The sequence below is a fragment of the Saimiri boliviensis genome, chromosome 1, assembly GCF_048565385.1.
Source record: "Saimiri boliviensis isolate mSaiBol1 chromosome 1, mSaiBol1.pri, whole genome shotgun sequence".
Lineage (NCBI taxonomy): Eukaryota > Metazoa > Chordata > Mammalia > Primates > Cebidae > Saimiri > Saimiri boliviensis.
In genome coordinates, this window is record NC_133449.1 from 158547472 (window position 1) to 158619560 (window position 72089).

The window sequence follows — 72089 nt, forward strand, 5'->3', positions numbered from 1 at the left end:
TGGAGGCCAAGGTGGGCGAATCACCTGAGGTCAGGAGTTCAAGACCAGCCTGGCCAACAAGGCAAAACCCATCTCTACTGAAAATACAAAAATTAGCTGGGCATGGTGGCATGTGCCTATAGCCCCAGCTACTTAAGAAGCTGAGACAGGAGGATCGCTTGAACCTGGGAGGTGGAGGTTGCAGTGAGCCACTGCACTCCAGCCTGGGTAACACAGTGAGACTCTGTCTTAAACAAACAAACCAAAAAAAAAAAAAAAAAAAAAAAAAAATCACCACAAATAGCAATAACACCAAAGGCTGGCAAAGTTGCAAAGGAAATAGATCACCCATACATTGTTGGTGGAGTAGTAAAATGGTACAGCCACTCTGGAGAATGGTTTAGAAGTTCCTTTTAAAACTAATACTGGGCTTACCATATGTATTAGTCTGTTTTCACACCACTGATAAAGACATACCTGAGACTGGGCGATTTACAAAAGAAAGAGGTTTAATTGGACTTACAGTTCCAAATAGCTGGGGAAGCCTCACAATCATGGCGGAAGGCAAGGAGAAGCAAGTCATATCTTATCCGGATGGCAGCAGGCAAAGAGAGAATAAGCTTGTACAGGGAGATGCACCTTTTTAAAACCATCAGATCTCATGAGACTTATTCACTATCAGGAGAACAGTGCGGGAAACACCCGCCCCCACAATTCACTCACCTCCCACAACGTGTGGAAATTCAAGATGAGATTTGGGTGCAGACACAGCCAAACCACATCACCGTACAATTCCGCAATCGCACTCTTGGGCACATATAACAGAGAAATTAAAACCTATCTTCATGCAGAAACACTTGCAGAAATATTTATAGCACTTTATTTGTAATAACCAAATCCGGAAACTATGTACATTTCTTTTCAGTGAGTGAATAGCTAAACATCAGTACCACCGGACCCTACTCAGTGATAAAAAGAAACAAATTATTGCTAAATGCAACAACTTAGATGAACATCAAGGAAATTATACTAAGTGAAAGAAGCCAATCCCCAAAAGATACATATGGCATAATTCAATTTATATAACATTCATGAAATAACAAAATTATAGAGATGAAGAACAGATTCGTGGCTTCTGGGAAAGTTAGGGATGTGGGGTACTGAAGGGAGTGGATGTCCATAAAGGGGCAGCACAAAGGAGTCTTAAGGTCGTGGTACAGTGAGGCATCTAGCTTGTGGTGGTGGCGTATACAAAGCGACTCGTGATAAAACTGCATACAGCTACACACACACACACACACACACACACACAAACACAAATGAGTATATGTATAACTAATGAAATCTGAATCAGCTCTATGGATTGTGCCAATGTCAATTTCCCGGTTTCGATAATATATTACAGTTTTGCGAGATGTTAACACTGGGAAGCCCAGCTACGAGGTACACCAGACCTCCCTCCAGTGCCTTTGAATCTTCCTATAAATCTACAATTATTTCAGAATAAAAGCTTAAATCAAAGAAGTAGATAACTGAATTTTAAGAGGCAAAATACTTGAAATACTTCATTAAAGAAGATAGGCCAATAAGCATAAAAAGGTGCAAAACATCACTCATCATTGGGAAAATGCAAATTCAAACTGCAACAGGAAGCCACTTTACACCCATTAGAAGAGCTAACATTTAAAAGATCACAATATTAAGTATTGGTGGGGATATGGAGCAACTGTAACTGTTATACATTAGGAATCCAAAAGGGTATGGCCACTTTGGAAAACAATTTGCCAAAAGTTAGCACACATTTCGCATACAACCCCATCATTTCACCTCTTGGTATTTACATAAGAGAAATAAGAACGTATGTCTACACAAAGACCTGTACATGAGTATTCATAGAAGCTTTATTCATAATAGCTAATTTGTTTTTATGATTAAGTATAGAGTATATCTGAGCCCAAAACTTGAGAATGGCCGCTGGGGAGCACAAATTCAAGTTGTCCTCATAACATACTCTGATTAGCAGCAGTTACAATTGAGTTTTAAAGGAAGAAAGAAGAGGCAGTTTTTAAATTGTTTACCAGAAATTTACATTAAAATAACGGAGCCATAAATAGCTGAAAATTTAAAGCAACCTCAAAGTCCATCAACTAATGAATGGATAAACAAATTATGATTCATCCATGCAATGGATATTACTCAGCAATAAAAAGAATCAATTACAGATACATGTAACAACATGGGGGAATAGAAAAAGCATGATTATGTTAAATGAAAGAAACCAGACACAAAAGGGTGCATATGTCATGGTTTTATATGGCATTCTAGAAAAGACAAAACTGGAGAGAGAAGAAGAAGAAGAAGAAAAAAAAAAACAGATTAGCAGTTGCCAAGGACTGGGATTGATTGCAAAGGGGCACAAGGGACCTTTTGGGGGCAAAGGAAACATTCTGTATCTTGATTGAGATGGTGGTCACATGACTGTATGCAAAACACACTGAGCTATACATTTGAAAAAGGTAAATGTCATTTAATTACATGTAAATTATACTTCCTTTTTTTTTAAGGAGACCAGTGGCCAAGGGTCTAGTAAAGCATCCCCATTAAAGACACACATAGTTCCTAAGCACAACAGCAAGGGGCTAAGTAAGGCAGCCTACATAGCAAAATGTCCCAGGCTTAGGGTTCACATTCAGTCCACTGTTACTCAGGTTTATGCCTCCGGTAGTGCAGTGGGCTTACCTGAGAGCCCTGGCTTTCTGGAAGAAGGGATTACATTAGGTATAAATGTGAATAGAAATAAAGACTTCAAGAGGTGGACAATCTAAAAGAGGACTGAGTGCCCTGCACAGAGGAAGTGAGCAAGACATCAGCGCATGGACAGCAGGAAATAGAAGCAGAAGTACTTTGGAGTCCTGGTTTTCTTCAGGTCAGCTAATATTTCAGAAAATGTTTAAGAAGCCCTTTGTGATTATAACATATGGCACTTTGCAACATTCTCTCTAACCCCTCACAGCAATTCCTCAAGGCAAACCTCCCTCATGAGGCTGCAACAGAGACAGGCAGCCAGCGCCTTGGGAGGTGCTCAGGTTCTGGAACGAGACTTGAGTGTGTATCCCAGTGCTGCTACCTACTGGCTGGCGACTTGGTATAGCTGCTAAATCTCTTTGACCTTCCTGTTCCAGAAATGATATTGACAACGGAAAATAGACAACAGACTACATTTCCACCTTCCTCTCTTGGTAAAGTGTTATACTTTAACAGTGTTCCTTGAAGGCTCTGTTTTTAAACTTGTTTATTCAGTAGTCAACAAAGATTACTTTTCAAATCATAAGAGGAGGCAGCTCAGATGGTCCTGTTTTATCCTTGTCTATGTGACTGTGGTATTATTATATAGATATACACACACACACACATTGGTTTTTGTACACGGTTCCTGGCTCCTATGTTCCATAGCCCTTGTTATTTCTCCCCAAGATAGTCTACAGAAACCAAACAACAACAACAACAAAAATACTCTAATTTTCCCCTGGCTTTCTGCTGGCCATAAAAAATTAACTTGTTTAATTGTGAGTCATAGACCCTCATTTCAGAAGTGATCCTGCTCCATGCTCTGGATGAAGGAATGCTGCATGGAGAGGCCAAGAAGAATCTCTTTCCTGGGTTTCCCCAGTCTGTTAATATCACATTGTACATTTATCTGTCCAGTCATAATTCCACATGGCTGCCAATCATGCCTCCCAGTTAAGTTTTTATAAAAGGCCCAAGGGGACAGACAGGGTTTGGAGAGCTCTGGGGAGCTGACCCTGTGGGAGCTCCTGGAGGGCGGCACACACGGGCGGGCATGGAAGCCCTGGGCCTCGCCCCCCATCCCTGGCCCTATGCATCTCCTCATCTGCATCCTTTGTGTAATATACTGGTACATTTCCCTGAGTTCTGTGAGCTACTCTAACAAATCAAACCGCAAACAGAATCATGGGAACCCTGGTTTATAATTTACAGCCAGTCAGAAACACAGGTAAACAGCCTGGCACTTGCAATTGGCACTGGAGTGGTGGGGGTGGGGGTGGGGGCGTCACTCTGGAGGACTGAGCCCTCATCCTGTAGGATCTAATGCCGTCTCCAGCTAGGTGGTGTCAGAAATGAATTGGAGCACATCTGGCTAGTGCTTGCCACAGAACTGATGGCGTGCTTCCTGGGGGGAACACATTCCCACGTATTTTTTTGAGGAAAACTGTACTGAGAAAATAAACATTTTAAGCTTTGTGTGTGTGTTTTTCCCACTCAGTGACAAAAAGGGAAGGGAGGGGTTGTCTTCCATTGTCGTGTCCTGAAATTAATCTCCACATTTCAAGAAAATTAAGTGTTACCTGTTGTGTCAGGGTTCTTTGGAGAAACAAAGGCAGTAGGAGACTCTCTCTCTCTCTCTCTCTCTCTCTCTATATATATATATATATATATATATATATATATATATACACACACACACACACATACACATTTATACAGGTATACACATATAAACACACATATGTGAATATATATACACAGAGAGAGAGACTGAGAGAGAGAACTGGCTCCATGAGTGTGTGGGCCGGCCCGATGCTGCAGGCTTGAGGCAGAGCTTCTCCAGGCAAACCTCGGCTTTGCTCAGAAGGCCTTTAAGCTGATTGGATGTGGCCCACCCACAATATTGAGAAAACCTCTTCTACCTAAAGGCAACTGATTATAGATGTTAATTAACCACATGTACAAAATACCTTCACAGCAACACCTGGGTTAGTGTGTGACTGAATTATAAGTAGACACATATAAAACTGGCCACCACACCTGTCATGTGGGCTCAGCGGCTATGCACAGAGAGGGCTGAAGATTCTTACTCCAGTTTTCAGGAGAAGCAGGAGGAGGTTTAGGGAGGGGAGGACTGTCCAACAGAGAAAACAAAACAAAGCATTCCTGGTCCCTTTCTTCTTGGGCAACTCTTAATTTCATGCATGTGCCACTTTCCCATATGAACTCTGTGGCATAAGCCGGAAACATTTAACCCAGCATCTAATAAAGGGATCTGAGTGACATAAAAAGAAAAAAAAAGAGACACAGACAGCAACCTCTAAAAAATAAAAAATAAAATTCATTTATTGAAAAGAAAAAGCTTAACATACAATCCATGTGCAAAACCCAAAACAGACTCTATGAGCTCTGGCATGAGCCACATCTCTACACACACCACGCCGGAAGTGCACATCCACGCAGCCACGTGATGTACACAGTACTGTCTGGTTATCAACACCTACTGTATGCTCAGTTTTCTTCACACATCCATTGACATGTTTTACAATAGAGTTACCAATTTTATTACCCACTGAAAGAACATATCTTCCCCAGAATCACTTTGATTTAAGCCAAATAACGAAGTGAATGCCAGGCACCCTGCACCCTCATTTCCTACCTTCCTCACTCTGATAACCTCCTATCAGCACCTTTTATGTCCTCTGGCCAGGGAATGATTCAGTGGCACAAAGGAAAGGGAAGAAATATTACAGGCTGGTGCTGCTGGGGCAAACAGCCTTGCAACCAGCCAGACTTATTGTCGAAAAGTATTAACCGTAATTTCAAAGACAAACCACACTCCTTCCTTTTCCCCTAATGGCCTCAGAGATTTGTAATGTACTTTGGAAAATTAACTTCTAAGGCAGACTGGAAGCCAACCTCAAGTCCTGCCACTTGGACTCTGTGGCTTCTCTTCGAGGAAGCAGCATCGTGAACCTAGCGGGGGCTGATGCTGAGGCTTGCCTTAACATCTCACCAGCTACTAAATAAAATCCCCTGCTACAGTCATGCTTGCTGTGAGCAGTGAGGAGAGCTGTAAACAGACATAAACTGAACTTTTTGCACTTCCAAAAAATAGGAGGTGAACATTAGTGTTAAACAGAGATCATGTTTTAGGAAGAGAGAAATCTGAGAAGAAAAAAGTAAGATGAGAGAAGAGAGAAGAAACATGATTTTTCTCATATACATGTTTGGGATCAACACTTTAAGACTACTGATAAAACTATAAATTTCATGGGGATAGATAGCAGTGAGCATCAGCCAATGAATCTGGCTGCAGAGGTGAGATGGAAGAGGGCAGCAGAAATGGAAAGATGCCACACATTCACACATATCCAGCCAGGGTTTGTGCAGATGAAGGGTTCTTAGCAGCTGGACAGCAGCACAATATAAATAATGCCATTTGTGACTGGTGCCAACTGCTAGGCAGGGTGAACAGAAGATGCCAGCTCACTCTCCCTGGCAAGTGCCTGCATTTAGGAGGATGTGCACTGCCCACTGGCAGCTGGAAGCCTGCTCCCAACAGCAGCATAGAGGAGAAAACCACCAAGGGGCTCTGAGAAAGCTACCTCTGGTTTGGGGAAGCGGGGGTGACAGGAGCAGGGTCACAGAGCTCAAGAGTATCTGGACAGAAATCCCACAGTTTCCCTTTGCTCCAGCAGATGCAGCCTCACAACTCCCAAAAGCCTTTGCTCTGTGATATTACTACTTATCCTGCGAAGACACCAGGGAGGGTTCTCTGCTTCAAGAAGCCCTGGGGGCTGCAGAAGAGATTCTGAGCTGGCTGAGAGCTGCTTGCATAAGGGGAGGAAGGGCTTCTTCCCACTACCATTGGCTGGCTGACCCTTTGCTTGATGCCTAAGAGCTGTGCAGCTGCATAGCCAGGAAGATCCTCCGACTGGAGCCCCTTCCTGGGTGTTTTGAAAGAGCCACGCAGTCTGTCGGTGTAGCAGGAACACAAGACGGAGATCAAACAGGCCATGCCAAATTGGCTTCCAGAAATCCTAAAGCTACAGCCAACTCTCCTACATACCATGTTCTCAGAGCCAGGGCCGTGGGAACAATAGCCTGCATTTTGCTAAGAGCTGGGGGACCCCAGTATTCTACCATCCAGCCCTCAGGTCCCAGCATCACAGTCCCCGTCTCAGAACTCAGCTGGGCAGGATGGCCTCTAGCAGCTCTGAGAAACGTCCACCAAGGAGGATGTGGGAAGGACACAGGCCTGGCCCTCCAGCTGGCATCTGCCTTCTCACTGAGACCACTCTCAGCACCGCTGGGGAAGACAGCTAAGATAGCGGCTGAGCTGCCAGAGACCAAGCTTAGAACTAGGAGATGACAGTTTCTGAGCCCACTGTGGTAACTTCTAAACCTGAAACTTCAGAAGACAGGGCCTCTGCTACTCCCAGCTAGATGCTTGGTCATATAGCACCTGTTAAGAGTCCACCATAGAACAGAAAGGGTGGGTGAAAACCGTCCTTCTCCTAAGGAAGAACAAGTCAACAATGATCGGCATATTCCCAAGTTAACAAATTATTAGGTAGGTTGGGAGCCACTACAATGAGAGTCTCCTTTTTCCCATCCCTTCTCCTGGAAGTCAGCTCTCCTGGCTTTGGAACAGAAGAGAAAGAAAAAACTGGGGCCATGTGAGTGGGTCAGAGCCCGATGAGCTTTGGTGAAACACAGAAGCAAAACTCCTGATACATTTTTGCTGCTCTCCCTCAACTAACTTTCGGAGTGAACCGTATCTGCAGTGAGGCAAGAGCCTGGTGACAGGAACGGAGGAGACAAGGAGTCTGCTCTGTTGCTGACACAGGAACACACAAGCACACACACATGCACACACATGTGCACACACACAGCACTAATGAGAGGGGGAATTCATCAATGACCTTCTGAAATACTTCTCGCAATAAGAGGAAAGAAAAGGCAGCCACAGCAAGGCAATGTATCTTCTTCTGCCTTCTCTGAAGTTTGCTCCAAAACCTGAAGGCTGACCTTGAGGAGGACCAACCTCAAGGCTGTCTGCAATACTCAGGGAGGCCTTCTGGGGGAAAGACAGGGCTCGTTAGTGTTCGGTGGTTCAGTGGTTCCTTTCAAAGTCCAGGCCACAGAGGCAGCGTGGGGCCGGGCACTGGTTCTGCCCTATTCCCCACTGATTGTAAACAACCAAGCACCACACGTAGTTGTCAGACCAGCTGCTGTAAAGATTATGAACTTAATTTAAAACTCTCTGTGTACACTGACCTCAGCTACTCATCCGCGGCAATAGAGCGGGTGTCATCCCAGCCTGATGGTGACTGAGCATTGCTAATCCTTTCACCTGGCATGGGCTGAGGCTGAAACGTACACAGCCCCACTTCATACGCCTCTCACTCAGCCACCCTTCCCTCAGCCCGGCGCACCCGCAACATTTCTGCAGTCCTTCAGTGTCTTTTCGTATGAAACCAGGCTGGTCAACAGGAGGCAAAATCCACGCCTCCTCACCGAGGTACATTTTTAGATAATCCTGATTAAAACCTTTGAGTCCTCAGCCAAGAGTGCCGAGGACCCAAGCAGACATCTCCTGGAGCGAGCTTCTTTTCAGCAGGAGAAGTTGAGTCAAAGTTTACTGAGGAAGGAGCGATTTGTACCAACCCCAAATCTAGAGACAGTCTAAAAACAAAAATCTGATTTTAAATAAGATATAAATATTTTCAGATTAGGCAACACTTCATATGTTTTAAGAGCTAAAGCAATTAAAAATACAGTACTGTGACCCACAACTAAGGAATCCAGAGAAGAGAAGCATTGCCTTAGGGGGTCACAGCAAGCCAGAGTCAAGATTAAAAACTCCAGCTTGGGGGGCCTGTTTCAAATGACCAGGTAGGTCTAGCCACCCTCTGGAGACTCGAATAGGAAGAATACTGAGATACAACATTTGGGGGAGAGATGGGAAAGAAGCCCAGCTTTATAAAGAGGGGAAGTTCCTAGTTATTTCATCTATGCTTGGCCTAGAAAAGGAGAAAACATGAGGTGGGGGACACTAAAATTGTGAAATAAAGTGAACTGTGCAGTGAGAATGAGTTAGGTGAGGTGCACCAGCAGGCAGAGGGCAGGTAGGAAGGAGGAGGCATGAGGAGGGAGACCTGGAAAGTTCTGGGTGTAAATAGATACAAGTGAGCAGTGACAACCCTGTCACTGTGGCACTTCTGCGTGTCTGCCACCCCACCTCTCACCTGCCCTCAGCCTTACCTGGCCCGGGGTACCCAAGTGCCAGGCAGAGTGGTTCCCACACAGTGACCCTGACTTTCCTCAGAGCCTGTACCATACCTGAGGCTCTGGGGACAGGTAACGGGGGACATACAGGGCACGGGTAGGCAGCTGCAGAGACGAACCAAGATCCCTATATGAAGGCACGGGTGGAATTGATGAAGATGGGAGCATTGCTTGGCTGGATCAGCTCATAGAGTGCCTCGTAGGTCCCCACCACAAAGCCCACGAAGCCCAGGATGCTGATCAGGGCGTCCTTGAAGATGGCGAGGGGGCTCATGCCCTCTGAGTAGAAGGTGGTGACCTCCAGGAGGGGTGGGATGATGAGGGCCAGGGCGCTGCTGCTCACGGAGCCCACCAGGGAAATAACCAGGTCCAGGCGGGGGATGAGGATGGCCAAGATGCCTGCAGGGAGAGAGGACATGCCTGTTTAAGATGCCCAGAGGTGGGAGAGGTCTGTCTCCCTACTATCGAGCAAATTCAGCAGCTGCCCATCTTAAAGGACTGAGAGCTCTAAGAAAACTCAGACATTATCCAGGCCAGTCTCTGCGAAATAGATGCCCAGAAATGTGGAATAACTGGCGGCCCACTGCAACGTCAGCAGAACTGGGACTGGAACCTGGATCTTCTGGCTCCGGTCCCCAGACTTTTAGCTTTTCTTGCTACAGTGCATGGCTTCCATCTTTCTTGGCAAAAGGAACCAAATTATATTTCAGAGCAATCTGGTTTCTACCAAAGAAGGGAGGGTAGGGAGCAGAAAAGGAGGTGGACATTTCTGAGCAGCTGCTCATTTTCTTACCGCTCAACACAAACATCTCGACTTAACCAACAAGAAACCAAATAGGGAAAGAAATCCCTCCTTCTTGAAAGACACCATGATCAAACCCCATTTCACAGAGCATTTTCATACAGGTGAAAAAAGGCAGTTCTGTCTGCAGGCTGACCCCTGGCAAAGCCCCACACAATGACCACGTCTCTGTGTCAGGACAACCCCAGCTCCAACACCTGAAACTCAGCCACAGGTGAGTGAGGAAGGAGGGACTGATAACCAGTGGTTCACTGCCACAGGGGTGCCATCAGCTTCCGTGCCACAGCAGCCATTGTCAACACTGCCAGACAGTGCTGTAAGCAGAAGGATTCACCAAACACACCCATCCTAATGCCCACTGACTTCACGCTTCCCATCTCACTGATCTTTCCACCAGGTGGGCAAAGATCAGTGTTTCACAATTTATTGAGGGCTGTTGGCTTTGGAACTAGGTTCTTGTGTTCAGATCCTAGCTCTGCTGATAACTAGCTGAGTGGCATTGGGGAAGTTATGGCACCTTTCCATTCCCCAGTTTTCTTGTTGGCAGAATGGGGATATTAACTGCTCCTATGTCACAGAGATGTCATAATGATCAAATGAGGTTATGCAGGTGCTTAACAGAAGGCCTGGTATACAGTAGGGATGCCTTACATGTAATGTTATCATCATTAGTATTCATTTTTTGGCAATGAAAAATACATCCTTAACCTGTCAGTAATCAAATGTAGTTTGACAGATTGTGTTTCCCACTGCTGGGCAACAGCTGGATGCTCCCAGCACTGATACAGATTTTCAGAGCTTATCTACTACCTCACTGATTCCTACGAGAGGGTTACATTGTATATGAGAGGTTTGCTTCTAAGTGTGGGGAACATTCCCGTGTGAGACCCCCAAAAGGCGTGAGTCTCACTATATGGTGAGTTTGATCCCAAACACAGTTTCCTACTGGAGGCAGTCAAGCTATCCAGAAAAAGGAACTTAAAGATGGATGATCAGTTTCTAATATCAACCACAATATCGTTTGGGCCTAAAACTATGCAGTGCTGCTAGACAGAGTGACCCCCTGCCAGCAACCCGTTCCTGCTTTTAACTTTTTTATGACTCTTTAAGAATAAGCCTTAAACCTTTTCTTTACTTACCTGACTGCCTTGTACCCTAGATAATGGTTTAACTGTCGGGATATTTGCAAAGCAAATGCCGCCATAAGGGATGGCTCTAATTCCTAACTCAGAGACTCCTGAATGGGGAAGTTGAGATAAGTTGAGTCAGGAGTGGACAAAGGAGAAACTGGTTAAAAGATATTCTGATGAGCAAAACCAGAAAACCTTTTCACATCTCAGTTCTAAAACAAGATCAAACCAGAGATACCTGCAGCCAGGAGGAATAATGTCTGGATGTAAACAAGCTTTGTGATCACAGGAAATTCTGTTACTTTTTACAACCACTGATTGTGTATCTGACTTTTCAATTGTATAGGCCACGTAAGGTATACATTTGCATTTCCTCTTGCTATGACGTAAACCAGAGCAGAAGAAAGTGTATTTATTCCTGGCCTTTGAAAAATAAAATTTGCTGTTTAGGCACAGCCTATCAGCCCTCCAGATGCCTCGTTTTCTCTCTCTCTATCTTTATTATTTCTCCAAGCGCACTCCCTCTTCCAGGTATTGGGACCCTCTTGCAGGTCGAGAGACCCCCGGCAGACGTGCCTACCCGTCCCGGACGGTCCCCGACATCTAAGTTCATTTTCTAAAGCAGAAGTGCGGTTGAGTCATTCGAAGGAAGGCGCCACACTGGTGAGATAGCCAGAACATCTCAGTCCAAGGCAGCCAATGTCTAAATCGATCACTGCTTCTTTGGCTGAGCACCAGAAGAAAGGATTGGATTGCATTTAGGGACCAGATTTAGTAAGAAACACTTTAAACTGAAATGTCTGAAGTTGATTTTTGAGGAGCCATAAAAACAAATAAAGCAGAACTGGACAAGGGCTCCAAAGCCTGAGAGCAAAGGGGCACAAGGATATGGAGTCTCAGATCCACCTCGGCCACAGTGTTGTACACTCTGGGGCAGTTCTTCATCTTTCCTTCTTCTACTAATCAACCATAATGGAGATTCTCATTAACATCTTCACTGATCTCAAGGCTCTGAGAAGTGTGCAAAAAATTTAGGCTTTTAATTTCCCTGTAACTTAAAAACAGTATGTTTTCAGCTCCTAACTGCTTCTAAACAGAGTTGGTGACATCCCCCAAACCTTGAGGGTTGAAGATGGAGAAAACTGGAGGTAAAAACTGCAGGCTGATGACAAAACAGCATTCTCATCATAGGCCATCCAACGCTCAACGAAAAGAGCCAGTCTGCTGTGGTACCAACAACCAAGACACTTGCCCTCTCTGGGGTCTGGGTCTCCCTGCCTAATGTCATCCTTGCAGTGCTTCTGCCAGGTGTTACTGTGGGGTGGAAACTGAGCCCTGGGGAGAGGATGGTATAGGAATGGGTGTAGGCTCTGGGTTTGGAATGCCCAGGCTCTGACCTCAGCTCTACCACTCAGTGGCTAGTTACCTAAACTCTTTGAGACTCATTTCCCCAACTGCTAAACAGGATGGTCAAACCATATCCCTCATGTAAAGAACTCAGAGTTCTAAAAATCAGTAATAAATGCTTCAATGTTATCACCAGTCGCTGCTCCATAACAAGCCGAGTGGTGCAGGGCAAGTCAGCTTACTCTTCTGAGCCTCAGTTCATTCATCTACCTGTGAAATGTGGTGACTAGGTGACGTCTGAAGTCTCACCCAACTCTGAAATTTTAAGGAACTGCACACGCCAGTGTTAGTCACCTAGGACTGTGTTGCAGGATATGTCCCTCGCCTTGCTGACAACCGGGAAGTGCCATGTGCTGCCTGAGGTGGCACAGCAAAGCAATGGAATGGATTCCTTTCCTGGGACACATGGCTTGCCAAAAAGGGAGCTTCTAACCCTACCGGTTTTGCATGGATAAAGAAAGTGTGAGTTATTTCTTCAGTGACAGCCACAAGAGCATCTCCACAAATGCTGAAGCCCACTCAAGAGACAGGAGGCCTTTATTATCAGAGAAAATGAGCCCTCAGCAGGAGACAAATCAGAGCCTCTCACAGCCCTGAGAGTCTGTCCTTTGCCCAGCCTCTCCCATACTGACGTGGCAGGGCGTTCGGGTCCTTCATGATAGTTAAGTGGAGTCGGAGAGACGCTCCACTCTGTGTGAGAGTTAAGTGGAAACAGAAACAGGAGCCTGAGATCAGAATTTTTCCTCTGGACAAAGATCTTTCACTTCGTCATGACATTTTATAAGTACTCTAAAAACTTGTTCTTGTTTCCACCACTACAAAAGATAAATATGCCTAATAAAAATATCCTTAATAGAGATTTTTAAGAACATTTCTCTCTTCTTAAAGCCCGGACCACAGGGCTGCAAAGGGAAGTCCCTCTTCCTGTCCTGGTTGAACCACATACTGCCACTGAATTCTACATCAGGCGTGACACTGCAGAGGGCAAGAAGAGCGAGCCTCCCACTAATGCAAAGTGGGAAGAAGAGAAGGACGTCCAAACCAAATTAGAATAAACAGCCCCCAGGGTTCAACAGCACGGGTATCTGTTTGGCCGCCATGGAAAATGACTGTAACTCCAGAGGCGGCAATCAACTACTCAGACATGAGGGGCAAATAAAACCCCTTCTGGCACTAACTGTCTTCTGTGAGTTCAAACTGCCCTATGAAGAGAAACTCAACAAGGTAGAGATGTCAGGAAGCACACAGCCAGGAATACCCCTCTCCCTACTCTCCTCTAATCCCCTGCCCTCAACACAAAAAGACCCAGCCCAGACCAAGAGGAAGACAGTGTGTTCCCCACTGCAGTTACCCACCTCTCAGCAGCAGCTCAGCTGTGGCATGTACAAAAAGGAGGCCAGAGGACAACCTGAGCTAGACCACATGATTAGTCAAGAGCGCTCCAACAGTATTACAAAACATCTTCCCTTCGGCTCAAGAGACATGAAGACTATGACCTTTTCAACTGCTGAAGCAACATACGGTCAACAGCCACGTTCACAGAAGGAACCGGATTCTGGAGCCTGTGGTTTTGAACCAGCATCAGAAAGAGCTGACTTATGCACAAGACAAGAGAAAAGCACTGAAAAGAGCATACACACACTTAGGAAATACGCTGGTCATTTACAGTTCCTGTGCTGGGAGCTCTTGCTCCTATTTTATTATGATCAAAGCTGCTCGAACCTACCATGTTACTTTTAAGTGTCTATAACTATGCCTTTAAAATTCACAAGAGTCTTGGACAGAATACAACTTTTGACTTAGTGGAGGTATACATTTAAAAAACACAAAAGCAAGCAAAACAACCTCCATGTCCAACATTAAAGGAGGACCTTAGTTAATATGATCCACCAATACAGTGGGATACCATGAGGTCACAAAAATATTAGTGAAGGATATGAATATTTGTGACATAAAAGTAAATAAAATGTGAAAGACAAAGTTATGGGTAAACTACAATTGCAACTGTTTTTACAATGCAACCATGAGGATTAAGACACAAAAGATACAATGAAAAAAAATGATTTTGTTAAATTGGTGGAATATTGGCATTTCTTCTTTTATTTCCAGATGTTTTTACATTGACTTTCTTTTTTTAGAGTAATATTTTTGTAGAAACGTAAAATTAAGCTCAAAGCAGCTGTACAGAATCACAGAATTTTGGAGCTGAGAGAAGCCTTGGAGATGAGACATCTTTCCTATCTTACAGTTGAGCACCCCGAGACCTTGTGAAAGGGTTGTACAGCTAATTAATGATGCTGTTCTTCTTCACTGTAGCTCCAAGACTAATGAGTGTAAAAGGCTCAAAGGTGCTAAGAAGCTACTGTTTGGACCTGGAAGCTTCATCCTCTAAAAATCTGACTGCTTGGTATGTTTTGAAGCTCTGCATTCCAGTCTGAACAGGCTTCTTGAGTGATGCGATTTTATGTAATTATATCTTCAGAATTAGGTTTCTGAAATCTTCATAGCAAACTGAAGTAAAATGTTTCACAAAGCAAATGCCACGGAGAATTAGTAGGAATCACTGAAGGATGGGTGATTGCTCCAAAGAAATATGAAAAGCCGTTGATCCTACAAGTCCAGACTCTGCCAGCTGGAGCCAACCTCTTCCACACAAGGTATGGATATAAGATGACCTGCTAAGATCGCATTTCCAAAAATATGGGCTGGCAGTAGACGCTGTCCGATATGAAATCATAACACAATTAACACTATTCTATGAAATACTTGTTTTCTCTGCCCCTGTTTTCCAACGGTTTGAAACTAGGCATCTACAAAGTCCGGATCAGCTATAGTAATCTTTGGAGGATGGGGGAAGAGCAGGGAGAAAGCTGAATTCTAAGAGGGGGAAAAAAAAAAATGAAGCTATACCAAATTCCTTCTGTTCCCCTTGGAGGGTGAAGAGGAGGAGGAAAAGTTGGGGAAAAGACAGGAAAACACCAGAAATCGCAATAAAAGAAGTTGCTGATAAAATTTATAAGTGGGAAAAAAATCAATTATGTTAAAGATCTAAAATCACATGCCAATCAACGGTGCTGAAACAACAGAGGCGAGACTCGCATAAATAAATTTAAGTTGCTGCTACCATGAAAGGCCTCTACTGAGTTCCACAATTACTTCAAAGTCTCTAAGGAAGGTGAGAGAGGTGAGTGCTGTCAGAGATAAAGGGAGCTGCCTTTCTGAACAGGATGACAATGCAGGGCTTAGTCACAATAGATCACGGAAGGAAAAAACGACGGCAGGCACTTGAAGATCAAAAGCAGCCATGCCTTCTGAGTGTCATGCTGTAGAAGAGAGATGAGACTCACAGACAGGGCCCAGGAAAAGTGAAGCAAAAACCAAGAGGCATCTAAGGATAGCATGAGGTCTGTGAATCAGAGGCTGCTGTCTCCTGCAGGGCGCTGCAGAAATAAGCCTGGCAGGAAGCGGGACATATGCTACAGGGAGGCTGAGCCAGGCTGGAGGGGAAAATGGGGCAGGGAGAGGAGTCAGGCTCCCAGTCACTGGCCCAGCTCGATAGGCAGAGAGGAGGAGCTGGCTAGTCAGGACAGAGCATTTTACCTGCAGAGATCTACTTTTTCTGGAGGGAACACCTTGGAAAGAAGCAAATTATTTGAACTAACCACATTCTTTCTTCCAGTACCCTTTGGATTTAAGAATTGGACCCTCAGAGTTTACATTATAAACACCGTACACGTGAAAGCTGTCTCCTCAGCACTTAGAGCTAATCCATCCAGGGTGGAAACATACACTTTGGAATGAAAGCATGGGGCATTACTGGCACAGACAGGATTAAAATCTAGAGTGCAAGTATCCCATCTTACCAGCACACATTAAGGCAATCTACTAGAAAAACAGGGTACATCATGTTCCTTCTTTTTCAGTCGCTGTGGGAACAGCAGCTGCTTTCAACAGCCATGGGCCCTGGATTAGCTGCTGCGTGGGCTGTTTCTAGAGGCTGGTCTAGGAGAGGGCTTGAAGGACTGACTCAGCGCAAATGCTAGACAACATTCCCAGCTTTCATCCTTAAAACATTCAACCCTAATGGGAATTAAAAAATCATATGGATCTATCTTTATTCCAAAGACAGAGGCTCAGACTGAATAATTTAAGAAAATCCTCAGGGAAGTCTCAATACAATAAGCAAAGAGAGTCTTGTTCCAAAAGAAGAAAACCTAAAAAAAAACAAAAAAAAGCCACATAGAGCCAAAAAGAGAAATCTATGCCTTAAGCATTTCAATTTGGAAAACATTGCAAATCTCCTAGAAATTTAAATTAGCTATTAAAGACCGACTTGTTCAGGGGTTCTCTAGACTACCAACTCACAGAAGCTACAAAAAAAAAATTTACTTTTATTTTCTAAATGTCACCAGTTTTCAACCATAGCAAACAGAACGATATCCTGTCTTTTAACTTAACACTCCTTGGCACGGGGTTGGGAAAAGAAGAATAAAACACAAGCGATCAATCAAACACCTAGGTTAATCAACAGAAATTTTCTGAAACATATTTAGTAAGACTGACATTAAAAACTGTCTAGAATAGTGTCATACAGGCTCTAAAGGAAATCTAAGGAGTAACTTGTCACACTGGAGAAACTATTTGAAAAAGCAAGTAAGTACGCTTCATCAAAGTAACTTATACTCATTATAGATGTGGGTTAAATGGCTTTCGGGCCTTTACCTTATTTAATGTGGGACAGTAATTGTATGATAACCTTCCTCTGAATGATAACCATCTCCACAGCATTTCATACTCTATCTATAAATAAACCACTGTCCTCATTCCCCTGTTCTTTATGGTACATATATAATTAATTCTCTTCCCCATCTGGAGGTACCTCAACTCTGCAAGTGAGGCCATGGGTCAGGTTTTCTGCTCACAAACATAGGCAGCTTCACTACAACACATCCTGTCTTTTCTCATGCAAGCCCTGGAGACCGGGTGCCCTTTAGGGAAAAATAAGCCAGGTTAATTATCACCTTCTACTCACATGTCAGGCAGACCAGCACCGTGCGCACAAACAGGTCCACCGCTAACTCGCAGTGCTCTGGAGCTCGGGACACAAAGAAGGGGATGATGATCTCGGCCGGGACATAGAACTGGAGCGCGTAGGTGAAAAAGATCCCAATGGAGTACAGCAGCTTAACCGACTGGTACAACCTGCCCGGACAGACAGGAGACATTCGAAGCCTGCTCAGCACACTTGTACATAATCAGCGAGAGTGCAATATGGTCCCACTGCAATTTGTTGACACTTCTCAAGGCTACAAACCCACACATCCTTCGGACCCAGCAATCTCAACTTCATCTCACAGATATCCTCACACAAGTACACAAAAGCTTACATTCAAAATATCTAACTGCAGCATTATTTAAGAAGGAAAGACTGAAAACAATTTAAATATTAACCAGTAAGAACTGGTCAGATAAATCATGGTGCCCCCATATAGTTCTTAACAAAGTAGGAGGCAGAACTCTAGGTGTGATACAAAACGATCCCCATGATATATCACTATATCACTTGACATAGTATATCACCATCATGGGGACAGTTTTATGTCACTTTTTTTTTAAAGTGAAAAAAAGCATGAAGCAATACAGTATCTATAGAGTGCTACAATTTGTCTTAAAAAAGGAAAAAGATGAGGAAAGACACATTCTCACCCCACAGGGAAATCTTACATACACTAAACATCTCAGAAAAAAAAAAGAAACTGGGAATATGGTTGTCTCTGAAATGGGAAATTGTAAAATTGGGAACTAGAGTGGAGGGTGATGGGTGGAAACTTAAATGTTCTCTGTATACTTTTTGAAAATCTGAATCTTTGCCATGGGCATATGGGTGCATATGCCTTCAAAAACAAAAACAAAAAATGCAATTAAAGTGTAACAAGCCTATTTATATTGGTCCCATCCAAGTCAGTGTCCCTAGAATTAGATGAAGACTTTGCAGGACCAAGAGGCAGGAGCAAGAATTCCATCTTTCCATACCACTACAGCTATCTTCCTACTACTGCTTCATGTGTAGCTTCCAAAAAAGACGTAACTCACTAGAGGATATCCCTATTTTATCACTCCAGTGCTCTGACTGAACAGAGTAGGAAAAAAGTCTGTGATCAACTTACAGAATTGACTTGGTCACTGAAAGGAAAGGTCTCTGTCCCTAAGCAAAGCTCCACTTTAAACCAGACCCTCGTGCGTTAAGCAGCAAGAAACATTTGTCCTCACTTGCTAGAAATCTATTTAAATGTGGTAATACAGAATGTGTATATGTGCATTGAGTTTCTCCGTGGTTGAACTGAAAACCTAGAAGTTGTTATTTATGCTATAAGCAAGAGAAAAACCTTGTAAAGACTGAGTTTGGAAAAAGGTTATACTTGCTCCATGAATAGATAATAAAAAACTCTTTGGAAAAATCATCTGGTGGCTCTATCATTAAACTCAAAGCAGCCCAAAGCCTCTGGAGAGCTGTGAAGCCTGGACTCAGGAGAGTGCACCTGCAGGGACAGTCAAATAAATTATACCCAAAGGGAAGCAGAAAGCGTAGAGCAGCTGGGTTTGGGGTGTTGGAAAGAAGACAGATGCTCCTCTATGGCTTCAGATCATGTGGGCTGCTTCTGCTGCGCCCGATCCATTTCTCTTCCAGGGAAAGGTGACACGGTTACACCAAGCTATCACCTGCCTCTTACTTCTTAGAAGGGCAGAAACATTTGGAAATTTACAAGTAGGCACCGGATGGATATGCCAATTACCATGATTTGATAATTACACATTATAATATGTATGTCACACACACCACATACATACATATGATTAGTATGCCTTACGAGTTAAAACGAACTTAAAAATAATTTCAAAAAATAAAAAGCGAATCCAGGCCTATAGCCACACCATTCTGAATCTTGGAAGGTAATCCCATCTGATCTTGGAAGGTAAGCAGTGTCAAGCTTGGTTCATACTTGAATGGGAAACCCCCTGGAAATACTGAGTGCTGTTGGCTTAAAAAACATAATAAAATAAACAATATAAAACAAAATAAAAAGCACACCCAGGCAGATCAGCCAGCGAATAAAAGGTGATTCAGGGGTGCTCAACAAGCTTCTCAGTGTCTGCTAACAGCTGCTCTCCACAATGAGATGATTAATCTTCAAAACAGAATGGTTGCTTAGCACATGCCCTGGGACACCTACCTTTTTAGGAAGCATTTCAATATGGCTCACTCTTTCTCTATAATACATTCACCAATGCAAGAGAGGTAAGAAAGGACTCCCAACAATCCCCAGCCCACAGTGAGATGCTCTCACCTGCGTATCGAACCTGTGACTACCAAGGGAGAGGCACAACAGATGCTGGGAACCAAATCCAGGTCTGCCCGCCCATCTCCCTGTCCATTTGGAATGGTTTACAGTGAACGGACTGGATACTCAGTCCTTCTGGGCTTAGGAATTCCAAGGAGAAATGGCTTATCCATTGGCTGATCAGCCAATGGCTTCAGCAGAAGGCTCTGCATGAATTACCCAAATAGAATGAAGTCCAGGGCAGCCAGTGAGGGCCAGTAGTGGCAGGGGATGGTGGGCTAGAGTGAAGTTTAAGGGACAAGTAAGAGGAAGAATCCACACTCTGCCCCTTTAGTTTTTTAAATATCCAGGACTCCTAGGTTTTCATCCTCCCTGACATACCAGCAGTTGGGCAGGTTGAGGGTTATGCTGCCTTGGATATTAGCTCCAAACTGCAGGTACCCCAGACACCCCAGGCTGATGTAGAGGATGGTGACGATGGCCATGCCCAGGTATAGGATAAGTGGGAACTTTCGAGGATCCTTCATTTTGTTTTCCAGGGGCAGAACCTATGAGAGAGTAGTGACAGAGAGGCAGAAAAAAACAGTTAATGGCCAAGAAAAAAAAAAAAAAATCCTCAGAAAAAAAGTAACTCTTTTATTCCCAGAATTCTCCAGAAGCACATATGCTCTATAAAGAAAGTTATTTCATCAGACATTATACTCTTGGGACTAGAAGGGACTCACAGCTCCCTTCCTGGCCTGGAAGTCCTAAAAGTAAGGGCAGGCAGGGCAAGTGCCCAGGACTCTTGGATCAAGCCAGTGCTCTGTCCTCCTGCTCCAGCATCCCTGCAGGCTGAGAATGTTCCTTGCTCTATGAGTTAGGCCACGTGGCAACCAGAAGGCCCTCTCACGTCATGCCCACCTGGCAGCTAACTGAGATTATAGCTTCCTGCTAACCTGTCTAAAGAATGCAAAATATAGGTCAGGAAAAACTGCCACTCTAGCTCAATAGGGGCAAGCATGAGCAGTGACAAGTCAAACCTCCACATTAGAGAAACTGCAGTGCAATGACAGAGGATCTTCAGACTTGGGTACTTAGCAATGCCCAGTTTCCAGACTCCTCTTAAAAACCACTGACCTTTGCTGCCTCCTTTGTCATAACATAGGACATTCTTTAACTTTCGGAGAAGCAAAGGAAAGACACCTTATGAAAATGAGTTTATTTAGGAATTGGGAAAACAGCAGGTATGACCTGAGGATCTTCACAGTGTGCCATCAACTGGAGAGCAACACTGGGCAATGTCTAGCTGTGCCACAAACTTTGATCTTGTCATTACACTTATTTTCCTGCAGTGTCTGTGGCCACGAGGTACAATAGGTCTGTGCTGCACACATCAACACCACGATCCTGCTGCAGGCCTGGTGTACCCAGGGGCCCCGAGTGTCTCCCACCACCTGCTCCAGCTTCGATTAATCCACATCCATTAGAAACAGCTTCTAAATGTATCTGTCAGTTTCCTTCATACCAAGAGTACAAAGAGCCAGAGTGCAGGGAACCCATCTCCTCCATGTCCTATAGGGCCCGTGACAGCTGCATGAACACAGAGCACACGGTGAATACAGAGTGTGCAGCCTGGCACTTCACCTGGATGCAAATGAACAAGCCCTAGATCCAAAACTAAGAGTCAATCTAGCAGTCTTCTCTTTAAAAACGTAGAAATACAAAGAAATCTTGATAATGTTTGCAGAATAAGTTTAGGTACAAGTCTTGGCTACTTGGCTAATGAAACCAAGCAAACAACTTCTGCACTGTGCTGTTGGGGGAAGCTACTAAAAACTTAGTACAAAGTCCCTTAGGAACCCAAAGTCTCTAGGCATCTTTCCACACTTTCTCAGACTCTTCTTTCAAGTTCTGAGATCGTGGGATCTCTTTCACACTGCTGAAATATAGGCCCACTCAGGCCTCTTCCCCAGCAGCAGGAAACCATTTGTGTTTCTAAATTAAAGTAAGACAGTCTTCACGGGCAATGAGAGACCCCAAGAAAGAGCACAGGGCAAGGTATAAAACCTCAGATCAGTGATTTACATGTGGTCACTCCCAAAGCCTCCCCCATGATGTCAGAGCCGCAGTGTATTTCATCAGCACCACCTGGGTGATTCCTCATGATGTTGACAAAACAATCTATACAGCTTCTAGGTTTTCTTAAAAGTAGATTACGTGTCTGGGAAGTCGAAAAAGAGAAAGAAGTGCCATGACAGGAGGAGAGTCTTCCCATCTGCAGAGCCCTTGGCCAGGAATGAAAACCTTTCTTCAGAGAAGAGTTCTGTACCATTATTATGAAAAATGCAAATAAAATTCAACTTAGTTAAGATGGAGGAGTAGATGCCTCTTTAGGAAAAGCATTTGGTGAAATCACAGGATGCTAATCCCAGAATGAAGGCTGTTCTTTTACATGCAGAAAATACATCAAACCAATGTTTTAGGGCAGAGAAATTATTCATACATTTATTGATTCAATAAAAAATCAATAATATTATTAATAAAATGAAAATCTATTAAATATTTACCATGTGTCAGGGTCTGCACAAAGCACTTTGCATATATCTCATTTAATCCTAACGACTATGAATCACTAAGCTCACTTTTCAGGAACAATGAAGGCTCGAAGAGGTGAGGCCCTTGCTTGAGGTCACACAGCTACTCTGCGGCAGAGCCAGGACTTAGCCCCAAGTTAGTCTGACTCTAGACCCTGCCTTTCTGATTGCCATGTACTGTTGCTTACTGCACACATAGGAGATGAGTGTGCAATGAAGGGGCCTTGAATGTAAACATTTTTCAATTATACATATATAATTTATCTTGAAAAGTTGGAGCTGGGAAATCTCAATGGAATCCCTGAAACACTATTCACTAACTGACTAGTGAGTCACAGAAGATAATTTCTTTCTTTCTTTCTTTTTTTTTTTGAGACAGAGTCTCACTCTGTCATCCAGGCTGGAGTGCAGTGGCATGACCTTGGCTCACTGCAACCTCCGCCTCCCGGGTTCAAGTGATTTGCCTGCCTCAGCCTCTTGAGTGGCTTGGATTACGGGCCCTTGCCACCATGCCCGGCTAATTTTTGTATATTTAGTAGAGACAGGATTTCACCATGTTAGCCAGGCTGGTCTTGAACTCCTGACCACAAGGGATCTATTGGCCTCAGCCTCCCAAAGTGCTGAAATTACAGGCTTGAGCTACCATGCCTGGCCTCAGAAGATAATTTCTAACAATGTCTCCTCAGCATTCCTTGAAACAGATCTGGAGGACACCGAAGGCACTAGAGAACACTGGCCCACATCACGGTGCAGCTCTTACCATTCCAATGCCTTCGAATGCAAAAATGGCTGTGCCAAAGAAGAGAGGGTAGGTCTTCCAGGGGGCCACCAAGGGGAGGTTGCTGGGGTCTGGGATCCTCTGAAACAGACAAAGCAAAACGAAGCAAACTATTATACAGAAATTAGAGATTTGAACTCTGAATCTGAGAGGTCATACTTTTTAACAAATCCAAGATTCTCTTAAGGAGGAAAGTCTAATACCTGACAGACGATTTAGGGATATTTAACCTTTGCATGTTTTTCTCTTCAGAAAACCCCACTTGTTTGCGGGGAAAGACAAGCCCAAGATACTATTAATAACTCAAATGTTGGGGCTTGCATAAAAAGAGTCACATTCTTTCAGTAGGTAATCCCATCCTCAGAAACTGAATTCAACTAGAAAAAAAGTCAAAAGATGAAAAATATTGAGTAAAGCTATTTAATAAAGAAACCGAAAACAACATAAATGTTCCCAAACAAGGGAACAGTTAAGTAATTAACAACATACCAGCTAAACCACAGAATATATACTTTATTTATTTATTTATTTATTTATTTATTTATTTAGAGACAGAGTCTCCTTCCGTTGTCCAGGCTGTAGTGCAGTGGTGAGATCTCTGCTCAGTGCAACCTCTGCCTCCTGGGTTCAAGCAATTCTTCGTGCTTCAGCCTCCTGAGTGGCTAGGACTACAGGTGTACGCCACCACAGCTGGCTAATTTTTGTATATTTTTGGTAGAGACAGGGTTTCACCATGTTGGTCAAGCTATCTGTGAACTCTTGATCTCAAGAGATCCGCCTGCCTCAGCCTCCCAAAGTGCTGGGATTACAGGTGTGAGCCACCGCACCTGGCCAGTATGCACTATTAAAAAGTAAAATTGAGATAACTAGGTAGAACATAAAAATCTACTTATGAAATATTAATGAGAAAACATTTTTAATTTGAATTTATATATTCACTCTGATACAACTACATAAACAACGATAAAGCTGGAAGGAAAGAGAAAGTAATAAATTTTTAGATTGGTTATCTTCCTTTTTCCTCTTCTTTTCTTCTCCTTTTTAAAATTCTTATCAATCAGCTTAAGCCCTTTGAAAGTATTACCAAGAAGTACACAACACAAGTGTTGGAACATGTGGAGAGAAACAGCAAAAAGAATGTTTTCAAAAATAGGCCAAAAAAAAAGGGCAATTGTTAACTGCAGGAACAATGCTAATGTTGTATAAGGAATGAAGTTGTGATGGTTAATACCGAGAGTCAACTTGACTGGACTGAAGGATGCAGAGTATTGTTCCTGGTGTGTCTGTGAGGGTGTTGCCAAAGGAGATTAACATTTGAGTCAATGGACTGGGAAAGGCAGACCCACCCTTAATCTGGATGGGCACCATCTAATCAGCTGCCAGCTCAGCCAATGGCCAGATTAAAAAGCAGGCAGAAGAATGTGGAAAGGCTAGACGGGCTTAGCCTCCCAGCCTACATCTTTCTCTTGTGCTGGATGCTTCCTGCCCTTGAACATTGAACTCCAAGTTCTTTAGCTTTGGGACTCAGACTGGCTTCCTTGCTCCTCAGCTTGCACACGGCCTATTGTGGGACCTTGTAACTATGTGAGTTAATACTCCAATAAATTTCCCTGTATATGTACATATACCCTATCAGTTCTGTCCCTCTAGAGAACCCTGACTAACAGAAGTATAGTCACAAAATCCTCCACCAAACAACAGCCTCCAGTACCAGACAAAGTGGAAGGAGCAGGGTGGGGAGGAGGGGATTCAAAGCTGCTGTCCTTTTAAAATTCGGCTTTTTAAACCACGTGCATATGTTGCTTCGATTAAAATAAAAATTGATGTTAAAACAGCCTTTTACAATGTTTTAAAATTGAGTTAACTATCTGGATATTTAGATAATATGAGGCATGCTCTCAATGGGTTTTTTTTTTTTTTTTTTTGAGACGGAGTTTGCTCTTGTTACCCAGGCTGGAGTGCAATGGCGCGATCTCGGCTCACCACAACCTCCGCCTCCTGAGTTCAGGCAATTCTCCTGCCTCAACCTCCTGAGTAGCTGGGATTACAGGCACATGCCACCGTGCGCAGCTAATTTTTTTGTATTTTTAGTAGAGACGGGGTTTCGCCATGTTGACCAGGATGGTCTCGATCTCTTGACCTCGTGATCCACCTGCCTCGGCCTCCCAAAGTACTGGGATTACAGGCTTGAGCCACCGCGCCCGGCCTTCTCAACGGGTTTCTAAAAGGAGGTCCATTATTAATCTCTGTAACAGACTTCTCTTTGAAAGATTTCAAAGCAGCAATACTGCTTTTGAAAAAATAAAAAATTAAATAAATACGTTTCCCTGTGCCCCTGCTAAGAAATCCGTTAGAGCTCTTTGTAAGAAGCATTTCAATACCTGGAATGGAGACAGACTAATAGGTATTTTTGCTCTACAATGGGACTGGAGAGCAAGACTGCCCTGTAATTATTCCTGAGTCACAAATGTAACATAAGTTATTGGAAATAGGTGCTACCTGTTGGTTAGTGAGTGACTCCTGCTCTTATTCATACATCAGAGCAGATTCAAGTATTAGACAGGGAATTACACAATCCATGTCTGCGGATATTGTGGGAATGAGGCCAGCAGTAGTATATTCTACATACTTACTGATTGCTACTGACCTGACCAACTAAATGATAAAAGTTTAATTTATAAAGAAACATACATGTTTCTTTAAAATCAGCTCATTATCAACATATCTCCACAATTCTACAACACAGTAAGTCCTCCATTGTTATCAATAGGTTCTTGGAAACTGAGACTTTAAGTGAAATAATGTACAGTCATTTCCTTCAACATTTTGTTACAACATTGATGAAGAAAAAACTGATTTTGCTATACATCATTTCACATAGCTGTAGTTTCTAAGAACGTATCAATGATGTTAAGTGAGGCCTTACCATATTATCAATTATAATAATAACAGTTGAGAAAATGCGGTTAAATGTACACATGGATTATGAGATGTGCTTTTGCAATTCTGAAACTGTTATAACTAGGAAAAAATACATATCCGAAGCAAGGCTATGCAGTGATAAAACATTTATTGGGAGCCCCCTCTGTGCAAGGCACTCTGCCCAGAACTGTTCCATTTGACTCTTCGCATCCTAAGACAGAGGGGTGGAAGACCTTGTTCTGCTACCTACAATGGCACGTACATGAGGGGCAAGAGGAGCAGTCATATGCATGCTTAGGATGAGGGAAAAATTCAGAAACATCCAACAGTAGGGGAATCCTCATAGTAAGTGGGGCAAAATGTCAAAACAGAACAGTAGTAACAAGCAGCAGAGGCAGAAGCAACAAAAATGACCTAGAGAGAGCATCTTTAGCCGTATGGCACATCCAAATGAAGCACTGACAACACTATGGGCAGTGACTACGCCAAAACACAGCCAAACCCCCTCCCCCATGCCGCACTCCGGGCAGATGGCACTACTTGGGCAGATGGCACTACTTGACCATAGCACAACTTCTGGCTAAATCCAGAGAAAGACCTGGGGTTGTTCTCAAGAAATCAGCAGGGCTTCTTCTTTGAAGACATTGCTCTGTGTGCTGATTGTACTAGGCACTGACATCACTCTGGAAGGATACTACCAGTTGGTTGGGACTGAGACACTGCAAGAACCCAAATTCTTATCCCAGACCTATGATCATAGAAACCACCACAGCCCAACTACCTGCAATGACTTAAAACTAAATGCAGCAGGTGTGCCTGTCTGTGGGGAGCGGCCTCACTCAATTCATCTTTAATGTCTACTGGAGTGTATCCTAGGTGCACTTAAGAGCTCTAATTACAACTTGAAATCATGGGTAAATATTTACCCTTCCTTGTCTGGTAACGGAAATGGTCTATCGTGCATTCACAGGTCCTCCTTCCAGTCTCATAAAAAATGGATGTGAAGAACTATTTTATTTATTTATTTGACGCACTCTTACTCTGTTCCCCAGACTGGAGTGCAGTGGTGTGATCTCGGCTAACTGCAAACTCTACCTCCTGGGTTCAACCAAATCTCCTGCCTCAGCCTCCTGAGTAGCTGGGGTTACAGATGTGCATCACCACACCCAGCTAATTTTTGTATTTTTAGTAGAGATGGAGTTTCACCATATTGGTCAGGTTGGTCTCGAACTCCTGACCCCATGATCCACCTACCTTGGCCTCCCAAAGTGCTGGGATTACAGGCGAGAGCCACCATGCCCAGCCAGAATTACTTATTTTATGTTTAAACAAATAGTTCTGCAGAAGATTCAATATCTGCCACTTATCTGATTTACTGTGATGAAAAAACAGTCAATACTCACAGAGGACGATGCTAATCTAAACTGATAATGTCATTTGCTTAGCACAAGAAGTCCTGCATTTTATGAGCCACTGTTTTCCTGGAAACTACATCAGTGAGTAACTAGGTCACTGTTAAGCAGACTGTATGAAAATGAGATAATATTTGCCTGTCAGACTGACTGAAATGAAAAAGACGGACACATCCAGTATTGGTAAGGGTGGAAAAATGGGCACTTAAATACTGTGGAAGGGAGTCTCTGTGAAATTAGAAACAGCTTTTACAAAAAACAACTTGGCAATATAAAAAAATTCAAAAGTGCACACTCTTCAGCAATTACACATCTAGACAAATATCTTTAAAAAGTATTTATACAGGTCCGCAAAAAGGACTGTATAAGAACATCTCACTGTCTTAATACTGAAATCATACTAAAAATTATCAATGACCTGATAGTCACTGAGTGGGGACTGGTAAATAAAGCGCAGCAAATCTCTTCTCTGTGATACAATGTGACAACTAACAACAAGGTAGAGCCAGGAATAGCAACCTGGAAGGCTGGCGAAGGCATTTGTAAGGGTGGGGGAAGAAGCAAGGTAGATGAAAATGTAACTTGGTAAAAAATTATGTTTCACAAATAAAAACAAAATGTACTTTAACATATTTCTCTATATACTTAGGGAGGGTGCAAATACATTCACACCATCTAGAATGAGGCAGATCAATCACACAGAATGGGTCCCTAAGAGGAGACTTGGGGTGGGGACTTGGTATTCAAGAGGTATTTGTGTTGTCTGTGATTTAATGAATATGTACTGATGAATTATTTGGGAAATTGAATTAAAATATCTTTTTTTTTTTTGAGACGGAGTTTCGCTCTTGTTACCCAGGCTGGAGTGCAATGGCGCGATCTTGGCTCACCGCAATCTCCGCCTCCTGGGTTCAGGCAATTCTCCTGCCTCAGCCTCCTGAGTAGCTAGGATTACAGGCACGTGCCACCAGGCCCAGCTAATTTTTTGTATTTTTAGTAGAGACGGGGTTTCACCATGTTGACCAGGATGTTTTTTAAAGATACGCTTTTATTTACCTGCTTTTACTTCTTTTCCTTTTCTCAAGCCTTAGAAAATCCATTGTCATTTTCACAAACGGCCATAGTGGTTAAGGGCATATTTTTCTCAGCCTGATCTTCTACCCATCTGTATACAGATGTTCTCTCTCGTGCCACCCCATAGACCTGTCTGCCCACAGACCTGTCTGCATGGGCTGAGTGAGGGCAGGGAACAAGTGGATTTATAATTTTGACAAATACAAATTAACTGGAGTTGATAAGGTGTTACTTATCTACAGGTTAGAAAATTTAGTTTTTATTTCGATCTTAATATTTTTCTCTATTTTACAATTGTATAAAATGATCATGACTTAACCATGGAATTGAAAAAGGTCTAAACCAGTGATCCCTGTGGGGGCCGATTTGACCCCCCAGGGAGGTCTAGCAATGTTAGGAGACACTTTTGGTTGTCATCACTCGTGGAGGGGGTGCTACTGTCACCCACTGAGGAGACCAGAGATGCTGCAAAACATCCTATAATGCACAGGACAACCCTACAGCAAAGAATTATCCACCCAAAAACGTCAACAGTGTCCAAGATAAGAACCTCTAACCTAAACATACCAGCAGTAACATATAATTATGTTCCACTTACTTGTTATATATATATATATATATATATATATATATATATATATATATAATTTTTTTTTTTTTTTTTTTTGAGACAGAGTCTTGCTCTGTTGCCCAGGCTGGAGTGCAGTAGGGTGATCTCAGCTCACTGCAACCTCTCCCTCCCGAGTTCAAGCCATTCTCCTGCCTCAGCCTCCCGAATAGCTGAGATTACAGGTGCACGCCACCACACCTAATTTTTGTATTTCTAGTAGTAGAGACAGGTTTCACCGTGATGGACAGGCTGGTCTTGAACTCCTGACCTCAGGTCATCCACCCACCCCGATCACCCAAAGCGCTGGGATTACAGGCGTGGGCCACTGCGCCTAGCCTTTTTAAATATTGAAGCAAGGCAACAGGGAGGGCCTAGGCATGTACCTGAACAATGAACTGGTAGATCATGATCAAGCTGACCAGCATGGAGATGTTGGCCAACAGGGAGAAGACTGACAGGGCTCGGAGGCTCCTGACGAAAACCAGCAGCACCAGGAAGGGCAGGAAAGAGAGCATGTAGAGTCGCGAGTCCATGGTGGGGGTGAGAATTACCGTCTCATTGTTGTGGCAGTTATTGGTAGTCCCGTTGGCCGCTTCTACCACCTAGAATGACAGGAAGGAAGAAAACGGGAACACGTCTCAAACAACAAAGGCCGGCAGATCCTCTGCTGGGAGAGGTTCCTGAGGCTCCTGTTCAGGTGTGTGAACAGGGCCTTTTAGGATCTGTGTCCAGTGAGCCTTCTTTAGAGATCTTCATGACTATCATCAGCAACCCAATTGTCTGAGCTAGGTTTGAACACTGGTACCTAGGACAGGAGGATGGATAAGACATGTGGATGTTTCTCTATGCCCTAGCTCTTTTCCGTGAGAATCAAACAGAAGATGTGGTTCTATGTAAAGTGTTAAAACTTTAACGTTTTTGTTGACAAAAGCTGGTTTGGAAAAAATCCTAAACAAAAATTTCAGTCATCTTTTGCCATTCTCTCTCCCGTTTTTTTTTGGTTTGTTTTTCTTTCTTTTCTTTTCTTTTTTTTTTTTTTTTTTTTTTTTAACCAGATGCCTACCTGTTTAAAGTTCTCAGCCAGAAACACAAAATAGACACAGCAAAATCCCAGCTGAGTGACAATCAGGAAGAAGTCCACAACATGTCTGGAGATGGGGAGGGAAGGAATACAAAGACTGTTACAACACAAACGCAAGACTCCCAGAAGGGGAGGTGTCTTTTTTTGTTGTTTTTTGTTTTTTTAAATAGATTTGGGGGGTACAAGTGCAGTTTTGTGAAATGGATATGTTGCGTAGTGATACAGTCTGGGCTTTTAGTGTAACCATCAGCCAAACAGTGTACACTGTACCCATTTTTTTTTTAACAGTGCTTTCCCCAAGCCATCACAGACCCTTCCCAGCAGGTGACAAGGATGAGCATGCCCTGGTAGGAGAAGAATCCATGCTAGGTGCCACCAGTCTGGGGCTTTGGGAAGAAGGTGTGTGAAGTGCTAGCTGCATGGTTTCTGAGGTCCCCTTCCTGGCTTCTCATCTGGAATGCTACATGAGATCAGACACATGCACAGATACCATGACCCTTAGCCTCCTCTCTACACATCTGCCCACCTAGCCCATCTCACATTTTTTTGCTAAAGTTACAGGGAGCCCTTGACATAAAAGGCCAGGAAGTAGTCCCCTTCACTGTCTCTATAACTTGGATACAAGAGTCAGCCAAGTCCCACATTAAGGACACAGAAACTGATATACCAAAAACAGACGGCTAGTGGTACAAAAGCAGCTGGTAACAACCTAGAGTTTCATCAAAAGGAAAGTGATTAAACCGTAGACCATTCTTAAATGAAACATTACACAGCAGTTAAAAAGAATGTGTTAAATCTGTATGTGCTGATGGAGAAAAACATCTCAGACATTTAAGGGGAAAAAGCAAGTTTCCAAACAGTATACATAGTATATTCAATCCGTGCCAAAAACTTTAAGAACATGTGTATGTTTCTATTTATACAGCAAATTCCAAAAGGCTACCCATGCAACTGTGACCAAAATTTTTTTACTTTTTACTTTATGTCCTAACTTAATCCAGAAAAGTTTTTACCATGAGCACACATTAAAATGGCACACATTTTATTAAAAGAAGGAAGGAAAGGAGGGAAGGAGGGAGGAAGGAAGCAGTAAGAAAAGAAAGGAATGAAGAATTAACAACCAATCATCTCATGGTGGTCACTTGACAATCTGGCTCCTCCCACTCACAGAAGATAATTTGGCCAAAAGAACCATATAATTTGCATCACAGGATAAAGGTGACTATGAATGAAGGTAAGCTTCCCGTAGGACCACAAAAAGGGAATTTTCTAGAGAACATAGTTTTAATATGGTTTGGTTTTTTTAATTAAAAAAAAGAATTTTTAGCCCTTGATAATATCAATTTTCTACATTTAAATATAGAAAACAAAAATATATTTCCCTTCAAACAACTAAGAGTTACCTTACGAAGAAATCTGCAAACACTTCCCACCTCCAAACTCATCTCCACATCCACTTCTCGTTCACTTCACCTTCTCCTGAAGCCTTTTTTGCTCCCAGCTCTCATGTGTGTTTCTCATCTGGCACAGCCGACAGGAGAATCTTTAAAGTTCCACCGTCTCCGAGCACTGAGGATGTACTCCTAGCTCATGACACTTTCTTCTTATGGGTGTCTCCTGCTATTGGTCTCTTATCTTGTTCTCTGGCTTCTCTTCCCATATATCTTTTTACTTACACAGACTACAGAAGCCCTTGGAGGGCAGGAACCACATAATTTACTTCAGGAAATCTCCCCTTCTTACCTAGAACTCTTGTTCCATTTATAAGACAGTGCTTAAATACAGTTGTTGAGCAAATGAGTGAATCAAAAACAATCACTGGTCATAGACTGCCAAAGCTGGAATGGCTCTAGAGATCATTCAGGCCAGGTCCTGTGCTTTCCTGATGAAACTGAAGCCCCCAGAAAAAAAGGGGTTACCCAGCCCCAGGTCACACAGCTTACAACCAGCGGAGCTGAGCCAGAGCCCAAGGCAACTGACCCAAACAGCAAACAGCACTCTTTCCACACTTTACACTGTCTCCCACATTACACCTCCCCATCTGAAGGCCTCACACTGGGAGGCCACTATTGAAAGGAAGGAGGAAATCAGTTACCTTCCCCAGTGTGCGTGGTTCCGGAGCCAGGAGCAGGGACTGGATTCCAACCCATACATCACAGTTTCGCCATAATCCACAAAGGATTTATTCAGCCTGGAAGAGGAGGAGGGAAGAAGAAGGGCAGAATATGTGGATTAGACAATGACACTGACCGAACAAATGGAGCCACTGAGATCTGAGCCAGTCCCCATCTGTCACCCTGGAGATACCACTCTGAGTCTTGTATCTCATGCTTTCAAAGATCAGAAGTATTAAGTCGACAGGATGGTACTTTTATCATAATTAGCCACCATCTGGTAGAATCATTTCAATGGGGTAAACATTACAAAGCACCTGAAATTAGAATGTAGTGTCTATTTACTGCGCATAGGTAAATTTAACAGATGATAATGAGCCAGAAAAGAACACAAAAATACCCAGGGAAAGGAAACGCTGCAATCTTAAGCAGCTACCTCCAGCCAATGTGAAGAACTGAGAATGGTCTGCATCAGTGCTCATTTTCAGGGTTGATAACAGAACCCAAAAAGACAATTTATCACTTGAGAGGTGGCTCAGACGGCTCTCACCTGCGGCAGAAGTGGTGAGCACATTTCACCAGGATACCCATGCAGTGCACAGCTATGATGCCTATGACCAGCAGGCTGACGGGACCCATCTGGGGACAGGTGTTGCAGGCAACAGAGAGAGAGAGAGAGACAAGCAGGTAGAATTATGAGTGAATCCAATGGATACTTGGTTTGCAAATGATTAAAAAGCTACTAAGGCACTTTTCAGTGATAAGGCACTTTGGGCCCAGCATTAGAGAGAGAAATGTGATCATGGAGATTAGCTCTGTGACATGGGTGCTATCTGAACTTTCAAGAGATTTAGTCATGTGGAGAAGAAGGACATAAGATAAGTCTATTCTGAGACTGGGGCAAGTCAGTAGAATAGAAGGCTCCCTTGACTATGGGAAGAAGAGATGGGCTAAGGGATGTGCGGGGAGAGGGGTAAATTATCTTTACAGCATTGCCAGATCAAGAAGACTGCACTTAGCTAAAGGCAACCCACACCTCTGAGCCTCTCTTCAACTCCAAAAGAAACAGAATGGCTTTGGGCAAGCAGTCAACAGGAAGTGAACCATAAAAAGAAGACCTAAGATTCTTGGAGTTGACCATTTAGGAACAGGGCACGGGGGACCGTGTAGAAAATGGGCAGATATCTGTAACTAACTCACTAGTTCATATTATTGACAGAAACTGCATGAGCCAACTCAGTACATCCTCTCCACCAAGAAGTAAGCTCCATGAGGGCAGGAATCTTTCTTGAATTCACTGATGTATTCTAAGAGCCTAGAAAGGTGCCTAACACACAGAACACTCTCAATAAATATCTTTAGGTGAATGAATGTCTGAATTTTGCTTTTTGTCAACTGATTTTTAAAAAATCCTTCTCTATTTAAAATGTTTTAAAGCAAGGACATTTTAACAACAAAGAACTACCTCTTAAAATTTGTCACTACTCCCCTCCACTGATGCAGACCCTTACCACGATGCCTGCATTTTTCACTGCCAGAGGTAGCCCCAGGAGTCCTGTGCCAATGTTGCCTTTTAACAGGTGGATCAAGGTCTGGAACCATCTGAAGTGAAAGACAGACAAGAAAAGGATAATCATTACAGTTAACTTTTACTAAGCTCTTAGTGCTCACATGCATTATCTCATTTTATTTCTACAATAACCCTGTAAGATTTTATTTCATGGATGAAAAAGTGGTTTGCTCAAGGTCACATACCTAGTAAAGGGCTGACGCAGGACTCAAATCTGGGCAGTCTGACTCCAGAGCTCCCTCTCTTATCCCCTGTGCTGTAAGTCCCCATTCTTTGTAGCATTTCTGAAAACTCCTTCTCTCAGAGATTAGATCAGAGAGGTGCTCTGACTCTCTCCAGACACACTATCCTTTCTAAGGGTATTTGAGTTTGGTTCTAACCACTGAACTGCCCACTGTAAAGACTCAGACCTGCCTAGGTACAGTGGCTCATGCCTGTAATCCCACCACTTTGGGAGACTGAAGTAGGTGGATCATCTGAGGTCAGGAGTTCAAGACCAGCCTGGCCAACATCGCAAAATCCCATCTCTACTAAAAATACAAAACTTAGCCGGGTGTGGTGGTATGCACCTGTAATCTCATCTCCTCAGGAGGTTAAGGTAGGAGAATTTTGCTTGAACCTGGGAGATGGAGGTTGCGGTGAGACAAGATCATGCCACTATATTCCAGCCTGGGCGACAAAGTGAGACTCCGTCTCAAAAAAAAAAAAAAACCACAGACCTCAAAACTGCAACAGAGGATGACAACCCAAACTATGATGGACAAACACTGGTGACAGAACAGAGGAAATTAAAAAACAACAACAACAAAAAAATAGAAGCCCTAAATGCAGAAGTCACACAATACCATAAGAGGCCAGAAGTCCCTGATACACTTTGTGTCAAAAACAAAAAAAGTCTAACGCCATAGAGTCCTAGGATCAGAGAAGCTCTTTCAGAGAGTCAATTCATTTACCCGTCTGCTGTGAGGGCAGAATTGTACAAACTTCAAGCTACAATGGTAAAGCCTCTCATGCTTCCTCATTCATTTTTTCACTCAACAAATGCTATCTATCACATATAAAGCACTGTGTTAACTGCAGTGGTGAAAATAAGTATGAATCTGGTATGGTTCTCAGCCTCTAGAAATTAATAACGTTTCAAGGAAAATAAGGGAACACATTAATAACCACCAAAGGTAGATAGATTCTTGTCTTTAAGAAAAACCCAAGAACAGAGACCAGGGAGAAGGGAGGCAGGTGAGGCTGTATACAGAAGAGAGAGCTGAGCTGAGCCCAGCAGGACAGGCAGGAACTATAAATGTGCTTCTGGGGAAAAAGACACCACTGGCAAAGAGAAGGGCATCGGAATAACACCCTAGAGAGAGACCTGGGACCGGAATCAGGAGTAGTAGTTGGGTTTAGCCACCATTCGAGTTAGGGTGAGGGTGAGGGTGGAGGCAGGAAGTTTCTCTTTTTTCTGCAGGGAATAGGAACTCGTCAAAAGACTGACTACAGAAGGGTGGTCTTGTCTTCAATTTCTATCTACTGTTACTTCCAGAAAAACAAGAAACAGGTCAAATATAGTTTAACTCTGCCCCAGATCACTCAGAATTTGGCCCGTGGCACTGTCTGTGGTTCTACTACACATATAACCTAAATCCCTCAAAACTGGTATTTACACACATTTCTTCAGATCTGCAATTCACCAGAAACTCAAAGTAAATAACATTTGTTACTCACGGAGGCCATTACACTCTCTGTGAGACCCATCTACACTCTCTGTAAAAGAATTTCACTTTAACTTTTCTCCTTTTACCTTGAGGGAAAAAGACTTGTGATTTTCCTACTGTATCCAGCTTTTTCAAGAAAGACCAAGGAAGCACTTAGCCTCTTCTCATGCCTTCACATGAGAAGAGGTTAAGTGCTCTCCTGGACATCCTAAGGAAACAGCTTAAGCATTACATGTGTCCATCAGCAAATGCATTATCAGTAGCCTGTAGCTGCAAGATAATGAGGTCTATTAAATTTTTATCTTGGCAAATGTTTAATCCACTTAAGGGCAAAGCACTGTATCAAACCCAGCTACCTAGCAGAGACCTCCCCAAAATGCCTCTGAGCTGACTATCATGGAACACTAGGTCCCTTGCCCTAGCTGTGCCATCACCTTCATATGACAATTCCTCCCCTCCCTTCCTGGGCCTGCTATCTCATCCATAAGGTGAGGGAACTGGACTAGTACAAAATGATCTCCATGATCCCTGCAGCTCTGAAACACCAGGACTCTAGGCAATTGACCAAAATTACTTTTTTTAATAGATGGCCGCAAGCTGGGATTACCCAGTACTGTGTGAGAAGCACAAAATCAACTTCGTAAACTGTTAAGTCTTAACTACAGGGATGGACTATCTTTCTGAAAAGGGGAGGGAGGAGCCTAGCAAATCTCTGTACTTCCATTCATGCTCCATCACTCATTCTTAGACTTTTTGGTCTCTGGACCCCTTTATTCTCTGATAAATCACTAAAGATGCCAAATAGCTTTTGCAGCAGATGTTGATTACATCTGCTGGTATATACTGTATTAACAATTAAAACTGAGAATTTAAAAAATATTTAATTAAAAATAACAGTAAGTTCATTCCATGTTAATACAAATAATTTTTAATGGAAAAGACCCTATTTTCCAAAAAAGAAAATGTGAGAAGAATAGCACTTTTTCCCCCCATATCTCTTTAATAGCTCACTTAACAGAAGACAGCTGGACTACCTGCTTCTACGTTGAATCTATTGTGATGTTATTTTTGAAGTTTACGAAAAAAATTTGCTTTTTCACAGACACGTGGTTGGAAAAGGAGGAGTATTTTAATGGCCGCCACAGACAATGACAGTAATTTTTCTTTGTCATGACTCCAAAATGCCACACGATAGCTTTTTAGAAGTTACCTGCAATGTGGTCTGGGTGCAGTGGTTCACATCTGTAATTCCAGCATTTTGGGAAGCCAAGGAGGGTGGATCACCTGAGGTTGGGAGTTTGAAACTAGCCTGGCCAATATGGCGAAACCCGTCTCTATTAAAAATACACAAATTAGCTGGGTGTGGTGGCCCGTTCCTGTAATCCCAGGTACTCGGGAGGCTGAGGCAGGATAATTGCTTGAACCTGGAAGGCAGAGGTTGCAGTGAGCCAAGATCGTGCCACTGCACTCCAGCCTGGGTGACAGAGCAAGACTCTGTCTCCATCCATCCATCCATCCATCGGTGATCTTGCCCTTTCAATAGATCTTTTACCCAATGCGGAATTCCTAACATCAGACTGAATGTATACAGGTCTTCCAAATGCTAACATCTTCATTATATATTAATAATATTTTAAAAAATCACATTCATTAATATCAACTGATCTCATCAGAAAAGTCTCCAAGTACAGAGGCCATCAAGCCCATGGCACTGGATACTTGCTTTTTTTGTTTTCCTTTTTCTAATTTTGCTTGAAAGCTTGAATTTTATTCTAGGCAACAGATAGGTATTGTCTATTGTTTTCCTTGAGATGATGGGCTTATTTCTCTCAGTCTTGCAAGTACTCTGTCTGAATGACCTACAGTTTGTTAGTTGTTCTTTCTGGTTCTATGAAAAAGAAAAGCAGCAAGTTTGGTAGACAACTCGAATAATCACTCAAGGTCTTTGCCTTGAGACAAGCAATATGCTTCGGTACTGACAGAAGTACTTCATGCGTACTTCCTGTTTTGCCACAGAGAATATGAAAGACCTATACTGAAGGGTCTCAATTTTTTAAATACTAGTATTCCGACTGTTTCATCAAAGACATTCTTAAGTACAAAGGGCTTTTTTTCTTTGCACATGTGTGGCAGTAAAAAATACAATGACAACTAGTATAATTTGGTGCCACTGCCTTGATTCATTAACAGTGTGATTTTACCCATCATTGCTTCAGTGCAATTTTACCCATCATTGCTTTCACTTGTGGGTATTTGCTAACTGCAAGTGAAAGCAATTCACTTGCAGTTAGTGAAAGCTAAGCACAAATCTCCACAAGTGAAAAGGCAGACAACATCTTAGTATTATTATGAAGATAGTTTTGGCCTCATAGACTTTTTGAAATAGTCTTTGGAAGCCCAAAAAATCTGCAGACCACATTTTACAAATGGCTACTCCAGCTCACCTTTAGAGAGCCAGTCTGTCTGCTGGTTTCAGATTGACATGGGTAAGAAGCACAGAGGCTTGATATATATAATGGAACTCAGAGAGGCAACAAGAGAAGAAATTTGCCCAAGAACATAAAATGAGGCTGTCTCCAAAGCAGTCAATAGTTTGATAACATCAAGTGTTAATGAATAATCTCACTGAACACACTAAGAAATAACTCACACGTTGGGGATGGTGCTCACGCCTATAATCCCAGTACTTTGGGAGGCTAAGACGGGCAGATCACTTGAGCCCAGGAGTTCAAGAACAAGCTGGCAACATAGCAAAACCCTGTCTCTATTAAAAAAAAAAAAAAAAAAAAAAAGTATGCAGGTGCATGCCTGTAGTCCCAGCTACTCAGGAAGCTAATGTGGGTGGGAGGATCACTGCAGCCCAGGAGATGTCGGTTGCAGTGAGCCATGATTGCGACACTACACTCTAGCCTGGACAAAAGACCAAGAACCCATATAAAAAAAAAAAAAAAAAAAAAAGGGAAATAATTCATGGAAGCGTTTGGGATTCCTATTTGCACCCTCTAACTAGGGGTTTTTACTGAGCCCTTGATTTCTAGAAGAGGTAGGTGTGTGCATACAAACGTGTGGTAGCCATAGAAGTACTTCCATGTATTTTGTTACTTGGCAAACTGGATAAAAGGGTAAGGAAAGGCAGAAATATAAAAGGAACTCAGCTTAAAAACATCCCTAACACTTCCTACATATTAACAGATTAATTTAGGTTACGAAGGTCCTCCAAATCAACCTCTACCTTAATCATACTTGGTGTGTTTTCTACATAAATGCTTGTGTCAATCCTATGCCCCAGGCTAGAAGTACTTTAGGTCCCCTCAAAGTACTTTCTCTTGTACCACCTGTGATGGGACTGCGACACCTGCCATCAACTACAGATGGGCCTTCCTGGTCACCTACATTGTGTCACAATATCAGGGCAGGAAGGGAACCTCAGAACAAAGTACACCCTGGAAAATGTCACAATACAAGCCCAAGGAAGATATCTTCTGATGTGTGATTTCCAAGAAACAAGGACATAATTTTGAATTGGCCGTTAATTATAACACAATGTAGAGAGAGAGAAAAAAAGAGATATTCGGAATAGCTAACAGGCATGCATCAGCTTCCACATGTCCAAAACCTATGAGCTACTATCCTGAAGTTGCTAGTGGCTAAGTTTTGAGATTCAGAGAGGTCTCCATAAAAAGAAAAATCCAGACTCCCTCTGCTAAGTATTGCTTAGACAAGTTGATATCTGAGATCAAAAAGGGGCAAAAACTGCAAAGGAAACTACAGAGAGCGAAGCTTAGCAGTACCTCTAACGGGAAGCCGTGATATGCCACTGGTGGTGTGTGCAGCTGCTTCTGCGTGGGGGCTGCCAATGCTGATAAGGCCGGAGGAAAGAGGGGCAGTGTAAGCCACACTGCTGCCAGCTGTGCTCTAAGCAATCTACCACCAGCTAACTCCCACTGCAGGCTAATGAGGAATCTACAAAAGCATACCACCTGAGAAATAAGCTACAGAAACAGAATCTTAGAGGACTGGTTGAGTATGTCCAGCCTGGGGCATAGAAATCAGCTAGTGGTGGTGATGGGCCGGGAACGCAGACAGACCACATCTTCTAGTTACAACCCAGTTCACAAGAGAAAATGCCCTGTACCAGGAGACGGTGTAGGCAGAGGGAGCTTCTCCAGTGATGAGTTCCAGGAGAAGCTTCCATGGTCTGCTTGGGCAGTCATCAGGAATGGCATAAGTCTAGGACATGAAGGATCTTTCAGTAACTCACACTCAATCCACAAGGAAACACAGAAGAGGTGATAGCTGAGCTTGAGGAATAAACAGAAGGGCTGCAAAAGCTGGGATGCTGGGACACAGAGAAATGTCAGAGGTCTGCTGACATCAGGAATAGCTGGGAAACTCAATGGAGTAGCAAAACTGAATTTCTGATTCAAGTGGTAAGCCCCACACAGCCAGCATAGCTTCACAGTGGAGTCAATTTTTCCTTACATTTGGGGAAAATGAGGCCCAAAGAGGGCCAAACTCAGCCCAGATGAGGCTGGGGTTCCAGTTTCTCGAGACAAGACATAAGCCCTCTTTGGAGAATGCAAAGCCCGTCTTCTCCTTTCCTACCAATCCCTCAATTTGTTACGTGCAGAAGTTAATTGTTCTCTCTTCCCACTTCTTCAGTCAAATGAACAGTGATTTGGTAATGGGGCAGAAGTCGTTTGCAAAGTCTTTTGCAAAGGAAGCTTCTGATTCTGCTTGGAGATTATTTGGGGTTCTAGCACAGATGACACAGTTCTAAATTAAAAGAATGTCCTCTGTAGAAGCTTAAGTCCAAGCTCTTAGTTGGCACCAGCCTTGTAGGGCCAACACAGCTGAAAGGAACGAAGAAGAAGAAGAAACAGCCTAGAAAGTGGCAGCCCAGGAAAGCAAAGCTCAGCACGGTCACGTGAGCCCAATCTCTTCATTGCTGACCTTCATCTGTAAAGCGGAGGACTGATGAAACTGGGGAGGAAAAATAAGTCCAAGGGAGACTTAGGAACAGGAATCCCACCCAGGAGAGGAGAATGTAACAGCTACTCACGTTGTGCTGTTGCTCTGACCAAAGCGTTGGTAGGAGCCCGGGGAGGAGAGGTGACTGAGGCCTTCGGACGGGCTCTCCTCAGGGCTCACGTCAGTGGAGCTGTAGTCATGGTAGTCTTCATTCCGAAGTCTCTGAGTGGACATGGCAGCTGCGGAGACAGGGCCAGCATTAGGACTTCCTGCAGCTGGAGCCTGTAGCTCCATGTTTGGGGTGGCCTCTGGGGTAGGAGCTGTCATTGTTGGAGCTGCTCACTGTGACAGCTGTGCTATGGATTAAGTATGAAAGCGTCTGGTACTAAGGGAAATGAAAAAGTGCAAAGTACACCGGAGTGGGCTGGTTCACTCGGCTTCTGACTCCTATTCTTCCCATTGGTATACCTGGTGTTACACTCATAAATTTCTAAATTTTCCAGCGTATAGCTAGACGAGGCAGAGGTGAGGCACTGCTTGGGAGGAGTGGGGGAATGAAACAGTGCTTCCTGGAAGCACTCCTCATTCCTTAGGTCAGAATTATTCACTCCTTCCTCTGAGCTAATTTCTTGGACCTTGCACAATAGCTAAATTGTATATATATGCCCAAGCTCTTGGACGGAAAGCTGGGTATTTCTCATTGTATATTCTTTTTTCTCTGCCTTCAATAGAGAACCGGTTTCACTCAAGAAATCCCCTCTGGACCAGGCACAGTGGCTCACACCTGTAATCCCAACACTTTGGGAAGCTAAGGCAGGCAGATCACCTAAGGTCGGGCATTTGAGACCAGCCTGACCAACATGGAGAAACCCCGTCTCTAACAAAAATACAAAATTAGCTGGGTGGGTGGCACATGCCTGTAATCCTAGCGACTCGGGAGGCTGAGGCAGGAGAATCACTTGAACCCAGGAGCAGAATTTTCAGTAAGCCTAGATTGTGCCATTGTATTTCAGCCTGGGAGACAAGAGCAAAACTCTGTCTCAAAAAAGAAAGAAAAGAAAAGAAATCCTCTCTGGATCATCTAATTCTGCTCAAACTCCCACCAAGTTCCAGAGCCACACATGCCATTCTCCTTCTCTCTGCTGTGACCACTGTCCAATCCTATACTCTTTGGAGGCCACCACTCACTTTTATACCCTGACCCTGGGACTCCTTTCTTGCTGCCAACCTGAGTACTGAGAAATGGTAGCTGAAAGCAGCTCAGAGGAAGACCGAGAGCCTGAAGGGTGCTCACCTTGGCCCTCGTCTCAACATCTCCCATCTATAACTCTTCTTCCTTATTTCTATAGATTTGCACATTTTAAAAATGATGAGAAGAAAACTCTCCTTTCAATGTGTTGGGAGGATGTGAGAGTGGTGCCCCCTGGGTGGACTCAGGAATACTATTAATACTACACAAAAGAGAAGAACAAGGGCTTCTTTAAGATACACAAAAAGGACACATTTTGGGAGCTGTGTACAGGCCCCTAGAATCATAGAGACCATTGCTAAATGAGCCTTCACAGGCCACTCCAAGCCCCTTACTTTAAAGATGAAGAATCAATGCTAAGTAAACTGCCCTGCGACAGCTAGGTAGTACCAGGCAGAAAACATTATCTCCTGGCCCCTATCTGAATCTGAAAACATCCACTCTATAGAGTGCCAGTTGCTATGAGAGTATTACAGCACAGGGAAAGAGTCAACTTCCTCCCCTTCAAGAGCCAAGTAACAAAAAAAGGTACATTAATATTAAAAATTGCAAATAAAAATCCTTCTAACACTTTGCAGACTGGCACAGCTGTTTGCCCATGAGGCTGTCCTCTGGCATTTGGCTGGATGCCCACCCTAAGCCTGGGCACTCTATCTCAGCTACCTTAAGAGGAGACAGGACCTTCAACTATGTCACAGTACCCCACCCTGCCCAGACACCCAGGACCACCTGCCAGAAGACAGTGCTCTACCAAGGGTTCCCCTTAGGTCCAGTCTCAGGGGACTCCTTTGGAAACACGCCAGCCTGGCACCAGAGTGATCCACGGGAGACCTCATTCTCTCTCACCAACTGCAATGTAGGAAGGACCCTCAAGCCATCTCGCAAGGGAAGTACCTGGTAAAAAGCCAGCAAAGGACCTGGAAATCCCTGAGAGGACCTGCCTAGCTTCACTGCCAGAGCCACTTCAGTGAAAAATCTATGAGAGCTTCATTTACTCATGAGCTAGAGGAATTCAAGGATGCCATCCAGCTCTGGGGCAATTAAACTCATTAGAAGGCCAAGGGGGAAACAAAGTATCTGAAGTATCTTTTTTTTTTTTTTTGAGACAGAGTTTTGCTCTTGTTACCCAGGCTGGAGTGCAATGGCCCGATCTCGGCTCACCACAACCTCCGCCTCAGGCAATTCTCCTGCCTCAGCCTCCTGAGTAGCTGGGATTACAGGCACGCGCCACCATGCCCAGCTAATTTTTTGTATTTTTAGTAGAGATGGGGTTTCACCATGTTGACGAGGATGGTCTCGATCTCTTGACCTCGTGATCCACCCGCCTCTGCCTCCCAAAGTGCTGGGATTATAGGCATAAGCCACCGTGCCCAGCATCCTGAAGTATCTTTACACCAGTATTCAAACCTCTTGCTATACAGGCATAAGCTCGTAAGTCAGTTTATAGGTATGTCAGGAGGCCCAGGCGCGAGCCTGCCTCTGTCAACAGTTTGCTTACTACCTCCGAATCATTTTCAAATGTGCAAAAAGGCAGGGGCATAAACTAAAATATCTCTCAGCTCCTTCTAGCACTAATATTCTAGGTATCACTGAATATAATTATGCAAACAGCAGCTGCGTGCGGTGGCTCACATCTGTAATCCCAGCACTTTGGGAGGCTGAGGTGGGAGGATCAGCATGGGCCCTGGAGTTCAAGACCAGCCTGGCACCATCGTGAGACCCTGCCTCTACTGAAAAAAAGAAAAAGCTGCTAATTTCTAGTCCCTTCCAACATACCAAAATCATCTGAAGATAAAACCTTCTGAGTGAATCCTGTGAGAAAGGAAAGAAACTTTTTATCTGAGGAATCCCTTTAAATTATCAGGTCCAGAGAGGCGCTAAAATGTGACAGCAGTCACCTCATTCCCCCCTTGGGTTAAATAATTACCTCTTGAAGCCCCTTGCTATGTGGGTTCTAGACTAACTGACACCACTAAGTCATAAAATGCTAACACTGGACATCGTAACTCATACCCTATAGTCCAACAACATAGTCCAACAATGTACAGCCCATCACTAATCCATGTTATTTCGACAAACCGATGAGAATTCCTGTCAAATAACTTTGTGTCAGTCCTCTCCTTGTCTGCTTTTGCCCTTAAGAGCCTGTGCTAACAAAGGCCAAAGGAAGCACTCCCCTAGGCAACTTGGAAGTGTATCCTGGGCAGCTGTCCTCACTTTGGTTCAAGAAAACTGTTAAAAATTATATTTTGGGTCTCAGCTTCTTCCTTTAGGTTGACACCTATATATTACTGAAGGTGAAAGGATGAATACAGGGACTCATAAGCTGCCCAGTCCTTCCCTAACAACTGAGGAGCCACTCTGTTGCTTACGTGGTACAGATGCTTGATTTATCTCAAACGGTCTAACGAGGCTCCTTTATGTTGCGTATAAAAACTGAAGTTACCCACAGCAGAATGTTGCTAAGAAAACTCCTCAAGAAGAAGCTGAAATCCATAGATATAAGGTCTAATAAGCCACTGCAAGATATGGAAGATGTGGCCTCACAATTGCATACATATCGAAAAAAGAAAAAAAAAATTCTGCTTGGGAGTTCTGGTTGATGATAAGCTCAACAGAAGGCAATAATATAATTTAAGATGCCAAATAAAGCAATACAATCTAGATGGCATTAAGACATGAAAGAATCATGTAGATGTTACATAACTCAGAATTGCCAGACTTTGTGTTCTGTTCCAAACAGCATGCTATAAAGGGAGTAATGAAATACAGTGGTATATCCAGGGGTCAGAACCAGGGTCAAGAAGGGTAGGAAACCAACGAAATGAGGACTGGTTGAAAGCGCTGAGAAGGTTCTACCTAGCAACTTGAGAGGTACAAAAACTGTCTTTAAAAGCTGTCATATGCATTAGACTTGTTATTTGGGGCCTCAATGATCAGGCAGTAAGTGGAGAGTCAAGATGGCTGATTTTTGGCTAGGCATAAGGAAGAACTTTCTATCAAAGACAGATCTGTTCCAAATAGAACAGATCACTCTGAGAAAAAGCCTGTTCCCTTATCCCTGGAAAAATCCACGCAGAAGCCCTTTCTCAGAGCAGTTATGTAAGGATTCAAGCACCAGACAGCGGGTGCAGCCGCTCCCTGGAGTTCTTTCTAGGGTTCTTTCTGGAAACCAAGGTCTCTTCCTCCTGCTCTCCGTCCATCCCCTTCATTGCCAGCCTCCACGGCCACGCTGCCCTTGGGCTCCCTTTGATGAAATCTAATAGCCAAGTCTATTGCTGCAATTGCCAGTTCCCACCCTACTGGAGATTTTAATAGTACCTATTAACTGTCCATATGAGGGTTATACTATACAGAGCTGAAGGCAAGCTTGTCCTTCAGATTTTTGATGACAATGAACAGAATACAAAGTCCGAATCTGCATTAGATATTTAGACTCAGAAGGGTGAGCAGAAGAGTGAGCAACTAAGAAAAGTCTGCATGTTTGATGGCCAAGAAAAATTAAAAACAAAAATTTAAGTGTACCAACCTTAAAACATTTCCTTTTCCCTTATATAACTATTTTTTTAGTTGTATAAATGACAAGAGTTGCTCTTCAATCTACAGAATACGCTATTTTCAGCTTGGCACTGAAAATGAGCAGGGGGGATTGCTTTGGGCAATGAATGCAGTATGGAAGATGTACATGCAAAATGAATTTTTATTTTAAAAAATAAAATAAATTTTATTTGTTTTAAAAAATAAAAAATTTTCTGTGTTACATTTTCTGGAGCTGGGCAATTTTAAAGGGGAATTCTACTGTGGTTTTTTTTTTTTTTTTTTTTTTTTTTTTTTTTTTTTTTTAAGGCAAAGCCAGAAATTTTTCTATTAAATTTAGATGCTGATGTGATTCAGGACTCAGGAGAACATAACCGGGTTGTTAAAAGTTTTGCTCTAATCCTAAAGTTGTTTTCTTATTTTGATACAGAATTGAGAAGATTGCATTAGAGGATTTCTAAGTACACTTTCATTTATAAAGTTTCAGGATTCCAATTTCAATTTTTTAGTGACTGGGTTTCTACAAAATAAAGGATGATTAAGACTCTAAATAGATGGTAACATATTCTAAACTTGCACCATCTAGTACAGTAACCACTAGCCATAAATAGCCACTTCATACTTGAAATACAGTTCGGTAAAATTGAAATGTATGCATACTAGATTTCAATGAACTGGTACCAAAAAAATTGTTAAATATCTCATGAATAATTTTTATATGATTATATATTGCAATGATATCTGGGATATGTTGGGTTAAATGAAACATATTTCAATGAAAAAAACAAACAGATTTCTGGGCCCAACTTGATTCCACCTGAGCTTTTTATTTATTTATTTATTTTTAATTAATTTTTTTTTTTTTTGAGATGGAGTTTTACTCTTGTTGCCCAGGCTGCAGTGCAGTAGTGAGATCTCAGCCTGTTGCAACCTCTGCCTCTAGGTTCAAGAGATTCTTCAGCCTCAGCCTCCCCAGTAGCTGGGATTACAGGTACGCACCACCACACCTAGCTAATTTTTTGTATTTTTAGTAAAGATGGGGTTTCATCATGTTGGCCCAGGCTGGTCTTGAACTCCTGACCTCAGGTGGTCCACATGCCTCAGCCTCCCTGGGATTACAGGCATGAGCCAGCACGCCTATGTACTTTTTTTTTTTTTTTTTTGATACAGTGTCTTGCCCTGTCCCCCAGGCTGGATTGCAGTAGCACGATCTCGGCTCACTACAACCTCTGCCTCCTGGGTTCAAGCAATTCTCCAGCCTCAGCCTCCCGAGTAGCTGGGACTACAGGCACCCACCACCATGCCCAGCTAATTTTTCGTATTTTTAGTAGGGATGAAGTTTCTCCATGTTGGCCAGGCTGGTCTCAAACTCCTTACCTCAAGGGATCCACCCAAAGTGATGGGATTCCAGGCAAGAGGCACTTTAACTAGCTTCCTAGGTGATCTTGATTATAGGTAGATTTATATAAAGCACTACAAAAAATATATGATCTTATTATGATAGGTATACCTTGGGCCTCAACTCCTACCAGAATTCATGCATCTGACACCTGTTTGCAAGCTAAAAGTGTCATCCATTATTCTGAAACAATTATACTGGGTTGGACTTTGGAACCCAGAATAGCAGCAAATTCCCCAGATGTATTTTCTTTTCTTTATTGCTGGAATTCTAAAAACATGAACAAGAACACAGGCCGTATTAATATGTGTGGTCTACAAGAGAGGGAAGTAAAATAGTTTGACTTCTACATAATTTGTTTTTCATCAGATAGAAGTCCATCCAATTTACCAAAGCTGAATATTCCATAAATTGAGACTTTTGCCTGTATGAGTCTGATGATAGAGCAGGCACAGGGTAGCTGCTGACCTCAGCAGGTTCTGCACAGAGCAGCTGCTGAACAGGCAAACATGCAGACTTTTACCCACAACCACGAAGATCAGTTGATGTTAGGACCAGGCATGACTTCCGAGAAGATCAAGCTCCAGCTTCCCACTTGGAAGTCAGAAAACCAAGGTCCACACAGAAAGGCTGAATCATTCAGGCCCCAAGTGTTCAAAGATTTGAGATGATAATCTAGCAAACCAGCATCGCAGTCCAGTGTTCTTTCTACCACACCTTAAATTATCTACCCTTCTCAAAATCTCCCTGAGAACAAAGATGGCCTCAGAGACTGGGGCAGGATTAGGTCTGCAGGGGGTATTCTGCATAATAAAAAGTACCTGAGGCCAGGCTCAGTGGCTCAGCCTGTAATCAGAGCACTTTGGGATGCCGAGGCGGGTGAATCACAAGGTCAGGAGTTTGAGACCAGCCTGGCTAATATGGTGAAACCCCATCTCTCCTAAAAATACAAAAATTAGCTGGGCATGGTGTGCGCAACTGTAGTCCCAGCTACTTGGGAGGCTGAGGCAAGAGAATTGCTTGAACCCAGGAGATGGAGGTTACAGTGAGCCAAGTCACTGTACTCCAGCCTAGGCGATGGAGCGAGACTCCACCTCAAAACTAAACAAATGAATGACTGAATGAATGAATGAATGAAAAAGAAAAAGAAAGTACCTGAGCTTGGAGTCTGGTAGTGTGACTCTGAGCAAGTTACTTAATCTCCCTTTGCCTTAGTTTCTTCATCTGAAAGATGTCATTAATAACATCTATTTCACAATATTGTTATGAAGCTAGGAGGAAAAAATAAACATTAGATATGTAGTCTGGAACATAATAAACCCTCATTAATGATAGCTAGTATGATTATTACTACAGAGAAGTTCAAGGACAGGAAGTGAGAAAGTTCATTAAACAGTCTGCAGTACAGGCTCCATTTAACATTCTGGATAGTGGAGCCAGGTCCCTATCAGGGAGATGATGATCTAAGTGACATAAACACCTCAGTAACTCACAGACAAATTTTCTAACTTCATGGAAAATGAAAGCACACAGGAGCACTTCCTACTTGAGGTGGCCATTAAGAACTAGCCCTGGGCCGGCACGATGGCTGACATCTCTAATCCCAGCACTTTGGGAGGCTAAGGTGGGAGGATTGCTTTAGCTCAGGAGTTCTAAACCAGCCTGGACAAAATAGTGAGACCTCATCTCTAAAAAAAAAAAATACAAAATAATAATAATAATTGAAAGTTTAGCACCAAGGGTCACTTTTATTAAAAAAAAAAAAAAAAAAAGAAAAAGAAGAATAATTAAAAGTAAAAAACAACTGGCCCTGGGTATCAAGGCTTCCAAGAGAAATGTTTTGGGGGATAAAAGAAGAGACAACCCCAAAAGCAGCACCATATTGTTCCTATACCAGCCTACTTTAAGCGCCCCATCCATCGGACCCCATACCCATTAAATAGAGGCTACCTTTATGCTCTCATCACAGTAAGGCCTGGCCAAAGGAGAGAGGTACAGGATTCTTCCAAGGCCTGGGTGGAGGTAAACAGAGTGAGTGTGAGTTTCCTCTGAGGGAAACAAGAGAAGGCCTGGATGGAAATAAGCAGATTCAATGTGAGTTTTCTCTATGGGAAAAAGAGAAAAGCTGGCCTAGGTGTGAGTAGCGTTAATCAGTCACACACTTCAGAAGGCCAGGAAAAGCAGAAATGGAAGACCATTTGCTCATCTGACCTTTGAAGAGATATCAAGCATTTAAAGAACTGAGACACGCACTGACTCACTGGAAGGGAGAGGGAGGTGATTAAAAAAAAAGAAGAAGAAAAAAAGAAAAGAGGAGGATGATCCCAGATGGTCGAAAAATAGGAACAGCTCTGGATTGCAGTTCCCAGCAAAAACGCAGAGGGTGAGTGATCACTGCATTTCCAAATGAATTTTTACTGCCCACAGATCAGGAGATTCCAGGGCAAAAAAGCACCACGAGTCTCCAGTGCAGCTGTTTCAGCTGGTGCAGCGGGTCTCTGCACAAAAACTCACACAAATTCAGGCGCTGTTTTAACTGGTGACTGGAATGCCTGGGACACCGAGTCACCCATTCAACTGAAAAAAAGGGGGCTGAAACAGGGAGCCAGGTGATCTGGCTCGGCGGGTCTCGCCCCGACAAAGACAAGCAATCTGAAATGCTCCGGACTGAGAGTTTTACAGCAAGCACAGCTGGACCTGGGACAGTCCAGCTCTGTGGGGGAGGGGCATCTGCCATTACTGAGGTAGTCCACTACTACTGAGGCAGTCTGCCATTACTGAGGCAGTCCACCACAAGCGAGGTAGTCCACCATTACCGAGGCAGTCCACCACTACCAAGGTAGTCCACCATTACCGAGGCAGTCTGCAATTACCGAGGCAGTCTGCCATTGCAGAGACAGTCTGCCATTACTGAGGCAGACCACCATTACCAAGGCAGGTTTTTGTTTTTTTTTTTTTGAGACAGAGTCTTGCTCTGTCACCAGGCACCAGGCTGGAGTGCAGTAGTGTGATATCGGCTCACTGCAACCTCCACCTCCTGGGTTTAAGCAATTCTCCTGCCTCAGCCTCCCTAGTAGCTGGGACGACAGGCATGTGCCACCACACCCAGCTAATTTTTGTATTTTAGTAGAGATGGGGTTTTGCCATGTTGGCCAGGATGGTCTAGATCTCCTGACCTTGTGATCCACCCTCCCCAGCCTCCCAAAGTGCTGGGATTATAGGTATGAGCCACTGCATCCAGCCCACCAAGGCAGTTCTAACTATACCCCTATAAACAAAACTGCAAGGAAGTTCATACAGCCCCTGGGCAGAGCCCACAGCATCTCAGCAATGCCTCCGCTGGCAGACTGCAACTAGGCTACCTCCTTGCTGGGCAGGGCATCTCTGAAAAAAGGCAGAAGCACAAGAACTTTTAAATAAAGCCCCACCTTCCCAGGACACAGCACCTGGGGGAAAAAAAAAAGGCAGTTAAGAGTTCTGCTGTAGCAGACTTAAATGTACCTGCCCAGCAGCTCTGAATGGAAAAACAGAGCTCACAGCTCAGCACTTGAGCTCCTATAAGGGACAAACTGTCTCCTCAAGCAGCTCCCTGACCCCAATATATGCAGTGATACCTCATAAAGGAGAGCTCAGGTTGACATCTGGTGGGTATCCTTCTGGGACAAAGATAACAGAAGAAGAAACTGGCAGCAACTCTTATGGTTCTACAGCCACTAAGGGTGACCCCAGGCAAGCAGGGTCTGGAATGGACCTCCAGCAGTCCTACAGCAGAGGGCCCTGACTATTAGAAGGAAAACTAAGAAACAGAAAGAATGAATTTCATTATGAACAAAAAGGACGTCCAGAGACCCCATCTGAAATCCACCAACTACAAAGACCACAGGGAGATAAATCCGCAAAGATGGGAAGCAACCAGCACAAAAAGGATGAAAATACCCAAAACCAGAATGCCTCTCCTCCTCCAAGGGATCAAAACTCCTCACCAGCAAGGGGACAAGGCTGGATGTAGAATGAGTCTGATGAATTGACAGAAACAGGCTTCAGAAGGTGGGTAATAACAAATTTCTCTGAGCTAAAAGATCCTGTTCTAAGACAATGCAAAGAAACTATGAACCTTTAAAAAAAAGGTTTAACGAAATGCTAACAAGAATAAATAGCTTAGAGAGGAAGATAAATGAATTGATGGAGCTGAAAAACACAACACGAGAACTTCATGAGGCATACACAAGTTTCAATAGCTGAATCGTCCAAGCAGAAGAAAGGATATCAGAGATTGAAGATCAACTCAATGAAATAAAACGAGAGACAAGATTGCAGAAAAAAGAGTAAAAAGAAATGAACAAAGCCTCCAAGAAATATGGGATTATGTGAAAAGACCTAATCTACATTTGATAGGTGTACCTGAATGTGATGGAGAGAATGAATCCAAGCTGGAAAATACTCTTCAGGATATTATCCAGGAGAACTTCCACAAGCTAGCAAGGCAGGCCAATATTCAAGTCCAGGAAATACAGAGAACACCACAAATATATTCCTCAAGAAGAGCAACCCCAAGGCACATAATCGTCAGATTCAACAGGGTTGAAATGAAAGAGAAAATGCTAAGGGCAGCCAGAGAGAAAGGTCAGGTTACCCACAAAGGGAAACCCATCAGACTCACAGTGGATCTCCCAGCAGAAACCCTACAAGCCAGAAAAGAGTGGGGGGCCAATATTCAATATCCTTAAAGAAAAGAACTTTCAACCTAGAATTTCATTATCTAGCCAAACTAAGCTTCGTAAGTGAAGAAGAAATAAAATCCTTTATGAACAAGCAATTGCTCAGAGATTTCATCACCACTAGGCCTGCTCTGCAAGACCTCCTGAAAGAAGCACTAAACACAGAAAGGAACAACCAGTACCAGCCACTCCAAAAATGTACCAAATAGTAAAGAGCAACAACACATTGAAGAAAATGCATCAACTAATGGGCAAAACAACCAGCTACCATCAAAATGGCAGGATCAAATTCACACATAACAATATTAACCTTAAATGTAAATGGGCTAAATGCCTCAATCAAAAGGCACAGACTGGCAAATTGGATAAAAAGTCAAAACCCATTGGTGTGCTGTATTCAGGAAACCCATCACAAATGCAAGGATACACATAGGCTCAAAATAAAGGGATGGAGGAAGAACTACCAAGCAAATGGGGAGAAAAAAAAAAAAAAAAAAAAAAGCAGAAGTTGCAATCCTAGTCTCTGATAAAATAGACTTTAAACCAACGAAGATCAAAAGAGACAAAGAAGGGCATTACCTAATGGTAAGTAAAAGGACCAATGCAACAAGAAGAGCTAATGATCCTAAGTATATATGCACCCAATACAGAAGCACCCAGATACATAAAGCAAGTTCTTAGTGACCTATGGACAGACTTAGACTCCCATACAATAATAATGGGAGACTTTAACACTCCACTGTCAATATTAGGCAGATCAAAGAGACAGAAAATTAATACGGATATCCAGGACTTGAACTCGGATCTGGACCAAGTGGACCTAATAGACATCTACAGAACTCTCCACCCCAAATCCAAAGAATATACATTCTTCTCAGCACCACATCACACCTACTCTAAAATTAACCACATAATTGGAAGTAAATCACTCCTCAGCCAATGCAAAAGAATGGAAATCATAACAAACAGTCTCTCAGACCACAGTGCAATCAAATTAGAACACAGAATTCAGAAACTAACTCAGAACCACACAACTTCATGGAAACTGAACAACTGGCTCTTGAATGCTGACTGGATAAACAATGAAATAAAGGCAGAAATAAAGATATTCTTCAAAACCAACGAGAATGAAGACACAACATACCAGCATCTCTGGGACACATTTAAAGCAGTGTCTAGAAGAAAATTTATAGCAATAAATGCCATATATGCCCACATAAGAAGCAAGGACGTATCTAAAATTGACATCCTATCATCAAAATTAAAAGAGCTAGAGGAGCAAGATTAAAAAACAAAAAAACAGAAGAAAACTGAAAAGCTAGCAGAAGACAAGAAATAACAAAGATCAGAGCAGAACTGAAAGAGAGAAAGACACAAAAAACCCTTCAAAAAATCAATAAATCCAGGAGCTGGTTTTATGAAAAGATCAAAACAAAACAGGCAGACCACTAGCCAGATTAATAAAAATGAAAAGAGAGAATAATCAAATAGATGCAATAAAACATGATAAAGTGGATATCACCACAGATTCCACAGAAATACAAACCACCATCAGAGATTACTACAAAAAACTCTATGCACATAAACCAGTAAGCCTGGAAGAAATGGATAAATTCCTGGACACTTGCATCCTCCCAAGCCTAAACCAGGAAGAAGTCGAAACCCTGAATACACAAATAACAAGGGCTGAAATTGAGGCAGCAATTAATAGCTTACCAACCAAAGAATGCTCAGGTTCAGAAGGGTTCACAGCTGAATTCTACCAGACATACAAAGAGGAGCTGGTACCACTCCTTCTGAAACTATTCCAAATAATCCAAAAAGGGGAAATTCTTCCCAAATCATTTTATGAGACCAACATCATCCTGATATGAAAACCCGGCAGAAGACTCAAAAAGAAAAGAAACTTCAGGCCAATATCCATGACGAACATAGAAGCAAAAATATTCAATAAAATACTGGCAAGCCAATTGCAACAGCACATCAAAAACCTTATCCACCATGATCAAGTAGGCTATATCCCTAAGATGCAAAGCTGGTTCAACATACACAAGTCTATAAACGTAATTCACTACATAAACAGAACCAAACACAAAAATCACCTGGATTATCTCAATTGATACAGAGAAGGCCTTTGACAAAATTCAACAGCCCTTTATGCTAAAAACCCTGAATAAACCAGGTATCGATGGAACGTATCTGAAAATAATAAAAGCTATTTATGACAAACCCACAGCCAATATCATACTGAATGGGCAAAAACTGGAAGCATTCCCTTTGAAATATGACATTAGACAAGGATGCCCTCTCTCACCACTCCTATTCAATATAATAGTGGAAGTTCTAGCCGGAGCAATCAGGCAAGTAAAAGAAATAAAGGGTATTCACTTAGGAAAGGAGGAAGTCAAATTGTCTCTATTTGCAGATGACATGATTGTACATTTAGAAGACCCCATTGTCTCAGTCCAAAATCTCCTGAAACTGATAAGCAACTTCAACAAAGTCTCAGGATACAAAATCAATGTGCAGAGATCACAAGCATTCCTATATACCAATAACAGACTAACAGAGAGCCAAACCAAGAATGAACTGCCATTCATAAATGCTACAAAGAGAATAAAATACATAGGAATACAACTAACAAAGGATGTAAAGGACCTCTTCAAGGAGAACTACATACCACTGCTCAATGAAATAAGAGAGGACACAAACAGATGGAGAAACATTCCATGCTCATGGTTAGGAACAATCAATATCATGAAAATGGCCATAATGCCCAAAGTTTAACTTATAGATTCAATGCTATCCTCATCAAGCTACCAATGGCCTTCTTCACAGAACTGGAAAAAAACCACCTTAAACTTCATATGGAACCAAAAGAGAGCCTGCATAACCAAGTCAATCGTAAGCAAAAAGAACAAAGCTGGAGGGAGGCATCAAACTACCTGACTTCAAACTATACTACTACAAGGCTACAGTAATCAATACAGCATGGTACTGGTACCAAAACAGAGATATAGACCAATGGAACAGAACAGAGGCCTCAGAGGCAATGCCACACATCTACAGCCATGTGATCTTTGACAAACCTGACAAAAACAAGCAACAGGGAAAGGATTCCCTGTTTAATAAATGGTGTTTGAAAAACTGGCTAGCCATGTGCAGAAAGCAGAAACTGGACCCCTTCCTGACACCTTACACTAAAATTAACTCCAGATGGAATAAAGACTTAAACATAAGACCTAACACCATAAAACCCCTAGAAGAAAACCTAGGCAAAACCATTTAGGACATAGGCATAGGCAAGGACTTCATGACTAAAACATCAAAAGCATTGGCAACAAAAGCCAAAATTAGACAAATGGGATCTAATTCAACTCCAGAGCTTATGTACGGCAAAAGAAACAATCATTAGAGTGAACTGGCAACCAACAGAATAGGAAAAAATTTTTGTCATCTACTTATATCCAGAATGTACAAAGAACTAAAACAGATTTATAAGAAAAAAACAAACAAACCCATTCAAAAGTGGGCAAAGGATATGATCAGGCACTTTTCAAAATAAGACATGTATGAGGCCAACAAACATGAAAAAATGCTCATCATCACTGGTCACTAGAGAATGCAGATCAAAACTACATTGAGATACCATCTCACTCCAGTTACAATGGCAATCATTAAAAAATCTTGAGACAACAGATGCTGGAGAGGATGTGGAGAAATAGGAACACTTTTACACTGTTGGTGGGAGTGTAAATTAGTTCAACCATTGTGGAAGACTGTGCGACGATTCCTTAATGGAAGACTGTGCGACGATTCCTTAAGGACATAGAAACAGAAATTCCATTTGACCCAGCAATCCCATTACTGGGTATATATCCAAGAGATTATAAATCATTCTATTATAAAGACATATGAACAGGTATGTTCATTGCAGCACTGTTTACAATAGCAAAGACTTGGAACCAACCCAAATGCCCATCGATGATAGACCGGACAGGGAAAATGTGGCACATACACACAATGGAATACTAAGCAGCCATAAAAATGATAAGTTTGTGTCCTTTGTAGGGATATGGATGAACCTGGAAACCATCATTCTCAGCAAACTGACACAAGAACAGAAAGTCAAACACCACATGTTCTCACTCATAGGCGGGTGTTGAACAATGAGAACACATGGACACAGGGAGGGGAGCATCACACACTGAGGTCTGTTAGGGGGGACTAGGGGAGGGACAGTTGGGGGTAGGGAGTTGGGGAGGGATAACATGGGGAATAAGGCCAGATATGGGTGATGGAGATGAAGGCAGCAAACCACATTGCCATGTATGTACCTATGCAACAATCCTGCATGTTCTTCACATGTGCCCCAGAACCTAAAGTGCAATAATATGTGTATATATATATATATATATGAAAAGAAAAAGCAGGAGTACTTAACATGAGAATAGTTACCCGACACAAAGAAATAAATAGAAACAAAGTACTCACAAGAGTGGACATCTGCCCCATCCACTCTACATGCTAGTGAGTGGACATCTGCTCCATCCACTCTACATGCTAGTAAGTCCAGTCCTAGAATGTCACAGACTCTGAGTTTAAAGAAAACTTAAAACTTTATCTAGTCCAACCCTCTACCCAACAATCTAATTTCATCCACAACACCCCCAAAGTAATTGCCCAGAGATGAGTACCTCCAGTGACAGGGAACTCCATGCTCAGTGTTCTAATACGGGAGATCACTAATTCTTTGAAAGTTTTTACACTTACCAAACACTCTTCCCTTACGGCACTTTCTCCTATTGGTCCCAGTTGTAATCTTCAGAATATTACAAAATAAATGGAATCCCTTTTGCTTACACTGTCTTTGAAACAGAAACAGCTTTGAGCACTTCAAACTGCCACAAGAGGAGGCTGACAGAACAGCTACATGCCTTAAAGGGAAAACAAGGACTTCAGAGCAGGCAATTACAAATGATGCAATCAGAAAACAAAGGGAGAGGCTTAATGCTGTTACCAGCACAGCCTCTGCTGCACACAGCCTCCATCCCCAGGCAAACTTTGAGTCTCAAACACAAAGTGAATGACAGAGCTATTTGTGTCCCTTTCTACTTGACTTCAACAACATCTTTAAAGAAAACATGTTCTAAATGTACAAGTAAGTTAATTACTGTAAACGACGCTGTTCGCAAGAGTCAGAAGAGGGCCCTGATCATGTTTAAAGTAATAAAAGACAGTTAAAAATCATTGAGTTGTTAGCATTTAGCTTAGACATAATACAGAAATAAGAAGAAAGAGGAGGAAAATTTTATGGCAACATAGGAATAAGCAGAAAAAACTACTTCCTAGACAACTGGATTGTCTTGTTGAAAGGTTAATATTTAGTGTACAGAGGGGTGGGGGAGGGGGAGGAATCTCTCTGAATAAAAAAAAAAAACAAACAGACCCTGGTCAGGGGGACTGGCTCACACCTGTAATCCCAATACTTTTAGAGGCCAAGGTGGGAGGATCGCTTGAGATCAGGAGTTTGAGATTAGCCTGGGTAACATACTGAGACTTCATCTCTATTAAAAAACAAACAAAAAACCAAACCTAGATGCACAGCCTCCAGATCACAGCAGAAGGGGCTGTTAAGAATTCAATTCCATCATTGTCTAGACTGAGAAACCTAAACCCAAGTCACCTAAGGTTGCCAGGTAAGCGGCAGAGCTAGGACAAAATCTCCTGACTCCTCAATCTCTGTTCTGTCCATTGCACCATGATGCTATCTTCAGCAAAATTCAAATAACTGCAAAACGTCCATCCAGATGAACAACCCCAAATCTCACAAGTTACAGAAAAAACAAAGCAAAGGTCTTTACATTCTTCAAGTTAATGTCAGGGCTCTGATGTTCACAACCTCAGCTCAGCCGCTCAGCCGCCCATCCTCCCAGGAGCACACTCCGATTCATATTTCATATTTTGGTGTGACTTACATAGAATCCAGGACGGTTAGAAACCAAACCTACAGAAGGATGAGCTTGCAGAAAAATAATGAACAAACAGGGAACCACACCCAGAGCAAACCAAACCCCAGCGGTGGAAAATGCAGACAGCTAAAAAGGGAGTGGACTAAAAGAGAAAGGGACAGAAAGGGTGCCTTTTCACACGTCAGGTTTCCCGCAGGAGGCAGTGTGGTGAAAAGCAAACAGCTGCTGAAGCTTAGGAGCATTTGCATTCCAGGCGTAGGTCTACGATTAACTCGCTGGGTGACCTTAGGGACGGCCTCCCCTTCCTGGAGTAAGGGCTAGGTTTCTCCAACTGTCCTGGGAGGGAGTTGCACCAGACGACTTCCCAGGGTCCTTGCAATTCTGACCCAAAAACCTATCATTAGCCAGTCTCGAGCAGGGCTCCCGCAGCATTTGCTGGGAACAGCTGGGGCCCTTGAGGAGGCGTCAAAGACGCCCTAGGATCTAGGGCGTTTGGGTTACCGTCACCTTCTACCCCTGTTTACCGCACTTGTCAAATAGGACGGTGAGCCACCCCCACCCCCAACCCCACGAGGTCGAGAAAGACAGCGCGAGGGGCAGGTATCCTCAGTTCGCCCAGTTCACCGAGGGGTGCCCGCGTCGTACCGCAGCTGCGGCCCGGGGGCGCCGAGGAGTCGCGGACCCGCAGCCCGGACGCGTCCGGTGCCTGACCTGGAGCATCTGCAACGCCGGAGGAAGGCGGGCGGGGTCCTGCCCCGGGCCGCGAGCGCCGCCAGCCGGAGCGCGTCAGTGGAGGAACTCCGGCTCGGATTCCGGCCCCGCCCTCGGGCTCCGGCTCTGGCTTCGGCACAGCCCACCTTTCCCTGCTTCAGGACCAGCCCCTCGCCATCCTCCAGCGCTGCCCCGGCAGTCGCTTCCGGGACCCGTCACGTGAGCCTGGCGCCCACGCCCGCGGCCGGGATCACGTGCTCCTTTGCGCGGCCGCCCCTTTTTTCCTCACTGAGCGCCGGCGCGCTGCTCCACAGCACCACCTGGCGACCTATGACTGCCACTGCTGGGAGGACTGTTGTGGGCGCTGGAGACCGCGAGGAGCGACTGAGCGGGGCACTGATCTTGGGCGTGGGACAGAGTCCAGTAGAAGAACACTGTCCCTTGAGTTGTGGGTTTGTGAAACATTGCTCATTTAAACACTGGCTATATTTTCTTTTACGCATCTCGATGGGTTTATATTGCTTTTATAAGAAATATGCCTATTTTAAAAAAACCTTCTAGTCAAATTTTCAGACGCATACACAAACTCATCTGTGGTTGCTACTGGAAATGGAACTGTGGGGTAAGGCGACACTATCTTTGAATACGTTTAAATTTTTAAAGTAACATTTTTAAATGGATGGCAACATTTCAGCGTTATATGTCTAGGCTTCTCCTTTTACCTCTTTGTTGCAGATTTTTCCTTTAACAAATATGTAACAAATAGACCTCAATTCAAAACTGTCTCAAGAGACAGAGAAGATCATTGTTTAATGATAAAGGGGTCAATTCATCAAGAGGGCACAATCATAAATACACATGCATGCAACATTGGAGCACCTAAATAAATACAACTAATATTAATGGCCATGAAGGGAGAAATAGATAGCAACACAGTAATAGTAGGAAAGTCAATATCCCACTTTCCACAATGGATAGAGCAACTAGAGAGAAAATAAGGAAGTAATGAACTTGAATTGCACTTTAAACCAAATGAACCTAACAGATATATACAGAACTTTTCATCCAACAGAAACAGAATACACATTTTTCTCTAACACACTTGGAACATTCACTAGAATGGACCAGATGTTAGTCCAGAAAACAAGCCTGAAATTTAAGAAGATTGAAATCATATTAATATTCTTTCAGACCACAATGGTATGAAGCTAGAAATCAATAACAGGAAGAATCTTGGAAAATTCACAAATACGTGGAAATTAAACAACACCCTTTTTTTTTCTTCGAGATAGAGTTTCACTCTTGTTGCCTAGTCTGGAGTGCAATGGCACAATCTCAGCTCACTGCAAATCTGCCTCCCAGATTCAAGCAATTATCTTGTCTCAGCTTCCCAAGTAGCTGGGATTACAGGCATGTGCCACCACGCCTGGCTAATTTTGTATTTTTGGTAGAGACAAGGTTTCACCATGTTGGTCAGGCTAGTCTCAAACTCCTGTCCTCAGATGATCTGCCCACCCCGGCTTCCCAAAGTGCTGGGATTACAGGTGTGAGCCACCATGCCTGGTCCCATGCTTCTAAACAACCAATAGGTCAAAGATGAAGTCAAAAGGGAAATTTAAAAAAATATTTTCAGACAATTGACAATGGAAACATAACATATTAAAACTTACGGAATGCAGCAAAAGTAGTTTTAGGAGAGAATTTTATAGCAATAAATGCCTACATTAAAAAAGAACAATTCCAATTAAATAGTTTAACATGATAACTCAAGAAACTGGAAAAAGAAGAGCTCACAAAACCCAAAGTTAGCAGAAGGAAAGAAATAAAGAGCAGAACAAAAATAAATCAAATAGACAACAGAAAAAAACACAGACAAAATCAATATAACTAATAGTTTATTTTTTGGAAAAGATAAAATTGACATACCCTTATCTAGTCTAAGTAAAAAAGAAATCTCTAATTAAATAAAAAATGAAAATGAAGACACCACAACAGATGCTTCAGAAATAAAAAAAAAATCATATGGGGCTATTATGAACAATTATTTGCCAATAAATTGTATAACCCAGAGGAAATGGAGAAATTCCTAGAAAAATACAACCTACCAAGATTGAAATCAGGAAGAAATGGAAAGCTTGAATAGACAAAGAGATTGAAGATGTAACAGACTATTTGACTTTCTGGCTTTCTGTTTAAATTTCCCTGAAAGACCAATGGCTTCACAGCTGACTTCTACAAACATTCAAAGAAGATTACCAATACTTAATAAGCTCTTCCAAAAAACATGGAGCTAGAGGGAGTACTTCCCAACACATTTTATGAGGCCAGCATTACCTTGATACCTAAGCCAGAGAAAAACACTATAACAAAAGAAAATTACAGGCTGATTTATCTAATGCACACTGGTACAAAAATCCTCAATAAAATATTTGCAAACAGAATTCAACAACAATAAAAAAATATATACATCATGACCAAGTGGGATTTATTCCTGGCAGACAAGGCTGGTTTAACATACACTAATCAAACAATATAATAAATCACATTAACAGAATGAGAAATGAAGACCACATGGGTATCTCAACTGAACTGGCAAAAGCATTTGACAAACTCCACATCCTTTCTTTCCCTAGCCCCCACCCCAACATACCATCTTGATAAAAATCTCTCAATGGTTTAGGTATAGAAGGAATGTTCCTCAACGTAATAAAGGTCATTTATGAAAAACGCACAGCTAACATTTTAATTAATGGGGAAAAACTGAAAGCTTTTCCACCAAGATCAAGTACCAATCAAGGATACCCACCCTCACCACTTCTATTCAACATAGGACTGGAAGTACTAGCAAGAGCAATCAGCTAAAAAAGAAAAAGAAAGAAAGCCATCCAAATCAGAAAGAAAAAAGTAAAATTATCTTTATCTGCAGATGACACGATCCTACATGTAGAAAACCCCAAAGATTACCAAAAAAAAAAAAAAATGCTGTTAAATTAACAATTTTAGTAAATTTACAGGATATAAAAATCAACATACATGACTAGGGGCCATGGCTCAAGCTTGTAATCCCAGCACTTTGGGAGGCCAAGAGTGGGGGCGGGTCACCTGGGATCAGGAGTTCAAGACCACCCTGGCCAACATGGTGAAACCCTGTCTCTACTAAAAATACAAAAATTAACCCAGCATGGTGGCACACACCTGTAGTCCCAGCTTCTTGGGAGGCCGAAGCAGGAGAATTGCTTGAACCTGGGAGGAGGAGGTTGCAGTAAGCCAAGATCACATCACTCCAGCCTGGGTAACAAGAGCGAAACTCCGTCTCAAAAAAAAAAAAAAAAATATATATATATATATATATATATATATATATATATATATATATGTGTGTGTGTGTGTGTGTGTGTGTGTGTGTGTGTAAAATTTTTGTACATAAATAATTACCTACCTCAAAAAGATATTAAGAGAATGATTTTATTTGAGATAGTATTAAAAACACTTGAGAATCAATTCAACCAAGGACATGAATAGTGTGTACACTGAAAACTATAAAACAATGATTAAACAAATTGAAGAAGACACAAGTAAATGAAAAGCTATCCCATGCACATGGACCAGAAGAATTTACATTGTTAAAATGTCCATACCCAAAGCAACATACAGATTTAATGCAATCCCTATCAAAATCCCAATGGCATTCTTTACTGAGATATAAGAAATAATCCTAAAATTTGCACGAGATCACAAAAAATCCCTGAATAGCCAAGAAATTCTGAGAAAGAATAACAAACTGTGTGCATCACATTTCCTGATTCAAGATTACGTTACAAAGATATAGTAATCTAAACAATATAGTACTGGCACAAAAACTGATACAATAGACCAATGGAACACAATAGAGAGCCTAGAAATAATGCAAACATACATGGTCAACTAATTTTCAAGAAGGGCATCAAGGCAACACAATGGGGAAAAGACAGTCTTTTCAATAAATGGGACACAGAAAACTGGTTTTTATGTGAGGAAGAATGAAATTGGATGTTTATATTACACTGTACACAAAAATCAACTCAAAACGGATAAAAGACCTAAATGTAAGATCCAAAACTATAAAATTCCTAGAAGAGAACATAAGGGAAAAGCTCCTGGACATTGGCCTTGGCAATGATTTTTTTGGATATCAGACCAAAAGGTCAGGTTACAAAAGCAAAAATAAATAAATAGGACTACATAAAACTAAAAAGCTTCCACATAGCAAGGGAAGCAAACAGCAAAGTGAAACAGCAGCTATGAATTGGAAAACATGTATGCAAACCGTATGTCTAATAAGGGATTCATACCCCAAATTCATCAAGAACTTACATAACTCAGCAGTAGAAAACAACCCAACTTAAAAATGGGCAAAGTACCCGAATAAACATTTCTCCAGAGAAGAAATAAAAATGCTCAGCAAGTATATGAAAAAATGTTCAACATCATTAATCATCAGGGAGAATGCAAATCAAAACCAGTGCTAGATACTACCTTACACATATTAGGTTGGCTATTATCAAAAAGTCAAAAGACAACAAATATTGGTGAGGATGTGGAAAAAGGGAATTCTAGTACACTGTTGGTGGGACTGTAGATTGGTGCAGCCATTATAGAAAACGGTATCAAGGTTTCTAAAGAAATTAAAAATAGAACTACCATATGATCCCCCTTTCTGGGCATATGCTAGAAGGAAATGAAATCACCACCTTAGAAAGATATCTGCACTCCCATATTCATTGTAGCATTCTTCATAATAGCCAAGATATAGTAATAACCTCAGTGTCTATTGACAGTGGAATGGATAAAGAAACTGTGGTATATACAGAAACAGTGAAGAAGAAGAAGAAGAAAGAAAGAAAGAGAAGAAGAAGAAGAAGAAGAAGGAGGAGGAGGAGGAGGAGGAGGAGGAGAAGGAGAAGGAGGAGAAGGAGAAGGAGAAGGAGAAGGAGAAGGAGAAGGAGAAGGAGAAGAAGAAGAAGAAGAAGAAGAGGAAGAGGAAGAGGAAGGGGAAGGGGAAGGGGAAGGGGAAGGGGAAGGGGAAGGGGAAGGGGAAGGGGAAGGGGAAGGGGAAGGGGAAGGGGAAGGGGAAGGGGAAGGGGAAGGGGAAGGGGAAGGGGAAGGGGAAGGGGAAGGGGAAGGGGAAGGGGAAGGGGAAGGGGAAGGGGAAGGGGAAGGGGAAGGGGAAGGGGAAGGGGAAGGGGAAGGGGAAGGGGAAGGGGAAGGGGAAGGAGAAGAAGAAGAAAAGAAGAAGAAGGGGGCCAAGGACGATGGCCCTGTAATCCCTGCATTTTGGGAGGCCAAGGTGGGTGGATCACCTGAGGTCGGGAGTTCAAGACCAGCCTGGCCAATATGGTGAAACCCAGTCTCTACTAAATATACAAAAATTAGCTGGGCGTGGTGGCAGATGCCTGTAATCCCAGCTACTCAGGAGGCTGAGACAGTAGAATAGCTTGAACCCAGGAGGCAGAGATTGCAGTGAGCTGAGATTGCACCATTTCACTCCAGCCTGGATAACAAGAACCAAACTCCATCTCTCTCTCTCTCTCTCTCTCTCTCTCTCTCTCTATATATATATATATATATATATATATATATATATATATTCATATTCCTGAATTAATTGCTTTAAAGAAAAAAATAAATTAATAAATAAAATAAAAAGAAGGGAATTCTGCCATTTGCTACAATATGGATGAAACTGGAGGACATTATTCTAAGTGAAATAAACCAGACACAGAAAGAAAAAAATATTGCATGATCTCACTTATATGTGGCATCTGTTTTTTCAAGTCAAATACACAGAGATAGAGAATCAAACAGTGATGACCAGGGCCGAGTGTTGGAGGGAGGAAATGCAGAAGCAGCTGAGAGGATACAGAGTAGCAGATATGTAGGATCCACAAGTCTAGAGATCAAAGGGACAGCATGAAGACTATAGGTTATACAATTGTACTGTACAAAGAGTAGAACAGAGGTTACTAGAAGCTGAGCAGGGTGGAGGGAAGGGTTAGGGAGAGATTTGCTGAAGGATACAAAACTACAGCTAGATAGGAATCAGTTCTAATGTTCTATAGTTCTGTAGGATGAGCATAGGTAACAGTAATATAGCAAGTATTTTCAAATTGCTAGAAGAAAGGTTAGGGTTGAATGTTCTGAACACAAAGAAATAAGTGTTTGAGCTGATGGATATGTTAGTCACCCTGATGTAATCACTATACATCGTATGCATCACTGTGTATCTCATAAATATGTATAGTTATGTCAATTAAAAAATAAAGTTTTAAAGACAAAAAATTGCACTGTATTTAAAATTCCTGTGAAATGCATAAATTTTAGCTGCTCTTGACACAAAAAAAGAAACCCAAAATGATGCATAGCTATGTGAAATAATGGAGATAATTCATTTCACTATAGTTACCATTTTACTGTCTATATGTATCCCATAATATCATGCTGTAAATGCTAAATATACACACATTTATTTGAAAAATAATTTTAAAACAAAAATTATGTACTCAGCCAAAATATAATAAACTATTAATATAGCTACAAAATGTATAAATCTCAAAATAATTACACATGGATAAATCATAAAATAATTATGCTAAGCAAAAGACATTAGGAAAAATATTTCATTTATATAATATTCTAGAAAATAAAAAATAATAGAGAGTGACAGAAAACACACATCAATCATTGTCTGGGAATGCAGGAGAGAGACATGAGAGAGGGTGGTTATAAAGGGGCATGAGGAAATTTTCAAGGGGACAAATTTGTTCATTGTGGTGATTGTGGTGATGATTTCACAGGTAAGTATATATTTATAAACATATCAAATTACAGGCTTTAAATATGTGCAGTTTATTGCATGTAAATTATACTTTAATAAAACCATTAAAATGTTCAGTAAAAAAAATATATAAATAATAGGTCAATGTATTCTTAAAAGTTAGACAATATGGAAATATACAAACTGAAAATCCCCTTACCCCAAATTCAGTCCCCTCTCCAAAGGTTTACAGTTGCCAGCATGTGAGTATTGTTCTCCAAACCCTACCTTGTGCAATGACAGAAATATATATCTATGGATAGAAATGTACAGGTTTACCGTATTTAAATTTAAAATTATAAATAGCAGTACTTACTGTTTTGCTTAAGACTTTTACTCTTCGCAATGTTCCTGTTTCTCCCCATTCTACTCCCACCTGTCTCCTCCACTTTCAATATGTGCAGAACTGTCTTTTCTTTTCTTTTTTTTGAGATTACAGGCGTGAGCCACTGAGCCCAGCTTAGAACTGTTTTTCTTTTTCTTTTTCTTTTTTCTTTTTCTTTTTCTTTTTCTTTTTTTTTTTTTTTTTTTTTTTTTTGAGATGGAGTTTCGCTCTTCTTACCCAGGCTGGAGTGCAATGGCACGATCTCGGCTCACTGCAACCTCCGCCTCCTGAGTTCAAGCAATTCTCCTGCTTCAGCCTCCCGAGTAGCTGGGACTACAGGCATGTGCCACCATGCCCAGCTAATTTTTGTATTTTTATTAGGGACTGGGTTTCACCATGTTGACCAGGATGGTCTCGATCTCTTGACCTCGTGATCCACCCGCCTCAACCTCCCAAAGTGCTGGGATTATAGGCGTGAGCCACCGCACCCGGCCAGAACTGATTTTCATAGGTCCTCTTAGAAGCTCTGATGTATATTAACATACTCACATTAAATATAACCTCATGCTTATACCGCATACTATTAAAAACTTTGCCTTAGAATATGCACTCTGTTTTACTGTCTTTTGTTTTTCCTATGTTGCCCAGATTGGGGTGATCATAGCACACTATGGCCTCAAACTCCTGGGCTCAAGTGATCTTCCACCTCAGCCTGCCAAGTAGCTGAGACTGCAGGTGCATGCCACTGCACCTCACTAACATGCATTCTGCTTTAACCATTGTGCCAGTGCTTCTCAATGTGTGGTCCCTGGGCCAGCAGTGTCAGCATCATTTGGGACTTTGTAGAAATGCAAATTCTGGGTGCTACCCTACACCTACTGCATCAGAAGCCCTGGGTGTTTGGGGGGACAGCAATCTGCGTTTTGACAAGCCCTCTAGGAGATTCTGATGCTCCCTCGTGCTATAGAACCACTGCCCTAAAGGACAAGCTTCTGAAGGGACCTGCTTCAGCCATGTGCTAATATGTTGTGTGGCCAGCCCCTGGTAGTAACTTATTAGTCTAGCACCTTTCTGCTGAGTGGTAGAAAGTAATTTGAAGGCTTTTTTCCCCCTCACTTCCCAGCTGGGTTGCCTGGGCAAGACTTTTGATCTCCATTTGGTTTCATTGTTGGGAAAGTGAGATTGAAAACCCTCCCTCCCTCCCTGGGTTGTTGGAAGATCAGATGAGATCAGGCACTTAAAGTTTCTATACATAACATGAGGGCTTATGATGCTGAGAGATAGTAGGGTAATTAATCCTTTTGCATGCAATAGTCTTGAGGAATGTGACTTCCATTTTTCTTTACCATTCTACCCATCTCGAGCTCTCAAGCGTACTAGCCCCTGAGATGTCATAGGAGCCCTACCTGGTGTCCCCTTTCCCTCTCACTCTCTCTTTTTGAGACACCTTGGGTCCCTGATCCATCCTCGTGAACATTCTGTGACTGATTGCACTACTGTCAAGCCTTTCTTTGCTAAGAGCACCACCCCCTACAGTTGCTTCTAGCTCTAAAATTCTCAGGTTTTGTATCTTAAAAAAATAAAAAAATAAAAAATCACGTGCTTACAATGTGCCAGGAACTGTGCTAGTTTCTTATTGATTGAGTCAATGGTCACGGCAGCCCTATGAGGCATATAGGAGATGCTGTAGGTGCCCTTTCTGTATCTCCTTTACCAGAGCTGATGCCCCATCTCCTAGCTGCAGTGAGTCACCTGCTACACTGTAAAGTGTGCTACTCTGTGACAGCCACATAGTGGCCACTTCAGCCGGGATACAAAAGGCCCACCTACTTTTGTCAGTACACAGAGAGCAATGCCATTATTTACACTTTCGGAACTCCTGTGGGAAGTCTGGGTAATTCTTTGCTGCAGTATTAGTATTTATCTGCATTATGATTTCAATATTTGACCACCCAGTCACAACAAAATTCGAGAATTCATTAAGTGACACAAGTGCTGAAAAATGAATTTGAAAGTTTCTTAACTTTGGAATGGAAATTGGAAAAAATAAAGTTGCTATCAAGAAGGCCAGACACCATCAGGATACGACAGGTGGTGACTTAGGAGAGTGTCTCCCGTAAATAAATTAGCACTGGAGTGGAACAAATGAAAAGCCACTGAAGCAAGAAAACATCAGCTCAAGCACAAAGGAAAAGTGCCGGGGCTAGATCAACACCACTGCAATGTGCCTTGAGGCCATGCTCTTGTTTTACACATTTCTTTTTTTTTTTTTTTTTTTTTTTTTTGAGTCTTGCTCTGTTGCCCAGACTGGAGTGCAGTGGTGCGATCTCGGTTCACTGTAGCTCCCACCTCCTGGGTTCAAGCAATTATCCAATTATCCTGCCTCAGCTTCCCAACCAGCTGGACTACAGGTGCACGCCACCATGCCTGGCTAATTTTTGTATTTTTAGTAGAGATGGGATTTCACCATGTTGGCCAGGATGGTCTTGATCTCTTGACCTCGTGATCTGCCTGCCTCAGCCTCCCAAAGTGCTGGGATTACAGGTGTGAGCTACCATGCCCAGCTATTCCCTTCTTTTTTAAAAAATTGTTTATTTCTTATTGTGATTTTTGATAAGTTGAAAGGAGATAACTATGATATAATATGGTTTGGCTTTGTGTCTCTGCCCAAATCTCATCTCATTGTAATCCTCATGTGTGAAGGGAGGGGTCTGGGTGGCAGGTGACTGGATCATCGGCAGGGGAATTGTGATAGTAGGGGAGTTCTCAGGAGAGCTGATGGTTTAAAAGAGGGAGTTTCCCCTGTACTCTCTCTCTCTCCTGCTGCCACGTAAGACAAGCCTGCTTCCCCTTCCCCTTCTGCCATGATTCTAAGTTTCCTGAGGCCTCCCAGCTACGTGGAACTATGACTCAATTAAACCTTTCTTCATAAATTACCCAGCTTCAGGTAGTATACCAGTATGAGAATGAACTAATACAGCGTGAGAACAAACTAACACAGTGTGAGAAGGAACTGATACACAATGAAACATTATATCAATAGTATATTTGTGATCAATGAAGTATGTTTAAAAAATATATATGACAAAGGTAATAGATACATTCACTCTGAGGACTCAGAAAAAATGTTGCAAGTAATTCAAGATCCTGTCCTGCGACTAAATAGGACGGCTCTGCTACCAGTGCTAGGACTCTGGCGCCTGGAAGAGTGCATGAGAGATAGTGAATTTCGCAGGGAGAGAGAGCTGCAGAAAATATCTCAGAGGATGCCAGAGAGCACCTTCTGCCTGACAACCTGTAGACAGAATCACAATGACAGGAGTGTCAGAGCACATGTATGAGACCCAGGTCTCCTTCTCGGAACTCCTCTTCTTGGAACAAAATGCTACTCACACAGAAGCTCATCGAAAGAACAGGCTTTAAACACATTACATTGCTTTAACATACGGAAGACTTTCCCAATCATGTGCAGTGGTCAATGGGGTACCATAAATGAGTTATAGGGGGTGCTGAGTGCCAGGTGGGTCCTGAGGTAGCTAGAGCACCTGAGGTGTTTTTTCGTTTTTTTTTTTTTTTTAAGCTCTAGTTAAGAACAGCCTGTTCTTTGATCCCAAGGAGATACAAAATGTTATTTTCTTCATGTTATGATGTGAAAAAGATTGGGAAGCACTAGGTAAGTAGGGTGTTCATGTAATTTCTTTGTTCAAATGGAGACACTTTTGAGAATGAAAGGGGATATATTAGCATTTCACCGGAACAACAGGCACACAGTGGAACTGTCCCAGGTAAAGTGGAATGTATGGTGTGGTAGGCAGAATAACGGCCCCCAAAGCTGTTCGCTAATCTCCGGAACTTTTTACCTTAGATGGCAAAAGGGAGTGAAGTTAAGGATGTCTAGGTGAGGTGATTATCCTGGATTGTCTGGGTGGGCCTAATATAATCACAAGGTTTTTTCATAGGAGGGAAACAGGAGGGTCAGAGAGGAGAGAAGTTTCTATTCTGTTGGCTTCAAAGATGGAGGAAGAGGCCATGAGCCAAGGAAATGCAGGAGGCCTCTAGAAGCTGGAAAAAAACAAGGAAACATTCTCCCTTAGTGCCTCCCGGAGAACACAGCCCTGTCACACCTTGATTTAGGACCTCTGACTTCTAGAACTATAAGAGGATACAATTGTGTTGTTCTCATCTATTTGCGGTAATTTGTTTTTTGTTTGTTTGTTTTTTGAGATGGAGTTTCACTTTTGTTGCCCAGGCTGGAGTGCAGTGGTGCCATCTCGGCTCACTGCAAACTCTGCCTCCTAGGTTCAAGCGATTCTCCCACCTAAGCCTCCCAAAGAGCTGGGATCATAGACATGCACCACCACACCCGGTGAATTTTTTTTTTTTTTTTTTGCCCACCATCTAGCTTAAGAAATAAAACGTTAGAGCAGTGTATCCCTCTGAGATCACATTCTTTTCCCTTTCTATATTTTCTGTCTGATCACATGTATATACCCTAATAGTAGGTATAATTTGTTGGTATTGAATTTTATGAAAATCAAATCCTTTTTTTTTTTTGAAAAAGAATAAAGAAGAGGAAGAAAGAGAAAGAGGAAGAGGGAGAGAGGATGGGGGTATTGCTTTATTGCCCGGGCTAGAATGCAGTCTAAATATGGGTATGCCTATAATTGTCCTTAATAATGGAGATATAAAAGAAAATGAGGGAAGAGAATAACAAACAAGGAGCCAACCAAGATTTCGTTTAAACTTCTAAGTTGATATGATGTGGTACTGATAAGAGTGTATATTTTGTATATTTAAAGTGGAGAGTTCTATAAATGTTAATTACATTTACTTGTTCCAGATCTGAGTTCAAGTCCTGAATATCGTTGTTAATTTTCTGTCTCATTGATCTGTCTAATATTAATGTTGAAGTCTCCCACTATTATTATGTGGGAGTCTAAGTCTCTTTATAAGTCTTGTATGTCTGCGTATTCCTGTATTGGGTGCGTATATATTTAGGATCTTTAGCTCTTCTTGTTGTTGCATTGATCGATCCTTTTATCATTATATAATGCCCTTCTTTGCTTCTTTTGATCTTTGTTGCTTAATTGTAACTTCTGCTTTTTATTTATTTATTTTAGCTCTCTGTTTGGTTGGTAAATCTTTCTCCATCCCTTGTTTGGAGTCTTTGTGTATCCTTGAGTGTGAGATGAGTCTGGATGCAGCATACTGATGGGTTTTAGTTTTTTATTCAAATTGCCTGTCTTTGGATTGAGGGGTTTAGTCAATTTAAATTTAGAATTAATAATAATATATGTGAGTTTAATACTGCCATTAGCTGGCTATTTTGTCCATTAGTTGATGTAAATTCTTCATTATATTAATGCTCTTTTTGATAATTTTTTTTAGAAAGGCTGATACTGTTTGTTCCTTTCTATGTGTAGTGGTTCTTTCAGAAGCTCTTGTAAAGCAGGCCTGGTGGTGATGAAATCTCTGAGTGCTTGCTTATTCACAAAAAACTTTATTTTTCCTTCACTTGTGAAGCTTAGTTTGGCTGGATGTGAAATTCTGGGTTGAAAGTTCTTTTCTTTAAGGATGTTGAATATTGGCCCCCACTCTCTTCTGGCTTGTAGGGTTTCTGCTGAGAGATCTGCTGCAAGTCTGATAGGCTTCCCTTTGTGGGTAACCTGACCTTTCTCTCTGGCTGCCCTTAGTATTTTCTCCTTCATTTCAACCCTGGTGAATCTGACGATTATGTGCCTTGGAGTTGCTCTTCTTGAGGAGTATCTCTGTGGTGTTCTCTGTATTACCTGGAGTTGAATATTATCCTGCCTTACTAGGTTGGGGAAATTTTCCTGAATAATGTCCTGAAGCGTATTTTCCAGCTTGGATTCATTCTCTTCGTCACATTCAGGTACACCTATCAAGCGTAGATTAGGTCTTTCCACATAGTCCCATGTTTCTTGGAGACTTTGATCGTTCCTTTTTATCCTTTTTTCTCTAATCTTGTCTTCTTGTTTTATTTCATTGAGTTGGTCTTCGACCTCTGATATCCTTTCTTCTGCTTGATCAATTCGGCTGTTAAAACTTGTGCATACTTCACGAAGTTCTCCTATTGTGTTTTTCAGCTCCATCAATTCACTTATATTCCTCTCTAAATTGTGTATTCTTGTTAACATTTCGTCAAATCTTTTTTCAAAGTTCTTAGTTACTTTAGATTGGGTTAAAACAAGTTCTTTTAATTCACAGAAGTTTCTCATTATCCACATTTTGAAGCCTGCTTCTGTAATTGGAACATACTCGTTCTCCATCAAGCCTTGTTCCGTTGCTGATGAGGAACTGTGATCCCCCACTGAGGGAGAGGCGTTCTGATCTTGGGCATTCTCAGCCTTTTTTGGCCGTTTTCCTCCCTTCGTTATAAATTTATCCATCTGTGGTCTTTGTATTCACCGTCTTTGTAATTAGGTTTCTGAGTGGACGTCCAACTTACTGATTCTCAGCGCCAAAATCTGAGCAACCCACTGCACCGACCAAATCAGCGGCGTTAAGATTGATGGTGCTTTTCTGACTCTGCACCAAGAACCGTCGCTCCAAGGCGCCGGCAAAACCGCCTCGCCAGTCACAAGAGTCGCGCTGGCGACCCATAGGGCTCCTCCGCTGGGAATCTCCTGGTGCGTGAGTAACAAGAATTCATGTGAAGGTGTGGCGTCCTCTCATTCTTTGCGCTTTCACTGGGAGCTACAATCCCGAGCTGCTAGTGATCAGCCATCTTGGATCTCTCTCCAGAAAC

General features: G+C 42.4%; 1 protein-coding gene across 10 annotated transcripts; it reads right to left on the bottom strand.

Moving 5' to 3' along the window:
* Window positions 1-468: 468 nt before the first annotated feature.
* On the bottom strand, window positions 469-58361 carry SLC36A1 (solute carrier family 36 member 1). 10 transcript variants are annotated; one of them, XM_074378967.1, is made up of 12 exons: window positions 58143-58361; window positions 47897-48012; window positions 40648-40795; window positions 33818-33908; window positions 32857-32945; window positions 32288-32383; window positions 30175-30259; window positions 29495-29713; window positions 23076-23174; window positions 20121-20287; window positions 17432-17601; window positions 469-9459 (listed from the first exon to the last, which is right to left on the bottom strand). In XM_074378967.1, exons 3-12 carry the CDS (start codon window positions 40788-40790, stop codon window positions 9188-9190), a joined length of 1431 nt encoding a protein of 476 aa, XP_074235068.1. In that variant the 5' UTR covers window positions 40791-40795; window positions 47897-48012; window positions 58143-58361; the 3' UTR covers window positions 469-9187. The 10 variants fall into 10 exon arrangements, with proteins under 10 accessions (XP_074235068.1, XP_074235058.1, XP_039326213.1 ...); XM_074378957.1 differs by having other exon boundaries at window positions 58077-58361; XM_039470279.2 differs by lacking the exon at window positions 47897-48012.
* Window positions 58362-72089: the final 13728 nt, after the last annotated feature.

What these genes read in the sequence shown, in the direction of transcription:
- SLC36A1 (XM_039470279.2), bottom strand. Translation starts at nt 40,790, where the DNA reads ATGTCCACTCAGAGACTTCGGAATGAAGACTACCATGACTACAGCTCC. An exon ending in TGAAAAATGCAGGCATCGTG is followed by an intron (nt 32,946 to 33,817) that starts GTAAGGGTCTGC and finishes ACCTGTCCCCAG; the next exon opens with ATGGGTCCCGTCAGCCTGCT. An exon ending in GCTCACCACTTCTGCCGCAG is followed by an intron (nt 32,384 to 32,856) that starts GTGAGAGCCGTC and finishes CTCCTCTTCCAG; the next exon opens with GCTGAATAAATCCTTTGTGG.